The sequence below is a fragment of the Lampetra planeri genome, chromosome 77, assembly GCF_965212315.1.
Source record: "Lampetra planeri chromosome 77, kcLamPlan1.2.h2, whole genome shotgun sequence".
Classification (NCBI taxonomy): Eukaryota; Metazoa; Chordata; class Hyperoartia; order Petromyzontiformes; family Petromyzontidae; genus Lampetra; species Lampetra planeri.
The window spans coordinates 1679774-1751862 of NC_136182.1; the positions used below are offsets into that span (position 1 = coordinate 1679774).

The 72089-nt window shown below is 48.6% G+C and overlaps 3 protein-coding genes across 6 annotated transcripts; all 3 read right to left on the reverse strand.

Moving 5' to 3' along the window:
- Positions 1–1124: 1124 nt before the first annotated feature.
- LOC144738064 (uncharacterized) lies at positions 1125–40083 on the reverse strand. 4 transcript variants are annotated; one of them, XM_078620970.1, is made up of 8 exons: positions 38858–40083; positions 17753–18046; positions 17197–17298; positions 6713–6777; positions 5932–6062; positions 4752–4881; positions 3525–3574; positions 1125–1598 (listed from the first exon to the last, which is right to left on the reverse strand). In XM_078620970.1, the coding sequence occupies exons 1-8, from the start codon at positions 38943–38945 to the stop codon at positions 1406–1408; spliced, it is 1053 nt and encodes a 350-aa protein (XP_078477096.1). In that variant the 5' UTR covers positions 38946–40083; the 3' UTR covers positions 1125–1405. The 4 variants fall into 4 exon arrangements, with proteins under 4 accessions (XP_078477096.1, XP_078477097.1, XP_078477098.1 ...); XM_078620971.1 differs by lacking the exon at positions 17197–17298; XM_078620972.1 differs by lacking the exon at positions 5932–6062.
- A 9457-nt stretch (positions 40084–49540) lies between these two features.
- LOC144738092 (interferon-induced very large GTPase 1-like) lies at positions 49541–51399 on the reverse strand. The gene has a single exon (XM_078620999.1). It carries the CDS (start codon positions 51318–51320, stop codon positions 50187–50189), a length of 1134 nt encoding a protein of 377 aa, XP_078477125.1. The 5' UTR covers positions 51321–51399; the 3' UTR covers positions 49541–50186.
- Positions 51313–52842, reverse strand: LOC144738091 (interferon-induced very large GTPase 1-like). Its single transcript, XM_078620998.1, has one exon. It carries the CDS (start codon positions 52820–52822, stop codon positions 51404–51406), a length of 1419 nt encoding a protein of 472 aa, XP_078477124.1. The 5' UTR covers positions 52823–52842; the 3' UTR covers positions 51313–51403.
- Between the last annotated feature and the right edge of the window lie 19247 nt (positions 52843–72089).

Genomic DNA, 72089 nt, shown 5'->3' on the forward strand with positions numbered 1-72089 from the left:
ATATAACAGTCTTATCTATCCACGGTAGACATTCATAAACAATACGAAACAAAACAGCAAAGCACTCAAACGCTGTCCCAATGACACTCAAGGCCAACACTACACAACCACGTTGACACTGACAAAGGCCTCGGGCATGGAGGACGTGAGCTGTTATGTTTGCATAGTGCAACCTCGCGTTGTGACATCGTCACTACAGCCACGGGCGCCTTATCACCGCCCTGAATGGGTCTCAAACTGAGTGGCTACAATGCAGAAGCTGATCCCAATGAGTGCAGGGAAATCTCTCACTCGGACGCCTTCACAATCGCCCGGAGGCACAAAATAGACTGTGGTCTTGCAGCGGTTTAAATCTGAACAACTTAAAATGTTATCTTCGATAGGCAATTCACGTTGAAATAATCATTATATTTCATATTTTAATGTTTTTAAACACAACACAACAATTTATAGAAAAGCATTTTTACTTAAAAAAAGAATTCATCATCTCCAGCTGCTTGGTGGAGCGGAGCCCCAACGCCCCTAGTGGACGAACCGCGACTGACATGAGGTTCGATATTGAAACACCTAAATACTTTTGGTAAGAGAAGATCGATCACCTTGTTAAGCAACTGTGGATTTGGAAACGACTAACTCGGTTTTGTTAATTCTTAACACAAGCGGTGCCATTGTTGTAAATAGATTATGTTGCTCTCTATTTGTGCGTCAATCTGGCTTGTCACTACCCCCAAAATGAAAATGTGTATTTTGCTGTACATTTTAATTGAGTTCGTGTTTCGGGAAAAAAACCGAATAACCCACAATATGTCATAGTCCATAAATCAGGGTTCGAATTCGGATGAGGCCCATTAAGTGCATGAAACATTTCAATTCGGAATTAAATTTTCCTTATCGATATTTAAATTAGCTTGCTTACTCAGGAAAGCCTCGCTGAGCCTCCGCGCTGTTTTCCGCGAGAGTCCCATAAAATATTGGGATAAGAGGGCGATGTTGCTCCATGTGATCCCTAGTGAGCAGCATTTTTATTCTTTGCAGGCCAATTCCAGTCACGTGGCACGTTCCTCTGGCTGGAGAGATGCAAAACTTACCGAGAGGAAACCCGGGCAGAGCAGGGGGGGAGGCGTGTGAGGAGCATGCAGAGTCGACAGAGGAAATCACCCGAGTGGGGAATTAAACCGAGGCCCTTCCTGCACAAGGCACGCGAGTTACCACTGCCACCACTCCACCACCCAGTCTGACCGAATGCACGATTTCACTGGTTGCAGAGTACAATAATAACGTAAACTAGAAGTGTCACAAGTTGATTATAAAGCCATCCAATGACAGAGCAGATATATATGTTTGTATACAAAGCTGGGTTATGAGGTTTTTCAGAATGCCTTAGCAGCTATTTATATGGGCTGCTTCAGGGCTGCTGATCGAACTGCTTCTGGTGGTGGGGTCCAGGATCTTTGCTTCCATTCGTTTCACATCTTGGAGACGTCCGAAGTTCGTCTGGACGGGTGACCGGGTTCCTCTCGTCCCCGTTCACCCCGACCCTGGACTCGCGTCGGCTCCAGGCTGTCGTAGAGAACCTCCCGGTGGCCCAGCGCCTCGTACTGCACAGACACAAAACGCCGCACTCGCACGGTCAGTAGCGGCCGCCGTCAATGAGACTCGCGGAGAATTACAAGAAATCATTCAGGGTGCATGGCAGAGCACGCTGCTCTCGTATCAATACCTTCCACTCCAGCAAGCGAATTGTCCACTCTCAACACCACCACTCAACCTATTGTATCTTACTAACTACTATTTTAATATGAACAGGTAAGACCAAATGAGCTATGGAGCAGTTTTTTAAGAAGCGATCTATCACTAGCGATAGCTCAAGGAAGTGGCCGATATCATCATCACGTGGACATTTCTAGCAGAAGCCAAATACATAGAGATCCATAGAGACACACAGAGACTCAGAGAGATACATGGAGACTAATAGCGACACACAGACACTCATAGAGATACATACAGACCCGTAGAGACACACAGAGCCTCATAGAGACACATATAGACCAATATAGACAAACAGAGACTCATAGAAATACAAACACACCAATAGAGACACAAATAGACTCATATAGATACATGCAAACCAAGAGACACACATAGACTCATAGAGATACATACAGATCAATAGAGACTCATGGAGATACAGACTAATAGAGACACAGAGACTCATAGAGATACATACAGACCAATAGTCGCTATTTTTTAAATCGACCTGGCTACCACAAGTTCTTAGTTCACTCACCCACGCAGTCACCCACGCAGTCACTCACCCACCAACTAAATCACTCACCCACCCACTCAGCAACAGAGGGAGCCTCGCTTATTGAAGGTGGCAGCTCATTGCACAGCCTCTGTGAACCACGATACTGGCCCAGGTGTGGGATTGGCCAATTGCACATGTGTTGTCGCAGGCCACACTGTAATATTTTGAAGAAAAAAAAAGTTTTTCTTCTCGTTTAACAAAACTCGAGCCCGATACAAAGCAAGCCATCACAGAACAAGAAGGGGGGTGGACGTGGGGCTTGACGAGGAGAAAGGGGCGGATCGGGCTCACTGCCCTACCCATGTGGGTGTTGGGGGGGGATTCCTCTAAGCAGAGAAGTGAAAGTTTACATGGAGGGGGTGGGTGGGGGTGGGGGAAGGGGGGAGGGGAGGATAGCGGCAGGCAGTGCCGCATTAAGCGAGGTGCGGGACCTGTAGCATGTTATAAAGGGGCCCTAAATTAAAAAAAACACGTAAATATTAAAACACAATTTTGTTCACTTGCATAGTAAAGCAATTGTATTTTTTTTCATTTGTTATACAGCCAGATAATACGACAAATCGCATACCCAGTCGTTAGCGGTACAGTACTACAGTAATATAGGAAGTGCAGAATCACTGAACCAGAATTTGTAGCTTGAAAGCATTACACGCGGGGCCCTTGAAAGTGCGGGGCCCGTAGCTGCTACATTTGTAGCTACTTTTGCTACGAGGATAATTCGGCACTAGCGGCAGGGAAAGGAAAGGCATTGAACTAAACACCACAAATAAAATAAAATCTTTGTTATTGTCACCAATTAAGACCCCACTGAGCTGCTGTGTAGCTCTTATGACAGAAGCGAAGTGGCCATCACAACTTGATAGCAGCTCTAGCAAGTGGCTGATATCATCATCACCGCCACCGTGTGGGCATTCATAGCAGAAGCCAAATCATTGATTCTAAATGTGGAGGGAAAAAAACCGGAGGCCCCAGATAAAAATTCACACGACTACGGAGAGAGACAGACACGCGGACTCCAAATATACAGCAGGCGTTAGGATCATAGATCGAATCCACGACCTCCTGTACACCAGACGAGGCAGTTAACATCTTCTAGCCAATGTGGGCGTCAGGGTCCGGGATCCAATCGACGACCTCCTGTACACCAGGAGAGGTAGTTAACATCCCTTGGCGCACCGTAGCGCCCACACCTAGAGTCTAAGAGCCGAACTCTCACCTCGTGCTCAGGAGGAAGGTTTTCGTATTGATCAGAAGCCTGTCGACCACCTGTGTGACACAACAAAAACAGCAACAACAACAATGACACAATCACTCATCACCTACCATCTGTATCAGTGACAATACGAACTCGGCACCCTGAGGCCGCGTTCCCAAGTTCAGGGCCCCATCTGGGATGAGTCGGAATCTCTGTGGAGGAGGAATCCGATGAGCCGCGAAGCTCTTGGCGCGCTACCCTTGTCCAGCGTGGGGGGACGCAGCGAAGAGCGCGAGCGCAGCATGGAGGGCACGGGGCGGCGAGTCGCGGAATCGGTGAATAATGACCACGTGACTTCTCACGAGTCCCGTGGATCGCGCTTGGGCACGGCGACAATCGCAACGACAGAACGGACCCAGAGCGTGCACACACACACAAAGAAGCCTCGTATAGCCTTAACAGACTGTAGGGGCAAGTGCTGTTAGCCAGCAGCACCTATGAAGGCCGGCACGGCACACGACCGTCTTTGTCTCCCCAGTGACGATGTTTACTACACAACGCACCAGGTACTCAAGTGATGCTGAGTCGACCTAGGGGAGGCCCAGGACCAGTTAAGATAATCGTCACTGGTGTTGGCCTTGAGCAAGTATCGAACCCAGGGTCTCCGGCTTCGTAGCGCAGCGTAGCGCTACCACTGCACTACCGCTCTCCACACAGACACACACACAGACACACACACACAGACACACACACACACACAGAGACACACACAGACACACATACATACACACACATACACACACACAGACATACACACAGACAAACACACACAGAGACACACACAGACACACACACAGACACACACGCGCGCACACTAAACGATACCAATCCACACAGGAGTGGTGGCGCTTCAACATAATGGAACCTTGACATCGACGATTGGGCAACGTCGAATCGTTACGAATTTACCTGCAGTCTGCAGGCACCTTTAACGCACCCGGCTATCCGTGTCATTAGAGCAGCGCAAAAGTTGCGCGATCCAAATCATCATGTGGAGATCCATACCATCACATAGAGACCCCAAAGCATCACACAGAGACCGATAGCTTCACAAAGAGACCCATTGCTTTACATAAAGACCCATAGCATCATATAGAGACCCATAGATTTACATCGTTTTTCCATGTCTCAGATCCTGCAGAGCCCATCAGTATTTCTAGACGGGAGATGCCCTCAGTCTTGGCTCACCCCTTGGATGGTGGACTCGAGTCGCTCCCTGCCCACGTCCGGGTCGAGTCTTGGAGGAAAAGTTTGTTGTCTGAACCTGCGACGGATCCAGGCTGTCGTAGACGCCCTCCCTCTGCCCCAGCGCCTCGTACTGCGCCGCCCACGGACACCGCGCAGTCGGTCAGACCGGGGTGATTCGGGTGGGCAGTGGTGCAAGTGGCAACGCTCACGCCTAGTGTGCAGCAACAAGGGGCTGGGTACGTGAGTGAGTGCTTAAGTCTGTGTGTGTGTGGTGCGGGGTGAGCGAGCGAGGGAGTTTGTCAGTACGTGCGGTGTGAGCGAGCGGTATTGAGGAAGTGTGAAGGGCGTTCCAGAAGCTTGAACCCGTGTGAAGCGCTTGGGAGAGATGACCTCTCAAGAGATCTGCCGAGGGCGGGTGCCGTTCGTATGCAGACTGCCCTGCGTGACATCGTTACCACCATGTGGTTCAAAGGACGGGTTCCGCAAGATTGGAGGGAGGGACTGCACTGATATCAACAACTACCGTGGCATCTTCCTTCCTCAGTGTGAGCAGGGAATGTCCTCGCCTTGCCAGACATGCTGAGGAGAGGCTCGCAGAGCCTCAATGTGGTTTCAGACTGCGGCGGCCTGGCATGGACGCCATTTTCTCTGTCCGTCTGCTACAAGAGAGGTGTAAGGGATTTCCAACTGGACCTACATCTTTGCTTTATTTACCTTTTCAAGGCCTATGATACCATCAATAGGCCATGGCTTTGGGTTGATCTTTGTGCTTTTGGAGTCCCTGCCTTCTGCTCACAGTCATTAAGGACCTTCATGATGGTGGGCAGGTCCAGGTAAAGTTGGTTGTCCGGTTGTCAGAACTCTTTTATGTTCTCCTGTGAGTGCGACAGCCATGTCCTCTGGCCCCTACAATATTTAGCATCTTCTTTGACCACACTGTTCGAGAGTCATTCTATGGATGTACCGGTGGAATCTTGATTTGTTATAGATTACAATGGGCGGGTGAACGATGCCTGGGTGCTGTAAAGGGACGGCTCGCTATTGGCCAATACTATTATGTGGATGACCTGGTGATTTCTGCCGACCTTTGAAAGAAGTTGGAGAGGCTACTGCTGAAGCTGGATCCTGTTACTAAGAGATGGGTGACTTACAATCAGGCTGTATTGTGTTAGGAGCTCACAAATCCTTGAAAGATCCAGGCACAGTCCCATCAGTGAGGTCCTCTGTCAGGCAAGGCTGCGTTGTCTGGATCATGTGGCCCACATGCCCAGCTGCCACATTCCCAAGCAGCTTCTGTTTAGTCGGAGAGGTCTAAATGGGCGCGGCACGGGCGAGAGAAGAGATGGAGTGATGCGGTACAGGAGCATGTGGAGCTGAGTGCACTTGCCAATGACTGGTACCAGCGGTATCAAGATCGGCCTCTGTGGAAGATGCTCATGAAGGACGCTGCTACTGGGCAGTTGGAGGCAGTCGCCCTCCATCAACAACGGAGGGCAGAGGAGCAATGCTCACAACAATGAGCGGAGCGACGGGTGGCTAAACACAGCAAGTTGTCACAGTAGGGAGCACCGGTGGTGCATTGGCCAATCATGTCAGTCGCTCAACCCATGGCACCTGAGTCTGTCCCGTGACCTGCACGATGAAGGCCGGTTACTCGATACTTACATTCCTATATAAGGTGGCTAGGAGATGTGAATTCCCTCGCCTGACATGCAGGATGTCGTGCGTTCGATCCACGACCTGGCATTGATTTTTTTCCAGGTCCTCCTGTTTTCCCCTCCATATTTAGATTCACCATCATGCGTTTAGAGGATCTGGCTACTGCTCTAAATTTCCACCTGATGATGATATAAGCCACTTTGTTGAGGTGTCTTGTATGGCCAGGTGGCTTCATGAAAAAGAGTTACATAGCTCAGTGGAGCCTTACCTGATACAAAAAAATAGTTTAATAGGTGAATCACCTCATCCTCAGGAGGAGGTGGTGGTGATGGTGGTGAATCGTCTGGAGTAGCTTCCTGTCGCCTCCCTGTTTAACACAAAACACAATCACACATCGCTAACGGGTGATACAGTTAAATATCGATGTTCATCTCAAAAGCGTGCCACTGAATCTTCAAAACTCGTTATCATATCAGAGACCCGCTGCCTAAGATGAAGAGTGGATGTATTTTAATGCACCCATCAAGTGAACAGCGATGCATTGATTTATGCACTGTGCACTGAACCCAGCGACTCGTGTTTAGATCCTCATCACGTCTAACATCGGTGGCATTTAGAAACTAAATTTTTGGGATCGTTTGGCTGCTGCTCAAAAAACTCCACGTGAAAAGCCACTTCATAGAGCTGTCATTTGTGATATCCAGGAAGTCGCTTCTGAAAATCGAGCTAATAGCTCACTGGGCTCAACCTGGTAAAATAAAATAATTTAACTTTTAAGTGGTTACCCTATCAAAACACAGTCCTGGGGCTTTCTTTTCATCTTCACTGACACACACTGACGATCACGGAGAGGTATCGTCAAACAACTCCCACGACTGATAGCGTGGCAAGACCTTCATCCAGAAATGTATTGATATATCCTTTAGATTGTCACGATTATTGATTACACGGAGTCATCAAAGCACCACGCCGTGCGTAAACAAGTCTGTTGCCATCCCACCCACGTGGTTTCGACCGTAACTTCGCATCCCACTCAAGCTGCCTGCTTCTGCCCCACCCAATGAAGTTCCCGTCGTTGAGGCGTCGCCTGTCAAACATCAGCACAAATCTGGCGTCTATCGCCTCCACATCCCACAGGGGAAAAAAACGTCACCTCCCCACCTACAGCGGCCGAGTCTGACTCATTCCGTCTGTCTACCCGCCGTGGCCACACGTTCTTCCTTTGGTGATACGGGTTGACGTGGCAGTGGCACCTGGTGATAGATAGGGCCCAGTGGTAGTGCATTCGTCACCTGTTGCAGAGGTTTGCAGTTCGAGTCGGGCGGGCAGCCTTAGTCAGTACGAGGGCACGTCGGTGGTTAGGAGTTGTTAACCCCCTTCGCCTGGTGTAGATGTAGTGGTGGTGTTGACGTGCGCCGACTGTGACAGTGATGGATCACGGGGCGGCGCGGGGTGCGGGGTTGGGCACGCGTTGTGGGCGTGGTGTGGACGCGCGCGCCGGGAGTGACAGATGACGGGGCGGCGCGGCGTGGGTGGTGAGGCACGCTGAGATGTGGGAAAACAGGATCGTAGCCAGCGCCCAGTGATTGGTCGAATAGGATGGGTGCTCGCAGCGACGTCCGCAGGTGGGGTATAAAGGGGGACGCGCGAGAGCACTCGGGGAGAGTTATCCAGTTGAAGATCGAAGACGGAGTTGAAGACCTAGTGCCCGAGACCCCTAGTCCCGCCGTCCTTGTAGGGACCGGGGCCCTGTGTGGCTCGGAGGCGAGACTGTGGGACCCGGGGTCCGACGCCCACGTGGGTCGGGCTGGGGACCCACAGTCAAGACGGACACCCCGGGCAGGGAGTGTCCAGAGTAGCTCAGTGGGCGTTAGTCGCCGAGTAGCTAAGTGGGTGTTGGTCACCCGAGTAGCTCAGTGGGCGTTAGTCGCCAGGGTAGCTAAGTGGGTGTTGGTCACCCGAGTAGCTCAGTGGGCGTTAGTCGCCAGGGTAGCTAAGTGGGTGTTGGTCACCCGAGTAGCTCAGTGGGCGTTAGTCGCCGAGTAGCTAAGTGGGTGTTGGTCACCCGAGTAGCTCAGTGGGCGTTAGTCGCCAGGGTAGCTAAGTGGGTGTTGGTCACCCGAGTAGCTCAGTGGGCGTTAGTCGCCAGGGTAGCTAAGTGGGTGTTTGTCACCCGAGATACTAAGTGGGTGTTAGTCACCCGTGAACGAGTTTGGTGAAATAAAGAGTGTGCTACCCGTGAAGTCGTCTCCCGCCGAGTTACTACATTACAACTGGCGTCAGAAGTAAACCTGTCTTCAAGAAGAATGGACACGAGGAAGACTACCCGTACCCACGAGCGAGGTCGGGAAGACGACAGCGTACCGGGGACACCAACCTCGGGAGGAGAGGACGAGGAGTTGCCGCCGATGCAGCACTTCGCGGTGATGGCCGACGCTCCGCTCGCCTCCGACACCAGCCTCCAAGACGCACACTCCCGGTTGGCGGAGTTGCTACTCGCCGCCGCCGCTGTCTTGGCGGACATCTCCGTTCCGGCGAGCGAAAAAACGGCTGCGGGGTTGGTAGAGAAAGCGAGGTTGGAGGGATCCCGCCAAAAGGCGTTTCGCGCCAAAAGTCTTGAAGTTGCCGCCGTTTTTGAGGGGCCGCCATCGATTGGCGGGAAGCACGGACACCACGTGGCCGGAGACCTCCGCTCAGCGCAGCCCACGTCATCAGCGTGCGCCGGAGCTCTCCATTTTGCGCCTGACGACCGAGCCGACATTTTACACAACTACAGCGGAGCGCGGGAAAATCTCTCCGACGTCGACGACGATCGGGTCCTCCAGCAAAGATTGCCCGCGCTGTCGGCGTTCAAGGCGGATGGGGGCGACTGGGGAGCCTTCCAACGAAGGTTCCTCGCTCATCAGGAAATGTCGGGGTGGTCCGACACCACTGCCCTGCGTGCGTTGCCAGCGATGCTCGACGACGACGCGCTTGCAGCCTTCACATCTGCTGCAAGGTCGTCCCGCTCTACGCTCCAGGCCGCACTACACCTGATGGCGAAGGTGTTCGGGCCGCCCTCCACCTGTCGCCACCAGTTCTACGATCGGCGAAAGGTGGCTGGAGAAACGACGCTCGCCTATCGCACGGTGCTGCTCGCCTTGGCGGACGCAGCTTTTCCCCGCATGGACAAGGAGGGGAAGGACGCCATGGTGACGGAGCAGCTGCTGGCGTTGGCCCACGAGTTGGGGGTCCCCATCAATGTGGCGGACGAAATGGATATCTGCTCCCTGGCGATCGCCACGAGCATTCACGCGTACGAGGTCCTCAAGCGCAAGCCGGCGGTCGTCTGCAAATTGGCGGGGAACGCGGCACTGGCCGCCACGATCGCCGAACCTCAGCCAGCTGCGGATCAGGAGCAGGCCTTCGCTGCATCGCGTCCGGGGGAGTGGAGAACGGGAGGTCGTTCGCCCACACGTTCATCCCGCAAGCTGGAGCAACCGAAACCTACGACGTCCCTCGTCGTCTGCTACAACTGCGGCCTTCGGGGTCACGTCGCAGCCGGGTGCCGGGCCCCGCGTCAGCGCGCCACAGGACCACGTCGGGACGACGACCAGGCCCACAAGTCATCCCAACAAAACCCGGCAAGTCGCGGCACCTCACACGCTCGGTCCACATACACGGCACGTTCGGGTCGCCGCTTGGCGGTGGGGGATTCGCGGCTGGGTGCCAGGGGTTCACTTCGGCGAGGGGGGTCCGTACACGGCCCGCAAGCAGTCGAATGGTCCGAATTGGCCCACAGGATAGTGGCTGCGTCGGCCGGGTCGTCCGTGGTAACGGGGTTTATTGACGGGGTTGACGTCCGGGTGCTTGTGGACACGGGTGCGTCGGCCACTATCATTTCGGACCTTATTTATAACATTCTTCCCGTCCAAAGTAGACCCCTTCTGCCAGTGGACGTGCCATTTTATGCGGCGAATGGGGGATCCCTGGGGATCATCGGCCAGATTCGGGCGACTATTTGCATTGGTGACATCAAATTGGCGGGCCCTATTTTTGTATCATCATCGCTGGCCGTTCCCTGTTTGCTAGGTACGGACTTTTTGTCCAAAATGCCCATCAAAATTCTCATAGATCAGGCCTGCATTGAGCTTCCGTCGGGTCAGCGGGTTGCGTTCTTGACGAGCCCTACCAAAATACGCACGGTTTGTGCGACGGTGCAGGCGCTGGCAACTCAGACTGTACGGGTGCCCCCGGGATCGCAAATGTTGGTACCCCTTCGGTTGAGGAAACCACTCGGGGTGGGTGCGGAGGCACAGGGAGTGCTGTTGGGGCCGTCTAACAGGGCCAGAAGGGGCCTCGACTTAGCGGTTGCTCAAACCATGGTGAGAGGGGACAGTGAGCCGTTCGTAATGGTCCTGAATACGGGGTCACGGCCGGCCGTAATTGCGCAGGGAACGGTGCTGGCTCACGCCGCGCCGCTACCCGTTGAGGAACGGCTCGTGGCTCAAGCAGATTTCACTGTCGAGTCGCATCCTCCAAGTGATGAGGGGACAGAGTGGTTGGACTCGTTGTGTGCCGGTTCTGCTAACTTGTCCAAAGTGCAATTGGGAGCATTGAGGGGTTTGCTACTCGAGTTTGCTGACGTGTTCAGCAAACATAAGTACGATATCGGCTGCACGGACCTGTTGCGCCACCACATAGCTACAGGGGACGCGGCCCCTATTCGACAGAATCCCTTCTGGCTCAGCCCAGCCGAGAAGGAGCATGTGCAATCGGCGGTTAATGATATGTTGGCGGCCGATATCATTTCGCCCTCTTCTAGTCCGTGGGGTGCTCCTATTGTCCTAGTTAAAAAACAGGACGGGTCCTTGCGGTTTTGTGTCGATTTCCGCCGCTTAAACAAAATCTCGATGGCGGATGCGTATCCGCTCCCCAGGATGGATGAGTCGCTGGATGCCTTGGCGGGAGCACAGTTTTTTTCCACACTCGATCTGCTTTCCGGATTTTGGCAATTGCCACTCGATAACGAGTCTAAACCTAAAACCGCTTTCCGGACACCTGGTGGCCTATTTGAATTCAACCGTTTGCCCATGGGCTTACATTCCGCTCCCGCCACGTTCCAGAGACTCATGGAATTGGTTTTGTCGGGCCTCCAATGGGACACCTGTTTGATTTATCTCGACGATATCATCGTTTTCAGTCGAACTTTTGAGGAGCACCTCCAACGACTGAGAGCGGTGTTCCTCAGGATGCGTTCCGCTAAGCTTAAATTTAAACCGGCTAAATGTTTTCTGCTTCGGGAATCGGTCAGGTATTTGGGCCATATCGTGAGTCGTTCAGGGATCTCGACAGACCCTGCTAAGACGCACTGCGTCAGCTCATGGCCAACGCCAACCTCGGTCACGGAGGTTCGCAGTTTTATTGGTTTCGCCTCCTATTAACGTCGTTTTGTCAAGCAGTTTGCCACCATAGCCAGGCCCCTGCACGCTTTGACGGCTAAGGGTGTGCGGTTTCACTGGGGGGCGGAAGAGGAGGCTGCGTTCTGCTCCCTTCGTGACGCCTTGGTGCAGGCTCCCCCCTTGTGTTACCCCGATTTCACACAACCGTTTTTGCTTGACACAGATGCCAGCAACACGGGTATCGGGGGGGTGCTCTCACAGGTGGTCGGGGGGGTTGAACGGGTGGTCGCCTACGGTAGTAGAGTTCTTTCCCCCGCCGAACAACGCTATTGCGTGACTCGCCGTGAATTGTTAGCGATTGTGTTTTTTACACAGCAATTCAGGCCGTATCTTTACGGCCGTCATTTTACGGTCCGTACGGACCATGCGGCTCTACAATACGCTATGCGCGTGGCACAGCCATCGGGCCAATTGTCCCGATGGTTGGAGGTCCTTCAGGACTACCAATTCACGACGATTTACCGCAAGGGATTGCGACACTCAAATGCGGACGCCTTGTCGCGGTTGCCGCCATGCACGGACTGCACATGTTTGCTGGGATCGGCGCGGTGCAAACCCCCGGTCGCCGACACCCCGGGAGTTGCGCTCGCCGCCACTGACACCCCGGGAGGCGACGCTCCCACGGGGAGGGATTCGTTGTTGTCGTTGCCCCTCATTGAGTGGGGCCGTCTCCAAATGTCCGACAGCTCCCTACTTACGCTACGTCGAAAAGTTGGCGCTCCCGAGGTAGGGGATGCGCGGGTCGGTTCCTGGGTGTGCAGACAGGGCCTTTTGATGAAGTGGGACAACATGTCCCGGCGTCACGTGCTCGTTGTGCCTGTTGCTATGCGGGGTAGGGTCGTTCTGGCAGCTCATGCATCTGGGTTTTCACAAAACGCTCGCCCTAATCCAGCGAGACTATTATTGGCCGGGGATGGGTAACGACGTGGCGAACATTCTTAAGGGATGCGTAGGGTGTGCCAAAAGAAAACCGCCACCATTGGCAGCTAATCCACCGCTGCAATCCATTCAAGTTTCGCGCACAAACGAATTGGTTGCGTTGGACATCTTGGGGCCCTTTCCTGCTACACCGAGGGGAAATAGGTTCCTGCTGGTTGGCGTAGAATACTTCACCCGATGGCCCATGGCATGGCCACTCGCCAACCAGTCGGCTGCAGCGGTGGCGGACGCCTTCGTCCAGGGTTATGTTTTGGACAAGGGCGCCCCCGAACGCTTGCTGACGGATCAAGGAAAGAATTTTTCGAGCGTTTTGTTGCGCGAGGTGTGCGACCTGTTGGGTACAAAGAAAGTGCGTACTTCCCCCTACCACCCGCAGACTGACGGGATGGTTGAGCGTCTGAACAGGACGATTACGTCTATGCTGTGCCAACAGGTCTGCGACGATCAGGTTGATTGGGACTTACAGGTGCCGGGGGTACTCGCGGCCTATCGAATGGCCCCTCATGCGGCGACGGGGTTTTCTCCATTTTTTCTTATGTATGGGCGGGAGGCCGATCCGGCCATGGACGTCCAACTGGGGATTTCCCAGCCACGTGCAAAATCAAAATTGGCAGACCACATCAAATTTAATATCGCCAAATTGACTGAAGCGCGGGAGGCGGCGAGGTTGAATTCGCGGTCTCGGCAAGTCGCGAACGAGAGATTGCATGGGCGGAGGGTGCATACGCATGATTGGAAACCAGGCGATAAGGCCTGGCTGCATTGTCCACATGCACCGTTGGCTACGTCCCCCAAATTGTTGAGACCTTGGAGGGGACCGGTGGAAATTGTGCGGGTTGCACAACCCCAGAGTATACAGATTAAATGGGAAAAACGCCGTTGGTACGTGCACCCCTCCCGACTGAAGCCCTATGCGGCACCGTGTGACCCCGTTCTGTGCCGTAACGACCGGGCGTGTGATGTGACCGTCGACTTGGGGAGGGATGTGTCGCAGGCTGATCCTCACGTGTCTCCACCTGACCCACCCCCAGGTGCCTCGGGCTTGACGGCTGCTGACCGTCGGGAACCGGAACCCCGCGGCACGCACGGGTCCTCGATGCCTGGCCAATGTCTTCCTGAACTGCCGGCACCACCGGACGGTCAACCGCGTCTGGTGCCGTACGACGGACCGGCAAGGCGGACTCGGGCTAGGGCACAACAATTTTCATGAAGACATTTTTTTTTTTCGACACCGAGCTCGCCCGGTGTTCCCCTCTGCTGGGGTAATGTCCCATTCTAGGGACGCTCGGAAAGAATGGGACGCTGCACGAGTCGAGAAGAAAAAAAAAAAATATACATTTATTTTTCTTTCTGCATACACATTGGTATTGTCACTCGCCGGATTGTATATATTGTTCTGTTGTCGTGGTGGCATTGGTTGATGGTTGCAGATGGTAGTGTTCGCGTTGTGTTGTGTTGTTACGTTAGTTGTTGTTCTTGTTGTTGTTGTTGTGTTACGGGGCACACAGGGGGGTTTGTATATTTTTATAGCAGCCGGGTCGGCTGCGAGCTATGTGGTAGGGGGTGATGTAGTGGTGGTGTTGACGTGCGCCGACTGTGACAGTGATGGATCACGGGGCGGCGCGGGGTGCGGGGTTGGGCACGCGTTGTGGGCGTGGTGTGGACGCGCGCGCCGGGAGTGACAGATGACGGGGCGGCGCGGCGTGGGTGGTGAGGCACGCTGAGATGTGGGAAAACAGGATCGTAGCCAGCGCCCAGTGATTGGTCGAATAGGATGGGTGCTCGCAGCGACGTCCGCAGGTGGGGTATAAAGGGGGACGCGCGAGAGCACTCGGGGAGAGTTATCCAGTTGAAGATCGAAGACAGAGTTGAAGACCTAGTGCCCCGAGACCCCTAGTCCCGCTGTCCTTGTAGGGACCGGGGCCCTGTGTGGCTCGGAGGCGAGACTGTGGGACCCGGGGTCCGACGCCCACGTGGGTCGGGCTGGGGACCCACAGTCAAGACGGACACCCCGGGCAGGGAGTGTCCAGAGTAGCTCAGTGGGCGTTAGTCGCCGAGTAGCTAAGTGGGTGTTGGTCACCCGAGTAGCTCAGTGGGCGTTAGTCGCCAGGGTAGCTAAGTGGGTGTTGGTCACCCGAGTAGCTCAGTGGGCGTTAGTCGCCAGGGTAGCTAAGTGGGTGTTGGTCACCCGAGTAGCTCAGTGGGCGTTAGTCGCCGAGTAGCTAAGTGGGTGTTGGTCACCCGAGTAGCTCAGTGGGCGTTAGTCGCCAGGGTAGCTAAGTGGGTGTTGGTCACCCGAGTAGCTCAGTGGGCGTTAGTCGCCAGGGTAGCTAAGTGGGTGTTTGTCACCCGAGATACTAAGTGGGTGTTAGTCACCCGTGAACGAGTTTGGTGAAATAAAGAGTGTGCTACCCGTGAAGTCGTCTCCCGCCGAGTTACTACATTACATATAGGAGGTCGTGGGTTCGAACCCGATCCTGATGCCTGCTTTGTATTTTGAGCGTGCATCTTTTTTCCCCATGGTCACGTGGATTTCTCTCGGGGTCCTCCGTTGTTTCCCCTCTACATTTAGAATGAACGACACGCGTTGAGGGAGTCTTTTGGCTGCTGGTGGAGATTTCCACGTGTCGATGATATCAACCGCCCTCTACGTTGATATCAGAAGATCTGCAAAGAGGAGTGGGACAAAATCCTTCCTGAGATGTGTGCAAACCTGGTGGCCAACTACAAGAAACGTTTGACCTCTGTGATTGCCAACAAGGGTTTTGCCACCAAGTACTAAGTCATGTTTTGCAGAGGGGTCAAATACTTATTTCCCTCATTAAAATGCAAATCAATTTATAACATTTTGACATGCGTTTTTCTGGATTTTGTTGCTGTTATTCTGTCTCTCACTGTTCAAATAACCCTACCATTACAATTGTAGACTGATCATTTCTTTGTCAGTGGGCAACGTAGAAAATCAGCAGGGGATCAAATACTTTTTTCCCTCACTGTAGCTCAGCGGAGCCTTAACTGGTTAATAAAAAAAAAACTCCGGGTGTTTTCGCCGTGACGTACTACACGCCGTAAGCATCACAGCGGATGCGGAGTAACAGCGCAGGCTGCTGACGGAAAGCGGTGAATGCAGCGTACGGCAGTAGACACGTCAGCAGGCAACAGTCTTCACGGGGGGGGGACAACGAAGGGCAAAGTCCATGGAGGGGTCCAGCTGGAAGAACCGGGAACCCGCTGGTAGGTTCCAGAAGGGGGGTGTGGCCAGGGCGGAGCGAGCCCACGCCGGGAGCACGAGAGGGGGCCCTGAGCGAGAGCTCGGGTCTGTTGCTGGGAGTGGATCCCCTCGCCGTGGCGTCGCCTCGCCGCCGCCGTCTTCACCATCGCTGGGCGCCACTAGCGAAACAGCCTGTCCACTGTTCTAGCTGGATAGTGACGCTGACGACAGACGGTTTTGTGAGCACCCACGTAGGGTGCGTATAGTCGCCTTTATGTGTAAGAATAAAGGAAGGTGCCTCCAATTACTACTGTCTCTAAACTGTGTCACTGCATATGTGCTGTATAGTGTACATGTAGTGTTTTTGTGTCATGTGTGTAGTGTGTGGTGTGTATAGTGTGTGACTATAGTGTGTGTCGCGTGCGTGTAGTGTGTGTCGCGTGTGTGTAGTGTCTAAATAGGGGGTCTGGATGGGTGCGAGGGGCTGGTAACCCCTCCACCTTCAATTAATTACCACTAAACCACGACCACAACATTTAATAAATAAGCTTGTGCCGGAGGCCCCGGGGGGACAGGCGTCTATGACGTCTTCTGGCCAAACCCCATTTGGTGGAGCCAGCAGACTGAATCCTTACCCTCAGGGCTCCTCCAGAAACAACAAAAAAACACTTCGTGTGGCTACGTGGAATGTTCGAACGCTCACTCTGGCATCGATGCATCCAGACAACATCATGGATTCATGCCGGGTCCAAGCAAGAACATCTGCTGGACTACATAGTGATGGAACAGCGTATGCGGGCCCATGTCCTTGACACCAGGACCTACCGTGGAGCTGATCTGCCCACTGACCATCGATTTGTCATCTGTAAGATGCGCCTGCCATTCTTCCACTAAGGTGGTGAGTGTCCACCCAGGACCCCACTCCTCTAGATGTCGAGGGGAAATGGGCGAGGTTTAGGACTGTGGCTCATGCAGCTGCAATGGCTGCTTTGGGTACGCGGTCCAGACCTCCCCAGAGACCCTGGCTGACAGAGGTGGTGTTCAGGATAGTTGGTAAAAAGTGACAGGCCTACTCTCATCGGCTACAGCATCTCCCACGCGAACATCACTTGCCCCTACCGCCTGTTACAGGCGACAAGGGGGGGGGGGGGGGGGGTGGGAAATCTTTGTCTTTGAACGATAATAAACTGCTCACCTTTTTTGCAGTGGTAAATGATGAGGCTCGCAAACGGGATGAGCATCACGATGAGAATCACGATGATGAGAACAGGGTACAAGTTGATGTAGTTATAATATCCTGTGAAGACCAACAAAATAATAATAGTATAATAATTAGTTTTACCCTTTCTGGCAATAAAAGCAGAGTGGTGTTAAGATCCTTAAACGCCAAACAGAAACCTTTTGCAAGGAATCAAGTCACTACATGAATGACACGCGGTATGTGTGGTGAACATGCAAACGAAAAAACATACTCTGGTAATATTTGATGATGCATTGGCTTTGAAACTGATTGGTCTACGCTCGAGAGGTACTACTCGCAAACAGCACTTGCCTGTTCGAGGCGATACGGGGGATCTTTGTTTGGTTTGCGTGTGTGTGGCTGGGGTGTAGTGTAGTGGCGGTTAGCGCTGCCCTGTGCCGCGAACCCGGGAGAGACTCGAGTTCAACTCCCGCTCACGACAAATAACGGGGCCGAAAATGTCTCCTCCCCCCTAGGTTAACTCTGCCTCGAACGGTCACGGTCTCCGTACCGAGCTCCGCTGCCGTCACCGTCACGACGTCGCTCCTCTCCGTCGTCGTATTTGCCCCTCCCACGTTGTTGTTGACCTCACAGGCGACTGCGTCCCCGTGCCGCGCGTCGTGCAGGGTCCACGTCTCTGTGTGGACCCCGGTCGCTGTGAGGATCCCCCCCGAGCTCGCGTCCCGCCTGAGCCACGAGTAGGAGATGGGAGGGGAGCCTTGATGCACGACGCAGCGCAGAGACAGGGAACCTCCCACGTGCACCACGTGGTGACGGGGGGAGACCTCGGGCTTGGACACGGCAACTGAGACACACGGACACAGAGAGAGATGTGGAGATTTCTACAGTGAGGGAAAAAAGTATTTGATCCCCTGCTGATTTTGTACGTTTGCCCACTGACAAAGAAATTATCAGTCTATAATTTTAATGGTAGGTTTAGTTGAACAGTGAGAGACAGAATAACAACAAAAATCCAGAAAACGCATGTCAAAAATGTTATACATTGATTTGCATTTTAATGAGGGAAGTAAGTATTTGACCCCCTCTCAATCAGAAAGATTTCTGGCTCCCAGGTGTCTTTTAAACAGGTAATGAGCTGAGATTAGGAACACACTCTTAAAGGGAGTGCTCCTAATCTCAGCTTGTTACCTGTATAAAAGACACCTGTTCACAGAAGCAATCAATCAATCAGATTCCAAACTCTCCACCATGGCCAAGACCAAAGAGCTCTCCAAGGATGTCAGGGACAAGATTGTAGACCTACACAAGGCTGGAATGGGCTACAAGACCATCGCCAAGCAGCTTGGTGAGAAGGTGACAACAGTTGGTGCAATTATTCGCAAATGGAAGAAACACAAAAGAACTGTCAATCTCCCTCGGCCTGGGGCTCCATGCAATATCTCACCTCGTGGATTAGCAATGATCATGAGAACGGTGAGGAATCAGCCCAGAACTACACGGGAGGATCTTGTCAATGATCTCAAGGCAGCTGGGACCATAGTCACCAAGAAAACAGTTGGTAACACACTACGCCATGAAGGACTGAAATCCTGCAGCGCCCGCAAGGTCCCCCTGCTCAAGAAAGCACATATACATGCCCGTCTGAAGTTTTCCAATGGACATCTGAATGATTCAGAGGACAACTTGGTGAAAGTGTTGTGGTCAGATGAGACCAGAATGGAGCTCTTTGGCATCAACTCAACTCGCCGTGTTTGGAGGAGCAGGAATGCTGCCTATGACCCCAAGAACAACATCCCCACCGTCAAACATGCTAAGGGGACAGGACAACTTCACCGCATCAAAGGGACGATGGACGGGGCCATGTACCGTCAAATCTTGGGTGAGAACCTCCTTCCCTCAGCCAGGGCATTGAAAATGGGTCATGGATGGGTATTCCAGCATGACAATGACCCAAAACACACGGCCAAGGCAACAAAGGAGTGGCTCAAGAAGAAGCACATTAAGGTCCTGGGTGGCCTAGCCTGTTTCCAGACCTTAATCCCATAGAAAATCTGTGAAGGGAGCTGAAGGTTCGAGTTTCCAAACGTCAGCCTCGAAACCTTAATTACTTGGAGAAGATCTGCAAAGAGGAGTGGGACAAAATCCCTCCTGAGATGTGTGTAAACCTGGTGGCCAACTACAAGAAACGTCTGACCTCTGTGATTGCCAACAAGGGTTTTGCCACCAAGTACTAAGTCAAGTTTTGCAGAGGGGTCAAATACTTATTTCCCTCATTAAAATGCAATACAATTTATAACATTTTTGACATGTGTTTTTCTGGATTTTGTTGTTGTTATTCTGTCTCTCACTGTTCAAATAAACTTACCATTAAAATTATAGACTGATAATGTCTTTGTCAGTGGGCAAATGTACAAAATCAGCTGGGGATCAAATACTTATTTTCCTTCACTGTACGTGTTATAGTGTAGTGCATAGTGTAGTGTATAGTGTAGTGTATAGTAGTGTATAGTTTTTTGTATAGTGTAGTGTATAGTGTAGTGTATAGTGTAGTGTATAGTGTAGTGTATAGTACTGTAATGTATAGTAGTGTATAGTAGTGTGTAGTGTCGTGTATAGTAGCGTAGTGTATAGTGGTGTACATTTTAGTATACTGTATATAGTAGTGTAGTGTATATTGTTGCGTATAATACAGTGTATACTATTGTAGTGTATAGCGAAGTGTAAATAAGTGGATAGTGTAGTGTATAGCAATGCAGTGTTTAGTGTAGTCGTGTAATGTATAGTTTTATGCGTGGTGTCTTACATGGTGTAGTGTAGAGTGTAGTGTAGTGTATAGTATTATAGGCTGTTTAGTGTATAGTGTTGTAAAAATAAGTGTAGTTTATCGTCTAGTATATAGTGTGTATTGTAGCGTAGTGTGTAATGTAGTGAATAGTGTAGTGTATAACAGTGTAGTGTATAACAGTGTAGTGTATAGTAGTGTAGTGTATAGTCGTGTATATTGAAGTCTAAAGAAGTTTTTTTGTTGTTTGTAGTGTCGTGTGTAATGTTGAACCTCTCTCCCATCAAACGGAGCCAATCGAGCTCCTCTCTCACTCACTCACTCGCCCACTTACTCACTCGCTCACTCACTCGCTCGCTCACTCACCCACTCACTCACTCACTCGCTCACTCACCCACCCGCTCACCCACTCGCTCACCCACTCGCTCACTCACTCACACACTCGCTCACTCACTCGCTCACTCCCTCACTCACTCACTTGCTCACGCGCTCGCTCACTCACCCACTCACTCACCGACTCACTCACTCACTCGCTCACTCACTCGCTCACTTCCTCACTCACCCACTTGCTCACTCACGCGCTCACTCACCCACTCACTCGCTCACTCACTCACTCACTTGCTCACGCACTCGCTCACTCACCCACTCACTCACCGACTCACTCACTCGCTCACTCACTCGCTCACTTCCTCACTCACCCACTTGCTCACTCACTCGCTCACTCACCCACTCACTCGCTCACTCACCCACTCACACCCACCCACTCACTCACGCACCCACTCACCCACTTACTCACTCACTCACTCGCTCGCTCGCTCGCCGCTCACCCACTCACTCGCTCACTCACTCACTCACCCACTCACCCACTGACTCACACACTCACTCATACACCCACTCGCTCATTCAACCACTTACTCAATCACCCACTCACTCACAAACCCAATCACTCACGAACCCACACACTCATACACCCACTCACTCATACACCCACCCACTCACTATTACACCGACTCACTCACACACCCATTCACTCAGCCACTCACACACTCACTCTATCACCCACTCACTCATACACTCAACACACTAACCCACTCACACCCTCACTCACACAACAACAACTAAAATTCGCTACGAGTGACGGTGACCTACCCTTGGCGCCTGTGCTAGAGCAGGTGCACTTTGAGACCACGTGAAGTGTCGAAGGCTGGCTGACAGGAGGTCATAAGACAAACCCAGCCGGTGCCATGGATTGACTGACTGGCATATGAACCACTCGTACCCCCTTCTGAGCCAGCTTCCTGATTTTAGCTGCCTGGAACTCCGCTCATTGTTGTGAGTGTCGATCTTCTGCCCTACGTTGTTGCTGGAGGGCGACTGCCTCCAACTGCCCAGTAGCATCCTTCACGAGCCTCCTCCACAGAGGCAGATCTTGACACCGCTGGTACCAGTCACCGGCAAGTCCACTCAGCTCCACATCCTCCCATACCGCATCAGTCAATCTCTTCTATAGCTCGTGTCGTGCCCATTTAGCCCCCTTAATATGGCCGAACAAAAGATGCTTGCGTTTGCATTGGCTGGGCATGCGAGATACATGACCCAGGCACCACAGCCTTGCCTGCCAGTGGAACTCACTGACGGGAATGTGTCCAAATCGTTCATGGATATTCGAGCTCCTCACAAAATCGAGTCTAGTTAAACCCAGGATTAATCGTTTGCACGCCAGCCTGAAAGTTTCCCACTGGCACAGTATATCCAGTAGAGGGGTCCACTTTCACAAGCATGGAGCAGACCTGAAGTTTCGTGTGGAGCAACAGACCAGGTAGCTTCCACACAGCGTTACGCAACTGATGAAAATATAATGCCGCTCAACTGATTCGGAGTGAGCCTCATAAGCATCATCCCCACTATGCCTTATCATGTTTTACAGTCCGAGAAATTTCCCATCCTCCGAGACCTCAGCAATGATCAGTAAATATGCAAACCTCTTCCTGTCTGTTACATTTTAGCGAGTGCTTTAAGCTCTTCATTGTTGAAGAAAATGAAGTGGTATTTGTGATTTTACAGACATTTAAAAAGGTAAATTATCTGCTGCGTGTGGAAGAAGTGTCTGGGTTGCGTGTAAATCCACACTTAGAAATCATTAGCAACCAAACCAAAGCGATCTAGAAATGTTGATTAACCTTAAGTGTTGCCAATCAAAACGTTGACATTGGGCGGAATTTAAATAATTAACAACGACAAAATGAAGTAGTTGAACTGCTGATACAGAGTTCTGAATCTTAGAGATTTAACGAAATAAAGATAACATTTGGCAGTTAATGAACTGTGTGAATTTCATCATCACCACGTAATTATCATCATCACATCATTATCATCATCACATCATCATGATCTATGGGCAGATAGTCCGTTACTAGAGACGGATACACTCACAAATGAGACACATAGAGACCCCGCAGACTCACAAATGGGACCCATAGACTTAGATAGAGACCAATAGACTCACACAGAGACCCAAAGACACACGTAAAGACACATAGACTCACACAGAGACACATATTCAAAGAGATACCCAAAGGTTCAAACAAATACCCATTAATTCACACAGATACCTCTAGACTCAAACCGAGACCGATAGACTCACACATATACACATAAACGCACATAGAGACCCATATCCTCACACAGAGACTCGTAGACTCATAAAGAAACACATACACTCAAAGAGAGACCCATCGACTCACTAGACAGAGACCATTCGACTCATGGAGAGACTCATAGGCTAAAACAAAGAACCATAGACTTTCACGGAAACCCATAGACTCTCACAGAGACCCAATAATTTACACAAAGACCCGTATACTCATACAGAGACGTGTAGACTCAGGCAGAAACACATAGACTCACACATAGACCCATCGACGAACCACATAGAGAAAATAAGACTTACCCAGAGACCCACAGACTCACACATAGACCCATAGAATCACAAAAGACACATAGGCTCACACAGAGGCCGATAGGCTAACACAGAGATCCATAGACTAACACAGAGACCCTTAGACTCACACAGAGATCCATTAAGTCACAAAAGACGCATACCACTCAAACAGAGACCCTCAGATTCACGCAGAGACACATAGACCCACATAGAAAACCATATACTCACACAGAGACTTTTAATTGTAGTTTGTAATTTGATTCGAGTCCAGCGCTGGTAGATCCCCCTCCTCTTAACGACGGCGAATGGTTCCCACGAAACCGGCCGTTCAGTGGTTTGATCGTCAAGCGAGTGTCGGGAAATGAACGTCAGAGGCTTAATTCGTTCCAATGTCATCGAAAGTCACACCGCCCTTTCTCACCCAGGACAACGTCTTTTAAAATATCCACACAATGGATTTTTAAACGTGAAGATACTATCACCATATTAAACACATGACGTTAAAATCAACGTGGTGAATCGATGCATTAATTCATATTCCATGTACCTTCAACAATGGGAATGGTCGGCAAGCGAACAAAGTGGGCTCTATTAAGGCACTGTACCACACTATACACTACTATATAATACACTACACTATAAACTACAATATGCACTAATATATACAACACTACTATGCACTAAACTTTTATACATTATACAAATATACACTGCACGACTATGCACTACACTACCAAACACTATGCAACTATACACACCACTTCTAGAAACTACACTGCAATATACCTCACGACTATACCCTACACTACATTACTCTACACTAAACTATACACTGTACACTACACGATATGCTACACTATACACTACACAATACACTGCTCTACACTATGATACACTACACTATGGGACAGTACACTATACACTACACTGTATAATACGATATATTAATGCAACTACTCTACACTGCAATGATATACACTAATAAACACTACACTACTATACACTACACTACTATTTAATGCAGTGTATACTACAATATACACTACACTTTACATTACACTGTATAGTAGTCTATACACAACACCACTAAACACTATAGTATGCAATACACTATATACTAAACTATTATTCACGACACTATTTACTACACTACCATAAACTACACTATACACTACACTATTCACTACACTACTATACACGATACACTACACTATTCACTGCACTACTGTACACTACTCTATACACAACACTATAGACTACACTACTACATACTACACTATTAATTACATAGCAGCAGCCAGATACTCTACAGACTCATAGAAACCCACAGAGACCGACAGAGACCAGTAAAAACCCATACTCATAGAGACCTATAGAGACTAATAGAAACTCGTACTTTTATAGACCAATAGAGACCAATAAAAACCCTTACTCTGAGAGACCCATAGAGACCCACAGAGACTAATAGAGACCCATACTCAAAGAGACCCATACCAAACTAAGCTACGTTTATAAACGAATGGCGGCGTTGATTCTAAATGTGGAGTGGAAAAAGCTGCAGGAGGACCCAGAGACAAATCCACGCCGTGACCACCACGGGGAGAGAGACGCAGACTCCAACATAGACAACAGCAGCAGCAGGCATCGTCTGGGTCTGGGATCGACCCCACCACCTCCTGCGTACCAGGTGAAGTATTCAACATCAGGACCTCCTGCATACCAGGCGAGGTAGTCAACATCACGACCTCCTGCATACCAGGAGAGGTAGTCAACATCTCCTTGCGATAGTGGGCGTCAGGGTTCGATTCCTAACCCTAATGCCCAGGTGCATTAGGGAGATGTTAACTAACTTGCCTAGTGTGCAGGAAGTTGTGGGTTCGATCAGAACCCTAACGCCACTGTGGCTAGGAGATGTTAACAACCTCGTTCCTGGTACGCAGGAGGTCATGGGTTCAATCTCCGACCCTGGTGCCCACTCCATATTTGGAGTCTTGATGCCTCTTCCTCCTCTCCGTAGTTGCGTTTTTTTTTCCTTTTGGTTCCTGTTCTTTTTTCCCTTCCACATTAAGAATCAACATCACGCGTTTATAAACATAGCTTAGTTTTAGAGTGGGTCTCTATGAGTATGGGTCTCGGTGTGTCTGTATGAGTCTCTATTAATCTCTGTTGGTCTCAATGGGTCGCTATTTGTCTTTATGGGTCTCTGCGGGTCTATATGGGTCTCTATGGGGTCTCTATGTGTCTCTATGGGTCTCTATGGGTCTCTATGGGTCTCTATGGGACTCTATGGGTCTCTATGGGTCTATATGGGTCTCTATGGGACTCTATGGGTCTCTATGGGTCTCTATGGGTCTATATGGGTCTCTATGGGACTCTATGGGTCTCTATGGGTCTATATGAGTCGCTATGAGTCCGCAGAAACACGCGTTTAGAGTGTCTGGCTGCTGCTGCTCTGAGTGTCCACGTGATGATGACATCAGCCACGTGATGGAGCTGCTATCAAGTTGTGATTGGCCAGGTGGCTTTTGCAAAAAGAGCCACACAGAGTCTCAGTGGGGCCTTACAGCTGATAACATAAACACATCTTCTTGGTTCTTTCGGTAAAGTCACGTAGAAGGGAAGTAATAAAATAATAAAAATAAAACATAATAAAACAATTCTCACGACGTTTCGGCCACAACGCAAGCAGCCGTCCTCAGGTGAAAACCAGGTCTGTCGAGGCGACAGCGTCTGAATGAAACAGCACATGTGCTTGGAGCATATATATAAGCTGGGTTGGAAGGGGGGAAAAGGGACGCCTTGACAAAAGAATATGCATATCAAGAAGAATTTAGCATATTTATGGGAAATGCAGGTATGTGATTAGTACTACTTTTGACCGTGCATTATGCAGGATTAGCAGCATCAAAGGGAAGGGATATGGGAAATGCAGGTTTGTGATTAGTACTACTTATGCCCGTGCATTATGCAGGATTAGCAGCTTCAAAGGGAGGGGCGTCAGGGTTCGATTCCTAACCCTGCATAATGCACGGGCATAAGTAGTACTAATCACATACCTGCATTTCCCATATCCCTTCCCTTTGATGCTGCTAATCCTGCATAATACACGGTCATAAGTAGTATTAATCACATACCTGCATTTCCCATAAATATGCTAAATTCCTCTTGATATACATATTCTTTTGTCAAGGCGCCCTTTTCCCCCCTTCCAACCCAGCTTATATATATATGCTCCAAGCACGTGTGCTGTTTCATTCAGACGCTGTCGCCTCGACAGACCTGGTTTTCACCTGAGGACGGCTGCTTGCGTTGTGGCCGAAACGTCGTGAGAATTGTTTTATTATGTTTTATTTTTATTATTTTATTACTTCCCTTCTACGTGACTTTACCGAAAGAACCAAGAAGATGAATCCCTGCAGTCACGAAAGCTTTAAATCGAAACATAAACACAGCTTAGCTTTTGTATGGGTCTCTACGAGTATGGGTCTATGAGTATGGGTCTATGAGTATTGGTTACCGTGGGTCTGTATAAGTCTCTGTGAGTATGGGTGTCTGTGGGTTTCTGTGGGTGTCTGTGGGTCTATGTGGGTATCTGTGGGTCTATGTGGGTCTCCATGGGTCTTTGTGGTTTTCTATGGGTCTTTGTAGGTCTCTATGAGCCTATGTGTCTGTGGGTTTATATGGGTGTCAGTGGGTCTATGTGGGTGTCTGTGGGTCTATGTGGGTGTCTGTGGGTCTCTATGGTTCTTTGTGGGTCTATGTAGGTCTCTATGAGTTTGTGTCCTTGTAGGTTTATATGGGTGTCTGTCGGTCTATGTGGGTATCTTTGGGTCTATGTGGGTGTCTGTTGGTCTATATGGCTCTCAGTGGGCCTATGTAGGTCTCCATGGGTATGGGTCTCTGTGTGTCACTTTGGGTCTCTGTGGGTCACTATGGGTGTCTGTGGGTCTATGTGGGCTAATGTGGGTCTCTTTTGGTGTATCTGGATCTATTTGGGTCTCCGTTTCTCTGTGGGTCTCAGTGGGTCTATGTAGGTCTTTAGGAGCATGTGTGTCTGTGGATTTCTATGGGTGTCTGTGTGTCTATGTGGCTATCTGTGGGTCTATATGGGTATCTGTGGGTCTATGTGGGTCTCTATGGGTCTATTTGTATCTATGTGGGTGTCTGTGGGTCTACATGGTTCTCCATGGGTCTCCATGGGTCTCAATATTTTTTAGTCACTTTAGGGCACATGACGGCTGTTGTGTGTGAGTGTGTGTGGTGTGTGAGTGGGTGTGTGTGTATCTGTATGGTGTGTCAGTGGTGGTGCGTGGTGTGTGAGTGTGTGTGTGGTGGTGTGTGTGTGGTGTGTGTGTGTAGGCAGCTTCCCACACCTCACCACCACGCTCCACGCCCCCTTCATTCTTTTGTTCAGAAAAAGAGCCACTCCTTGTTGTTTGGCTGTCTCCTGCCCCAAGCGGAGAACTGTCCACCCCTCATGGTGGCAGGAGCCACAGTCGGTCCATCGGACCTCCCGAATACCACAACGATCCAGGTGGTACCGGTCCAGCTCCGGACAGAGGAGTGGGAGCCTCTCCTCCGCAGTGAGCGTTCGAACATTCCACGTGGCCACCCGCAGTGGCTTTTGGTGTTTCTGGAGGAACCCCGAGGTTTACTGATTCAGTCTCCTGGCTCCGGCCAAGGGGGTTTGGCCAGGAGACGTCACAGACGCCTGACACCCCCCCCCCCCCCCCACACACACAGGGCCTACTGCACAAGCTTAGTTAGATATTTGTCACGTGGTTCAGTGGTAGTTAATTGAAGGTGGATGGGTTACCAGCCCCTCGCACTCGTCCAGAGCCCCCATTTGGCCGCTGTGGTGGCTACAAGTTCCGTGAAGGGGTAGAGCCGATGTTGGAATTGGCCGATCTCTCCATGGAAATTGCTCACGTCCACCACAGCGTTACCGTCCGGCAGCAGCGAGGAGGCAGGGGTTGATTTTGGAGGAACACCCCAGACACACCACAGCACACAAACTACACTACACACACCACACTACACTACAAAACACACCACACACACTACGCGCCACACATCAATCTCCCCTTTCGAACTGAGGAGTGTACAACTTCAGAGGAATAACACAACCGATAAATTAATTAACTACGGAAGAGGGGGGAGGGGGGTCACTATATCAGCGGTTCCAGCCACGTATAAATGGAAAGATGTGGTGTGTGTGGCTCGAGATAAGAGTTGGGTGATTTCAGAGTTGGTTTAAGAATTTCAATAAGCATCAAACGATGTGAAGGCAATGGCCGTGACGCCACTGGCCACTCACTAAGGCACCCATTCATCCACCAGTAACCCACCCGCTCACTCACCCACTCACTCAGCCACCCACATAGTCACTGACTCAGTCACTCGCCCAGCCACCCACACGCTCACCAACTCAGTCACTCACTCACCCACTAACTCACTCACCCGCACACCCACCTACTCACTCACCAACTATATTACTCACTCAGCCATCAATTCACCCACTCACTCAATCACTCACCCATTCACTAACTCAGTCACTCAGTTACTCACCCGTACACCCACTTACTCACCCACTCACCAACTCTGTCAATAACTCAGCCACCCACTCACCAACTCACTCGCTCACCCACTCACCAACGCTGTCAGTCACTCAGCCACCCACCCACCCATTCAACCACCCACCCATTCACCCACCCACTTAGTCACTCACTCACTCATCCACTCACCCACTCGCCCATTCTGTCACTCAGTCACTCACTCACCCACTTACTCACCCATTATCCCAATCAGTCACTTCGTCACTTACTGACTCAGTCATTCACTCACCCACTCACTCACTTACTAACCCACCCAGTAAGTTACTCACCATCACACTCACACAATCACCCACTCACTCGCCCTAACTCACCCACCACCCATTCACACACTCACTCAACCACCCACCCACCGACTCACCCACCCACTCAGTCACTCACACACCCACTCAGTCACTCATTCAGCCACTAGTCACTCACTTAACCACTGACTCAACCACTCAGTCACTCACCCACTCACTTACCAACTCAATCACTTCGATACTCACCCACTCAGTCACTGAGTGAGTGAGTGGGTGAGTATTATGAGACAAAGGCGGCCGGGCAGGTGTGGTGCTGGCCACCCAGCCCCTTTGTCTTTGCTGCTACTCGCTATTATCAGCAGCCACTTGCCTCGAGATTCTGTTAGAGGCTTTGTCTGTGTGTGCATGTGTAGAGGTGTTACGGAGAGCTTAACAAACACACTGGGCATGGTTATGCCCGTACGCCGAGAGGCGCTTACATCGACGTCCGCACCGTTCAGCCTGGGGGGCTGACACGGAGCTGGGATCCCCCACGGCCCCACCCCTCAGTGGGGAGAGTTGCTATATAAGGCGGTGAGCCGGAGGGCTCGGGGGTTCAGTGTTCAGCCTTAACCAGTGAAGCAAGAAGACCTGCTAGATAGGCCCTGGGACTCCCCTGGCTCGCTGTCCTTCTCAGGACCGACCAGGGCAAGCCAGTGGCGTGGCCCCGAGAGCCCAGAACCGATGCTCTTGTAAGAACCGGTCTGGGGACTCAGGGTGCCGTAATCCCAGCTTAACCAGGGCTGGGTTAGCTAGCTTCCCCTAGCCCGGTAGTGGAGGACCTAGGAGTAGGCTAGCTGTGACATAGAGTGTTGATCTCCCAGTTAGACGGGTGAAGGGGCCGATACCCCTTCAAGTGTTGTACATCTCGGCCTGTTATGTACTTTGTGCTCAATAAATAAGTGTGCCTCCAACTACGTCGTCCAAGTCTCCTGGAACCTACTACAACTGGCGTCAGAAGTGGTCTTCTAAGGATGGATACAAGACGGACGGCTCGTACCAGGTAACTGGGGGAGGAGGAAACATCGGCCGACTCAGAGCCCGAGATTGCGGAGGGCGAATCCGAGCAACCGGGGCCGAGTCCACCCACACCGCAATGGCAGGACGGGTGGGAACCGTTGGCTGATGGACTACGGCTGGCTCACTCCCGCCCGGCGGAGCTACTCTACGCGGCAGCCGCCACGTTGGAGGAAATTACTCGCCTGGGGGCTGGAGGAGCGGCACAGGGCGACGACGGACGACACATGGCGCCGGTTCCCGCCATTTCTACGGGGATGGAAGTCGGATTTGCCGCCATCAGTACAGTGGGTGCTGAGGGCGGGGCTGGGCTACGTCAGGCAACTGACTCTCGCCAACCAGGAACCGCCACGTCATCAATGGCGGCCGGCGTGTCACCAGAAGAGCGACCGCCGATGGCACCCGCCCTTCCCGCCAAAACTGTACGGAGTGGCGGGAACGACGGGGCGCGATCTTCAACTATGGACGCCGCGTTACAGCAGCGATTACCACCTCTCAAGGAGTTCGTGGGGGAAGACGGTGACTGGGGAGGCTTCTGAAGACGCTTTCTCGCTCACCAATAAATGGTACAATGGACGGATGACGAGGCGCTACGCGCGCTACCGGCGATGCTCGACAGTGACGCCCTCGCTACCCTCACCTGGGCGCCAAGGGCAAAGCGTACCATGCTGTAAATGGCGCTTCAACTCCTGTCTGCAGTCTATGGACCACCTTCGGACTGCAGGCAGTTGTTCTACGATCGCCAGCGGGGCACCAAGGAATCGCCTCTGGCATACCGCACAGCTCTCCTGGCCCTAGCAAAGGCGGCTTTTCCTCGTATGGATGAGGAAGGGGTGGATACCATGTTGGCAGAGAAGATACTGCTGTTGGCGGATGATTTGGACATTGTCGTCTTGGCGCAAGACGACACGGAGATATGTTCCCTGCGGGCCACGCGGCACATCCACGCTAACTTGCTGTCCCAGCGTTGCAAGGCCAGCAAGGCGGCGGCCGGGCATACCGTGGCTGCAACCACCCTCCCATCAGAAGAGGTCTGCGCTGTGGATCGCCCGATGGAGTGGAGAGTCGGGGGACGACCGGCTCGAGACGGACCGAGCCGCCAGGATCAGCCCAAGCCGTCTGGGGCGCTCACGCGCTGCTACAACTGTGGCCTCCGGGGCCATGTGGCTTCGGGATGCCGGGCTCCTCGACAGCGCGGGGCGACGCCTCGGCCGGATGTCGCGCCTCTACCCAATCCTCACCAGCAAACTCCGGCGAGTCGTGGCACCCCACATGTTTGGCCTACGCACACACCTGTGACACACTCACGCACTGCAACGAACGGGGGTAAAAAATTGCCTGTCGTCACGCCGAAACGTGCCACAGTGGGGAGTGCGTTCCAACCGGGCCAGTGGTCCGAGTTGGCCCATCGCATTGTTGCCGCGTCGTCAGGGTCGTCGGTCGTCGTGGGGCATATTGATGGGGTTGAAGTGCGGGCCTTAGTTGATACGGGAGCATTGGCAACTATTGTGTCCGATTTGATTTATAACATTCTCCCCATTCAAAGCCGTCCTTTGCTCCCCGTTGATGTTCCATGCTATGCTGCTAACGGGGGCTCGCTGGGCATTATCGGACAGATCCGCGCGCAAATTTGTATTGGGGACATCACATTATCCGGCCCGATATTGGTCTCCTCCTCGCTGGCGGTTCCGTGCCTGTTGGGGACGGATTTCTTGGCCAAAATGCAGATTCGTATCTTGGTCGACCAGGGTTGCATCAAACTCCCATCGGGCCGACGTATGATGTTTTTGTCCTCCCCCGCTACTGTCCGTACGGCATTTGCGACGGTACAGGCGCTAGTTGCGAGGATGGTACGCGTACCGCCGGGAGCTCAGATGCTCGTGCCTCTTAGGCTGTGGCGACCATTTGCCCAGGGCGTTGGGGATCGGGGGGTTCTGTTGGGACCATCTAGGGCCGGGGTCAACGGACCCGATTTGATAGCGGCCCAAACCATTGTGAAAGGGGACGGGGACCCCTTCATCGCGGTCCTCAATGTGGGATCGCGAACGGCTGTGGTTCCTCAAGGGACCGTGCTTGCGCACGCGACGCTGGTACCCTGTGAGGAACCGGTCATTGGTCAGGTGAGCGCCGCTCCGCTGGCGCGACCGCATTCGGACTGTGATGAGGGGTGGCTGGATGCGCTTTGTGCGGGATCATCGGACCTATCCGACTCACAGCGTGAGAGGCTTCGAATCCTCCTGCGCGAGTTTTCTGACGTTTTTAGTCAAAACAAATACGATATTGGGTGTACTATACTGCTGCGACACCATATTGACACGGGTAACAGCGCGTCTATCCGCCAAAATCCTTTTCGGTTGAGTCCCGCCGAAAAGGATCATGTCAAATCGGCCGTAGACGACATGCTAGCTGCGGATATTATATCCCCTTCTACCAGCCCTTGGGGTGCGCCGATCGTCTTAGTTAAAAAAAACACGACAGCTCATTGCGGTTTTGTGTCGATTTTCGTCGGCTAAACAAGATTTCTGTAGCCGACGCATACCCGCTTCCTCGGATGAATGAATCGCTTGATGCCCTGGCGGGGCGCGGTTCTTCTCCACATTGGATTTATTGTCCGGGTTCTGGCAGCTCCCTCTGGATGATGAATCTAAACCGAAAACTGCTTTCCGTACGCCGCACGGCCTTTTCCAATTTAACCGCTTGCTGATGGGGCTACATTCAGCGCCGGCAACTTTTCAGCGATTAATGGAATTGGTCCTGGCTGGGTTGCAATGGGATTCATGTTTAATTTACTTAGACGATGTCATCGTCTTTAATAAAACATTCGATGAACACCTCCAGAGGTTGCGTGCCGTTTTTCTCAAAATGCGAGCTGCTAATTTGAAATTCAAGCCCCAGAAGTGTCATTTGCTCCGCGAATCGGTGCGGTATTTGGGTCACATTGTCGGACGTTCAGGTATTGCCACAGATCCCGCCAAAACGCAATGTGTCAGCTCCTGGCCGACTCCCACCTCGGTGGGGGAGGTCAGGAGTTTCATTGGATTCGCGTCATATTACCGACGGTTTGTCGCTGATTTAGTTACGATTGTGTCAAGTTTAATTGGGGTCAGGAGGAGGAGGCTGCTTTTCGCTCCCTCCGGGACGCCCTAGTGGGGGCTCCACCATTGAGTTACCCTGACTTTACAAAACCCTTCTTGCTCGATACAGACGCAAGCAACACGGGCATTGGGGGCGTGCTTTTGCAGGTTGTTGGGGGCGTAGAGCATGTGGTTGCGTACGGCAGTCGGGTGTTGTCTCCGGCGGAACAAAGGTCCTGTGTTACCCGTCGGGAACTATTGGCAATCGTTTACTTCATTCAGCAATATCGCCCATATCTGTACGGTCAACATTTCACCGTCCGCACAGATCATGCGGCGCTGCAGTACGCCTTGCAGGTTCAACAGCCATCGGGACAATTGTCTCGATGGTTGGAGATTCTCCAAGATTTCGATTTTGAAACTACTTATCATAAGGGCGTTCGCCACATGAACGCAGACGCTCTTTCGCGTTTGCCGCCCGCCTCCAAGTGCGCTTGCCTCCTGGGTTCGGGGCGTTGCAGACCTCCGAATATGATCTCTGATTCGGTCCCTGCAGCCGCCGGTGATGCGCCTTCGATTGCCGGTCCTATTGAGCAAGAAGTGAGGGATTCTTTGCTGGGGTTGTCTGTTGCGGAGTGGGGGCGCCTCCAAATGGAGGACACCTCCCTCCTCGCTTTGCGCCGTCGCATCGGGGGAGTTGGTCGGGGGGCGGACTGGTCGGGGGGCGGACAATGTCGACTCGTGGGGGTTATTTCAGGGTCTTTTGATGCATTGGGACAGGAGATCCCGCCGCCACCGGCTGGTGGTGCATTCCGCATTGAGGGGTAGAGAGGTGTGGGCTGCGCACGACCGACTCCTTCACCTGGGGACTCACAAAACCCTTGCCATGCTCCAGCTGGATTTTTCTTGGCCGGGCATGGCAAGGGACGTGGATGAGCTTTTAGGGTCGTGTACTCAGTGCGCGCAACGGAAGCCACCAGCGCGGGGGTCCAACCCACCATTGCAGTCTATCAAAGTTTCCCGGGTTAACGAGCTCGTTGCGCTTGATATTCTGGGCCCATTCCCCGCTACACCTAGGGGAAATAGATACCTATTGACCGGGGTAGAATATTTTACGCGATGGCCTATGGCCTGGCCCCTCGCCAACCAGTCAGCAGCAGCCATCGCGGAGGCCTTTGTCCAGGGCTACGTCCTCGACAAAGGTGCTCCGGAGCGGCTGCTGACCGACCAGGGTAAATATTTTTCGGGTAAACTTCTTCACGAAGTATGCGAGCTCCTGGGAACTAAAAAAATTCGTACCTCCCCATATCATCCGCAAACTGACGGGATGGTGGAGCGTCTGCATCGGACTATCACGTCCATGCTGTCCCAACAGGTCTCTGAATCCCAGACCGATTGGGACCTTCATATTCCGGGGGTTTTGGCGGCATACAGAATGGCTCCGCATGCGGCGACCGGATTTTCGCCCTTTTTCCTAATGTATAGCGGCGAGGCTAACCCACCTGTCGTGACTCAGCTGCAGATCTCCACGCCGCATGCTAAATCTAAATTGACCGACCATGTCAAATTCAACATCGCTAAATTGACAGAGGCGCGGGAGGCGGCCATCCAGAATTCAGAACTTCGCCAAAAGGCGAATGAGAGGCTCAGGCTGGGTCGGACACATGTGCTCCAGTGGAAACCGGGTGACAAGGCGTGGTTGCACTGTCCCCAAATACCACTGGCGACCTCGTCTAAGTTGGTGCGGCCGTGGCGGGGGCCCGTGGAAGTGGTGCAGGTCTTGCGGCCACAATGTGTGCGTATCCGTTGGGGGAATCGTAGGTAGTTCGTGCACCCCTCCAGGTTGAAACCATTCGTTGCGCCCCATGTTCCTACCACACACAAGCGTGGCCAAACATGTGAGGGGTCCACCGACTCCCGGAGTCCGACTCCGCTGCTTTCGCCTAACTTGCCACCAACTGTTTCACCTCCAGGTGCACCAGGATTGACGTGCTCACGACCGCCAACCCCTCCCGGGGGGGTCGGGGGTCACTCAGCAGCGAAGCCTGACTCTCTCGCACCCGGACTGTTGACACCCACCATTGGACCAACCGGGGTTGCCCCTTGTGATGGCCCCGCTGCGAGAACGCGCGCCAAAACGCGCAGACTTTTGTGAGGTCGGCCGCTTGTGCGGCCCTTGCGGGGGTCGCGGAGTGGGGGGGGGCGGGTCCTGGAAATTGTATATATGTTGGGTTTTTACGGGATGGGGTATTTATTCGGGGGGGGGGGTGCGTCTTGTTGTTCTTGTTCATTGTTGTTGTTGTTCTTGTTAAAATTACGCGAGGCACACACGGATTTGAGGGGATGCATCTTTATTGAGATTTTGTTGCAGCCGGGACGGCTGTGAGCTGTACAGGGGGGGTGATGTAGAGGCGTTACGGAGGGCTTAAGAAACACACTGGGCGTGGTTATGCCCGTACGCCGAGAGGCGCTTACATCGACGTCCGCACCGTTCAGCCTGGGGGGCTGACACGGAGCTGGGATCCCCCACGGCCCCACCCCTCAGTGGGGAGAGTTGCTATATAAGGCGGTGAGCCGGAGGGCTCGGGGGTTCAGTGTTCAGCCTTAACCAGTGAAGCAAGAAGACCTGCTAGATAGGCCCTGGGACTCCCCTGGCTCGCTGTCCTTCTCAAGACCGACCAGGGCAAGCCAGTGGCGTGGCCCCGAGAGCCCAGAGCCGATGCTCTTGTAAGAGCCGGTCTGGGGACTCAGGGTGCCGTAATCCCAGCTTAACCAGGGCTGGGTTAGCTAGCCTCCCCTAGCCCGGTAGTGGAGGACCTAGGAGTAGGCTAGCTGTGACATAGAGTGTTGATCTCCCAGTTAGACGGGTGAAGGGGCTGATACCTCTTCAAGTGTTGTACATCTCGGCCTGTTATGTACTTTGTGCTTTATAAATAAGTGTGCCTCCAACTACGTCGTCCAAGTCTCCTGGAAACTACTACACATGCTTAGGTATCCATTTATGTTCGTGTGTTTTTGTGTGTGTGTGTGAATGTTTGTGTTAGCGTAAGTATGCATATATGTATGTGTCTAGGTATATGTGCTAGTGCCTGAGTGTATGCATGTACATGTGTGTGTGTCTGTGTATATACGTGTGTCTGTGTATGTATGTATGTATCTGTATGTTTGTATGTGTGTCTGTGTGTATGTGTGTCTGTTTGTCTTTTTGTATATGTGTGTGTGTCTGTAGGTATCTGTGTCTGCATGTACTCATTTATGGTTGACTGAGTGGGTTAGTGGGTGACTGAGGGAGTAACTGAGTTGGTTATTCGGCTTGTGGTGGGTTAGTGAGTGAGTAGGTGACTGCGTGGGTGAGTGGGTGATTGGGTTAGTGGGTGAGTGAGAGAATAAGTGACCGAGTGGGTGAGAAAGTGACTGAGTGGGTGAGTTGACCAGTGAGTGGGTGACTGACTGGGTGACTAAGTGGGTGAGTGGGTTAGTGAGTCGGCGGGTGGGTTAGTTTGTTAGTCGGCGAGTGAGGGGGTGAGTGAGTTAGTGGATCGGCGGGTGACTGAGTGCGTGACTGACTGGGTTAGTGGGCTAGTGACGTGGTGTCTGAGTAGGTGAGTGGATGAGTGGTGAGTGGGTGAATGGATGGGTGGGTAAGTGACTGACTAAGGGGGTAAGTGGGTTAGTTTGTGGGTGAATGGGTTACTGGGTTAGTGGGCGAGTGAGTGAGTGATTGAGTTAGTGGGCGAGTGAGTGGGTGAGTCGGTGGGTGAATGAGTGAATGAGTGGGCGAGTGGGATGGTGAGTAAGTGAGTGGGTGGGTGAGTGATGATGATATCATCGACGCGCGCATGATAGCCAGGACGTTCTATCTGAATTCACAAAATAGCTTCAACATAGCAGCTCGCTTGTGTTGGGGGTCTTACCACCCTGGTTAAGATTAAAAGCAATAGTTAACAAAATAGAACCTGGGCCAAACAGCCAGCCTAGAAGGCATTAAAAGTGGCCAACAGCCCCACGTTAATATTTGTTTGTGTCTCTAATAAGGGTCGGACTCATACGGGGTTGACAGGTATACATAATTTCAGACGCTGTCTTTCCGACAGACCTGTTCTTCACCTGAGGACGGCTGCTTGCGTTGTGGCCGAAACGTCGTGAGAATTGTATGTTATATTTTATTTTTATCATTTTATTATTTCCCTTATACGTGACTTTACCGAAAGAACCAAGAAGATGAATCCCTGCAGTCACGAAAGCTTTAAATCGAAAAGGTATACATAAGTATACCTGTCAACCCCGTATGAGTACGACCCTACAGAATACACTACACTATATACTACATACTATACACTACACTTTATACTACACTATATATTACGCTATATACTACACTATACAATTCTATACACTACATTTTATGCTACACTACGAAACACTACAATACTATACACTGCACTATACACTACTATTTACTACACTACTAGACACTACACTACTATACACTATACTACTATACACTGCACTATAAACTACACTACTACATATTACAATATGTACTACACTGTACACTACACTATTATACACTACACTATACGCTGCACTACTACACTACACTATACACTACACTACTATACGCTGCACTACTATACACTACACTATACACTACAATACTATACACTACACTACTATACACTACACTATTCACTACACAACTATACACTACACAGTCACTCACTCACCATCTCACTCATCCACACAGTCACCCTCTCACTCGCACAAACTCACCCAGTCACCCACTCACTAAGTTACCCACTCACCAACCGATTCACCCACTCAATCACTTAATCACCATGCCACTCACCCACTCAGTCACTTACTCAACCACTCAGTCCCTCACTCACCCAATCACAAACTCACCCACCCACTCAGTCACTCACTCACCCACCCAGTCAACCAGTCTCTCGCCCTAACTCACCAACCCACCCATTCACCGACACATTCACCCACCCACCCACTAACCCACTTACTTACTCCCCCACCCACCCACTGACCCACTGACTTAGTCAGCCACCCATTAACCCACTCACTTACTCCAATGTATCGTATAGTAGTGTAGTGTATAGTAGTGTAGTGTATGGTAGTGTATAGTAGTGTAGTGTATAGTAGTGTAGTGTATAATGTAGTGTATAGTGTAGTGTGTTTCTCCCTTATGACAGGACTTTGTAGGGTGATCAATGGGCTCTGATTTGGTCTCTTAACAAGCGAGGCAGCATCTCTAAATGATCAACAGCCATAACGCAATCCCCATCAAGGCCTCTTAATACCTCCCAATATCTCCCAACCGCTCAGCACTCCCACGGGGTCCCAGCAGGCGGGGAGGAGATTCTGTGCCGCATCTGTTGGGTCGACAGCGGCCCCCCCACTCACCACCCCCTGCCGTGAGCAGTGGCAACGCACGGGACGAGCGGAACGCCTCTGCCACTTGCGACCAAGGGGCGATCGGCGTTTTTGTCAACTTCTCCTTTTGAGATTCTCGACTCGCTCTTTATTTATTTATTTCTATTTACTGAACCTCTCTCTCTCTAGTCGAATTTTGACTTAAAACTTTCATGACTGCAGGACACTCCTCAGTTCGTAAAGTCACGCAGAGAGGTTAAAAAAAATGTACGCAAAAACTACGACGTTTCGATCGCTCGTCATCAGGTGGAGAAAAAAAGAGATGACGACAACTTGCACTGTAATCGAAAAGTTGAAGTTTTTTGCGTAAAAGGTTTTGTTTTGAACCTCTATAAGTGACTTTACCGATAGACCCAAATACTTTTCTCTCTCTGTAGCCGCATGGACCCTGGAGCTCCGCGTTAGTGTCCTGCGCCATTCGTGGGCGTGGGGATCCTAGGATGGAGAATGCACGTAGTGGATTTGGAATTGTCATCGTCGTGGTTGTTGTTGTTTGTTGTTACCTTGTTCCGCCGGTGTGAGCGGTGGTAGAGCGACCAGCAGCAGCATCAGCCGGGCAGAAGCCATCGCGATCCGGGCTCGGTCCCCCATTGCCTCTCACTCTCCTCTCCCTCTACTCACTCACTGAGCACCCATCACCCCTACAGGGGACACACAGAGGGGGAGGTGGTGGAGGGCGGAGCTAGAGGGAAAGAGGGCGGGGCGAGTGATTGACAGGGCGGGGCTGGTGATGAAAGGGGGTGGAGCCAGCGGCTGAGAGGGGTGGGGCAAGGTGAGTGGTGATGCTTGTTGTTGTAATTACTGGCGAAACGTCACGGCTACTTCAATTGTAAATGTTGTGGGTTGACTCCCCAACACACAACCGTTGTGCTGAACTAGTAACGAACATGGCATGTTCGGTTTCCGTGACAAACCTCACTAATCGGCTGTGTCAGGTGGGGGCGGGTTGAATGGCACGTTTATATTTACGCAATATAACCCACAAAAACCTCTGTTATGGATTCTTGGAAATGTTGTATGTACAGATCACACACGGTGCTTAATAGGAACAAATATGCTGCTCTGTTAAACCCGAAACACACCCCTACAGTACAGTAGTTGCAATATCTGTACACACAGTGAGTGGTGCAGTTTGATTGATGTTGATTGGATGTGGCTCTGCTGTCCACTTGGTGGGTGGAGTCTTTCGCGCAGGAAAGTGTTATTCTCACTGAGCACCCACATTGATTGGATAATTGTGAGAATTCTTTCTCAATTTTCTTAACTTGAACATAATCTATACCTTTGTAGTGACGCTGACACACACATTGGTACGTTACTCAGAGCCATCACTGCGGACACAGCACTATCTTATCTTAATGAGATTTTAATAGCGCCTTTATCAAGGTGCTTTAGAGCGATTATGAAGATTGTACATAGCGTAACAATAATTTGAAATAAATAATGGGGTTATTGTCCATGGTGTAGTTTTGAGGCAGCAAAGCAAAATCGATTGCTAAAGAAGGGTTTGGGATAGGCCTGGTCGTAGTTGTGGGTGCAACAGAAATCTTGGAGGGGCTGAGAGGTGATCAGTTAAATTTGCATTGGGAAGACGAAGGGGGGGGGGCTGAGAGGGGCCTGTAGCCAGGAGGGAGAATGGCGTCCACGGCGATGGAGTCTCCAGCACCGCCCACAACGTCTGTAACGTCCATGCGGCGTCCTAGCCCGGGGCTTGGTTCTTGATGCTTCAACTTCGTCTTCTCTACAAACCGTCCCCCTCCCCCCCCCCCCCCTTGTGCTGTCCCCTTTCATATTTACCAAGCCGTCCTCCCCCCTCCTCTCCCTCTGGAAGCTTCGCTCGCACCGCTCTCTTCGACCAATCAACGTCCTCCTCCAACCAACAGTCGTCAATCGGCGCCCCCTACAGACGACCCTCGCTTCCCGCCTTCTACGTTTGAATCTCTCCTTCAATCACTTTGAATCTCCACTGATCCTGATCCATCGTCGTCCTCCTCCAACCGACAGTCGTCAAACGTCGACTCATCATGTCACTCATGATAGTAAGGTTTGTCATGTAAACAGAACATTGTGGATTTCAAAAATCACCAACAATGTGGGTTTTGTCTCCAACACACCAGTGTTCTGTACTAGTAATGAATTGGCACGTTCTGTTTCCATAACAAACCTTACTAATTGGCTGTGTCGGATGGTGGCGGGTTTTATGCTTTCTAATCCCAAAAAAACCCTGCATTATGGATGATATTGCTTCGCGAAAGCCTACTACCAGGTGTTAAACATTCATGTCACTGCTGGATGAGGGCCTCCCCATGCCGTGCGGGGGTTGTGGAGGTGTTTTGGCCATACTTCACCACTCTGGGGGGGAGCAGGGATGTGGCAGCATTAGCGCGGCGCAACAATACACGCACCTTCCTCGACTTGCGAACATGATTCGTCCCTGAGATGCTTTGGTACGTCGATTAGTTCGTAATCTTGTACGTGAGTGAGGGTGTTCGTAAGTCTGTGGATGATGCTGCGCTGCCCTCTGCTGCCGACAACGTGGCCCTGAATAGTTTTTTTTTATAATTCTCTGAATTGTAGAAATACCATAGAAGTTACGTTATCCGGCATCCATGGGGAATGGAGGGTGTCGGGTAATCAAATGTGCCAGTTATCTGAGAGTTATATTTACGGCTCACCACGGTAATTTTGAAGAAAGAACTAAGCCTACATTTTAACTATGATGCAGGAAATTACACACTATTTTAACACAGGTACGGGAGGCCTTCGACTTGCTAACAGGTTCCATTCATGAGACCCGTTCGTACGTCGAACTGCTAGTAAGTCGGAACACAACATGCAATATAAATACACGCACAGACAGGGGTATTAAATGTTTTGTAAGTTTAAAAAAAGGAACATTGTTTTCTAATAATTCAGAAGAAAAAATGTACATTTATTTGTGATGCTGTAATAAATACCGTATAGTAAATGCAACATAATATTAATTAACATGAATAAAATAAAATAAATGTTTAAAAAATTCTCGATTGTGAATCGAAATGGGGTCGCCAGGTTGGTAGTGCAGGGCGCTAACAGTTGCAATACCGCTCCCCACACATACACACACATATACACATACGTACACACATACACACATACACAGGTGTGCAACAACAACAACCGCCATTCGCCACTAAGTGGCGGTGACATCACCATGACGCTTGTGCCAGGCTATGTGCATCCTGAGGCCACGTGAAGTGTCGAACGCCCGCCAGCAGGAGGTCACGGGGCAGACCCAGGTGCCACGGGTCGACTGACTGAGATGACTGGCTGATGCACCACCTGTGCCCTCTACTGTGCCAACTTGCTGTGCTTTAGCCACCCGGTGCTCCGCTCGTTGTTGTGAGCATCGCTCCTCCGCCCTCCGTTGTTGTTGAAGGGCGACTGCCTCCAACTATCCAGTAGCGTCCCTCACGAGCCTCCTCCACAGAGGCCGATCTTGACACCGCTGGTACCAGTCATCGGCAAGTCCACTCAGCTCCACGTCCTCCTGTACCAGATCACTCCATCTCTTCTCTAGCCCGTGCCGCACCCGTTTAGCCCCCTCGATCCGGCCAAACAAAAGCTGTTTAGGCATGCGGTGGCTGGGCATGCGGGCTACATGACCCAGCCAAAGCAGCCTTGCCTGCTGGAGGAGCTCACCGATGAGACTTTGCCCACTTCTTTCAAAGATTTGTGAGCTCCTCACACAATCCGGCCTGGTTAAAGCCAGGGTGGATCGTATGAAGGCCAGCCTAAATGTTTCCAACCGGTGAAGATGTTCCTTTCGGGGGGTCCACGTTTCGCAAGCATAGAGAAGGGAGAGTATCCAGTACAGATGCAGTGAGGTGCCATCGCTTCTTTTTAAATCCTTTATATTTATTTCACTTGCTTGCGTGCTTGCGTGCTTGCTTGCTTGCTTACGACCGTGCAAATCTTTCGGTCGTTTTTTAACCCACTTCCCGTGATCCAATCGAGCTGACATTTTGCACACAGACTCGTTGTGCGTGACAATTAATTTTCGTGAAAAAATGTTTCCAAAATTTTACACTGTTTAGGGAAAATAAATTAAATATTTAATTACCAATTGCTTCATTCATAGTGGCAGATAATCATCTGACCCATAGGTGGCAGCCATCTCAAGCCAGAGGACGAGAGGACTCTAGCCGCCCCGATGCCACGCATATAAAGGATTTATAGTGAAAAACTTTGTTTTTACGGGTTAATTTTTTGCAGATGACGTTGTCCTCTATGATTATGCCTCCAATGAGTCGTTAATACTCGGTAAGGGATAAGTATCATCCTGAGTCACCTACTTTAAGTGGCTAAGAACTACGCAAAACCTCAGTGAACCATCGGGCTTCTTAACAACAACCGCCAGTGGGCCTTAGTGGCTGGTGGAGGGAGAGGTAAAATCTACTCTCTGCATCTATTTTGCTCCTTGAATAATTGTTCTAATAAATACACAATCATTGATTTAGACTTACAAGTAATGCGGATTCTTAAACCTGACCGTATGGATTATTTAAAAAGCAAGGCAATTGAACTCGAAGAACAATGCAAGGAGAATACAACTCTATTTGGGACCTTTTTTGCAAAACAGAACCCGACTTTCCTCACATTCATTGCCGTATGGTCACTATTTTGATCGTCTCATTTTTTTATTTTCCCTTGGTGTGTTTTGTATTTCGTGTTTGTCTTGTTCACCACTTTAAAATGCTGCTTTCATTAAAGCACAAAATAAGTGAATATTTTGATTCTTATACATTTATTGAATAAAACCGAGAGTTATGACCCCAATAAAACATGTAATTGTGACTTTGAAAACATTATCTTAAACTGATATGTTGTCTATCTAGTTACGCAGCCACTATATCATGCTCATGCTCCGGAACATACAAACAAGTATTAATTAATCAAAATAACTGTGACCCCTTAAGCATTATAAACATTACACAATCCAGATTAGCTTAGCAAAAAAAATGCGACTTCCAAACAATCCTTAGTTCATTGGTTGTTGGAATACCAACCATATTATTTAAATCAGATTCTTATTCCTCAAAAATATAAGATACACAGATAACAAATATCATATGGCAGATAGCAAAGCACTATGCCAACACTCCACTTCGCAAATATGACTTAAAGATGTGCAATATATTCCTGTATTGGATTCAGATAGTATAATTTTCATGTATATATGAAGTTGCATGCGATCGAAAATAACAACTCAAATTCCAGAACGACTCTCAATTGCTCACGCACCTTATTTACAATGACCAAATTGGCAATGGACGTAAGTAACTTAAAGTTTTTAATGTAAAATATGAAGCTTCGTGTAAAATAACTATGTGAAAAGTCAATCATTTGTGTTGTCTTTGGAAGCAGTTGGCAGTTGTAGAACTTGATCTTTCCTCTCGTCCACCCTTCTGAAGCATTCGTCAGCAATGATGCCACTTTAATTCGTTGCTTTTATGAATCCATCTATGTCGTTTTCTTCATCGCCTTCCATATACCTTCTAAGTGAGGTCGTCCTGTCGCCTGGATTCCAAACAATGCCCAGATGATGATGGGTTGTACTACTTATTGATCTCAGCCTATTCGTTGGTATTTATAGGAGCTCTGAATCTGTCGTTTTGTTGATCCGGCTTCCACTCAGCATTTACATTTTAAAGTTGTTTGCTTTTGTCCATTGATTTGTATGATATGTTCCACTTAATATGCAGTTTTTTTCATTGGTTAAACTATCTTCATGCTATGCGAATTGTGGTGTTAAAAATAATGTAGACTTTGCAATAACTGACAATGGATTTGAAAGAGAGGAAGATGAGTAGGCAGCGTGGACAATATTTGCTCATACGCTTATCTGGATATCACCTAAAAACATTCTAATGCGCAAGTCCTCCCCTCAAGTCATACAGCATATTCACTTCGATGCATCAAACGTAGAACTTTTATTTATTGTATGCAAAACTGTTATTATTTCTTCACATTTACCAACCGGTTAGAATAGGTTTTCCCCTTTTTTTCTGGCAACAAAACAGGTGTTAAGATGTTAAACACCAAACTGAAACCTTTTACAAGGAATCATGTCTGCATTAACCACAATACTTGTGGTCAGAATGCAAAAAAACGTACTCTGATAATATATGCATTGTATTTGAAGCTGATTGGTCCACGCCTGAGACAGCTTTCTTTTGAGCCTAATCTCAACACGGTGTTAGATCAGATGACGCCAAAAGGCGTACATCACAACCTGTGTGATTATATATTTACCAACCTGTGTGATTATATGTCCATGTATGAGTATTTTGTTATCCTAAAATCATTTGTTACTGGACGTTTGGCTTAAAAAAGCAATGGCACTTCCATAAATATACATTTGTATATATATATGAAAAACAAATTATTTGTTATAATGGCCCTTTTTAATAGCACATAAACAGAGGTCAGAGATATAGAGTGGATAAGGGTTGAAGACTACGAATGTGAGTTTTGTTTATTTAACTTGTAATGTTGTAGGTGTACAGGTGAAGTATCAACCGATTCCACCTTCATCAGTCTCTTGTGATCTACATGTATGCATTTGATATTTACGTCTTAGGCACGATGTTGATCATTGGCCAACCTCTCTTAACTTCGACTGTGCCCTAGAAAATGTGTTTAATAAGTTCCTCTGGTCTTAGACAGATATTTCTCAGCATGCTGCCAACCTTACTGTCAGTTGTCTACTTTGTATCATAACATAATTAATCGAATAAAAGTTCCAAAATGAATAGGGTAACAATACAAATCTCTCCAATATCTGTACCTCAATATGAACATTCAACGAATATTTTTTCACATCCCATCAGCATCACGACATTTTGGAAGCACATGATTTCAGCAACATTGATATTGTAGGGAGTCATATTGGCTGCCTGTTTGTGTTACTCAGTTTAACACGTAGGCCTTTGCGACCAATACATTCCATAATAGAGTTGTTTTGGGTTAGATCGCGTAGATTTGTGTTACTATTTGCAAAGAAGTTGCTAAATATTTATTATGTTGCTGATTTTCTTGACTGGTTCTATTTGATGAGTTTCCTAACAGTCTCAAGAGCGTTCTACTATTGCTGTCGAGAAAAAAAATGTCTTGGCACAGACTTTGACCTTATTTTGCATTAATTTACATTAGCAGTTCTGACAGGGCTGTTTAGTGTAGGATTTCGATTTCTCCATCAGGTCTCTTGGATTTCAAATGCCATCACTAATCACTTCGGTACATGCCCCCCTCAGTCACCCAGGCCTATTTTAACTCCCGAGCCTTGTTAATAACATATTTTGGCCCTTAATTGAAATATTACATGACATAATACGTAACTTAATGTAGCGCTAACATTAGTCATGGCGCAAACCTTATTCAAATCATTGGTTAATATTCTGCCTTTATCTGTCGGCTCTGTAGTTTGTCCAAGTCATATTTCGCATTCATGTTCTTTTCCCTGAAATTGTTTCTTAGTTTGATTGTAACCGTCATCATTATTAAGCCACCGTCACTTCCAATGTCTGCCCAGAGAAAATTCACTCTTCTTAGTTGACTGAAAATGGTTTGACATTCGTGTTTCGTCAGTCCAGTAGTGAAATGCACCACAACATGAGTGCTACGTTGATATTCTTGATGGTTTGTGGGGGTGAATGGTGTTGATCAGTACAATGTTGTTAAATTTTGTAAATTCTAAGAGCCTTGTAAACCCTGCTCATTTGTGTGTCCCATGTGGTGCCTTTCCAGTCATTGGAAGCATTTGTTCCCATTATGGATTTACAGTACCCTGAGGCTTGCTTATATTGTGTTGTATTTACTCACATGTGTTATTGGTGGGTCTGAACGTATATTTGGAGAGCAAACTAATGAATTGTGCGTTATGGTGCTATCATTATTTTAATGGAAAAATGGCATTCAGCAAGACAGAATTGCTGCTGCAAAGGGAAATAAGCAGCAAAGATGAAGTTACTGGTAAAGATGTTTCAACATTTACTTAAATGTTATATTTGGAAGATATCCATGCTGAGAACGGAATACTTGATAATATTGGAACCTTTTCAGCTTTGGAGTTGACTTCAAATGGCCATATGCTATCCCATGGAAATATATTATTATGCGCATGCTGAAGCAATTTTGGATGAACGTAAAAATCTGAAAGGAACGATCGTGAGAGGCAAAATACCAGTCTTGGGCATTGATTAGAGGGGATGGGCAGCTGATTAAAGCTCTAGAAGAGAGTACCCAGGGGAGCAGGCTCTGCCTCATGAAATAGGGGTCCGACACCAACATGAGGAGGAAAGCGCAAGGCTGGTGAGTATTTGTGGGAACTTGAAGCACACACTTACCATTAAAACATGCAATATTGATTTTAGATTTCAATTAGAAATGTTAAAGTAGAAACACAATTTAATATTAAGCACGTAGTTAGCTGATGTGTAATTTACCACTTTCATTAACATTTCTATTATTAATTTTGTATTTACATTTGAAGTGCATCACAAACAAAATGCACGTTTAAACAAAACAAGGGTATAGAGGAATAAACACATTGGAAATGATTGTAGATATTTCTTTATGGATTACTTAAAACGATGCATATATTTATTTTCCGCGAAAATATTCAAGTCTAAGGCAGATGGTCAGTTTACTATAACGTCCACAATGTCTCAAGTTAAATGTATGTACATATGCATGCATGTGTAATGTAGTAACTCGGCGGGAGACGACTTCACGGGTAGCACACTCTTTATTTCACCAACTTCGGTTCACAGGCGACTAACACCCACTGTAGTATCTCGAGTGACCAACACCCACTTGGTTACTCGGGTGACTAACACCCACTTGGTTACTCGGGTGACTAACACCCACTTAGCTACTCGGGTGATTAACACCCACTTGGTTACTCGGGTGACTAACACCCACTTAGCTACTCGGGTGACTAACACCCAGTTGGTTACTCGGGTGACTAACACCCACTTAGCTACTCTGGCGACTAACGCCCACTGAGCTACTCGGGTGACCAACACCCACTTAGCTACTCTGGCGACTAACGCCCACTGAGCTACTCGGGACACACCCTGCCGGGGTGTCCGTCTCGACTATGGGTCCCCCAGTCCCGACCCACATGGGCGTCGGACCCCGGGTCCCCCCAGTCTCGCCTCCGAGCCACACAGGGCCCCGGTCCCTACAAGGACGGCGGGACTAGGGGTCTCGGGGCACTACGTCTTCAACTCCGTCTTCGATCTTCAACTGGTTAACAACCCCGAGTGCTCTCGCGCGTCCCCCTTTATACCCCACCTGCGGACGTCGCTGAGAGCACCCATCCTATTAGACCAATCACTGGGCGCTGGCTACGATCCTGTTTTCCCACATCTCAGCGTGCCTCACCACCCACGCCGCGCCGCCCCGTCATCCGTCACTCCCGGCGCGCGCGTCCATACCACGCCCCCAACGCGTGCCCAACCCCGCACCCCGTGCCGCCCCGTGATCCATCACTGTCACAGTCGGCGCGCGTCAACACCACCACTACACATGTAACGATCGTTAAATGCCATGCCATTTGAGAGATTATACTGTTTGATGATGAATTATGTTCGTTGTTATTATTAATAACATACATTTTTAATCTGAATAATTTGAAACAGAGCCACGTATTCATAAGTTAATCTGTAACATAGTATGCTCATTTGCAGTTTCATTAATCAACCTACAGTTTATCTAAATCCTCAATAACATCATCTTCTTTAATACATTCCCAATGTGATGGGATTTTTCCCAGCGCCGCAAATTTTAGGTTATAGCGCTTTTCTAAGTCTGACTTGAACTTGCAGACAAACCATTTCCAATATGGCTGTGTGGTTAAGTCTGGTGTTATACTCCAACAAGCATATTCTGGCCCGGCTGTACGATAATCCTTCCATGGTATTTTTCTGTCTGGAGAAAATATGTTGCAGTTACTGGCAACTAAACTAGTGCAGATGTCAGTGTCAAAGTGATCAGTTTCATGCCAATGTCCTCCACTCACTGCCCTGGGGCGGTGAAGGGAAACACTGTGGTCTCCGTCATGATTGGACATCGTGTTTGTGCAGACGGCTTGAAAACATCGGGCACTTCACCCAGCACCCACATAGCTGCCGAAATAGTATTTCATAAGGTTTGTTCTGAACGTGTTTCAAATAATTTAAGCATGTTGAAGAAAAATTATATTTTAAGCCTTGAAGCACGGTTTTCAGTCCGTTTGTTAATTCTTCTTTAAGAAATTCAATATCCGTTATTTCGCTGTAGTCGCCTTTGTCCAAAGAATGTCTTGGGAGCTTGATCGCGTCATCAAGCTGTGTGCAAAAATTATCCAGCCATGAAGATGCACCATACTCGTTGTCTTGTACCATTTCAGTTGCTTTATTGATTGCACGAGTGATTGCAGCTGTGGAATCCCCAAGACTTGACTTTAACATCTCGTGAATTATTTCATTATCGTTTTGCTTGCAATACTCTTTTACACGTTCCGTAATGTATTTCTGAATGTGTTTTTTTGGATGGTGAATATATTCATCAAATGCTTTAAAATCTTTCTTTTTCGCTAAATCTATGAGAATGTAGTTTTCTAATTTTGATCGATTTCCGTTGAATGCCGGAAATGTGGAATTCATCCTGCGTGCAATGTCAATGCAAACTTTATCATAAACTGCCTGTTGAATGGATGTTTTCAGTTTGTTACACAAACAATCCACGAAAATAGTTGTGGACGTTGCGCCTTGGCAGCGGATTTTGAAGCTGTTGAAGTATTCTTCTTTCTTCCTGCTGAAGTATACTAATGGGTCGTTTTCCCTCTGGAAATTATCATGCATTTCCTGAAATCGCCCCGTAACCTCTGCCAATATGTGGACAGATAAATCGATTTTGAACTTATCTTTGAGCTTAAATCTTCGATTGGATTTTGAAAATCTCTCTACGTCCGAATTAATTCCCCTTAAAATTTCATATATGTAGGATGGTTTGAAATTCGTTTTATGTTTCTCCTGGGTGGTAATGCATCTATCCACATTTAATTGTACGTCAGTAATTAAATCTTTTATTGACTCAGTATCCTCATCTTTGAAATGGTGACTCCGAGTTCCAAGCCATTTCGCGTTCATCATAATGTGTTCGTTTTGATTAACGTAAAATGCTGTCCCTATGTGATAGTTCAATATCACTTTTTCTAGGTGTTGAATTTGATTCGCATGAACTTTGTAAAGAAGGTTTTCAATTTGTTTTTTTACATCAAGTGTTGCAGGGCTGGTCATATCGTCTTTTATCACTTTAATCCAATCCTTCCAGATTTCATCAAAAGCCCTGTTCCATTCTGCTTCATTTACATTTTTGTCTCTCAATTTTGAAGCAAAATGCTTGCTCTTTCTAATAAGTTGATCTTCGTAACTTGATTTCTGTAGATCGAGATTTCGTTTTTTGTCTTTTTGAGCCATCAGGGCAGAGTAGTTCTTGTAAGCATCAAATACTAGCTCTTCTTTCACTGTTTCAAATCCTTTTTCGAATTTAACTTTCCATTGAACCAACAATTCTGCATCATCTGCGCTATTGAAATGTTCTTCCATTTTCTTTTTAATATCCTGATAGTTTGACAAAATTCTTCGTTCAATCTGGAATCGTGTCATTGCATCTGCATTGTTATTAATGCTGTTATAGAGTTTGTTTTCCTGCTCAAGAACATGACTCCTGAGTTCCCAAGTCCATTTTCCATACATTTCTTCGAGTTTGGTATAAGCTGCGATCTCTAATGTGTTCTTAAAGCTAAAAACATAGTATGTTTTCTGCGAGCAAAGCCGTCCATAGATTCTTAATGCGTGATTTGAATTCTGATATCTTCAAGACGTTGATTGTTTTTTCTTTTGTCGCATTTCTAAGTAACATTTCTTTAAGGTCTTTAATATTTTGGCAGTAGCTTGGATTTGGCGGAGCCATCGGAGGGTCTCCCTCCCAAAGATGAGCAAAGTAAAGGATATGAGAGTTCACGTCAAACCTGATCACCGCGTCAAATGATGCAACAGCACATTGCTCCTGGTCTGCAGCCATGCGGGTCATCTCATCAAGTTTCTCCTTAAAGCGTCTCCTTCCCTCCATGTTCTTATGGTGAGCAGTCACATCTCCTACGTTTTGATGGACAAACACACAGCTCGGTGATAACTTCACCTGCCTCATTCTCAGAAACGCCTGCACAGCAATTTGTAGAATGTCTTGCATTTCAGAAGGGTTCTCTCCAAAAATGTTGATCACGGTCATGTTTCCCAGCCCAATCACAAACGTCGCCAGCTGATTGTCATGACTACGTGTTGCATTTGACAGCTCTACAGAACGCAGTCCTTCTGTGTCGACTATCAGCACAAAGTCATATCCCAGCAGTTTACTGAACTCTGCATCCACCTTCACTAACTGCATGTAGGCCCCTCGGGTGCATCTCCCACTGCCAACAGGAAACTGGAGACCAAACATGGCATTGAGTAGCGTGGACTTACCACTGCTCTGTATTCCCAGTATTGAGATAACAAACAGCTTCACGTCCCCAATTTCATCAATGATTCTGTCCAAGATTGAGCTAATCCAAATGAGAGGGACATGTACAGCATCACCATCCATGAGTTCGAGAGGAAATCCAGAGATCATCATTTCTGCTGCAATCTTGGGCAAAGTAGCTGGGAGTTTGTCAACTGATGGCGTTGTCTGTGCAGCTTCGTAGATCTGACCAACTTCCCGAAAAACGTGATCAATTCCAAAGGAAGAGGCTTCAAGTTCTTCTGATATTTTATCCAACTCTGATTGTTTTATAGCAATGGTACTCGTGTTAAAACCTTGTTTTTTCAACGCTACTATTGCCATCCAGGCCTGATGATAAATGAGATGAAGTTGTGATAAGCGATCTGCAGACATATTATCTAAGTATATGCGTAGCCAATGCAGAAAGTATGTTTTTACTGTGCATGACTTATGGTTCAGAATTTCAATCAATGATCTCATAAAATTGTTAAGAGGAAATGCTTTTTCAAGCTGTGCTTTCCTAATGCGTATCTTTTCTCCTGAAATATTTCTTCTGTATTCCTCAACACTTTGCCCCCCCGTACCGTCATGCGAGTCAATTCTTTGTCTTTCTTGCACCACGACTGCCACAATTTCCCTTGAAGAGGCAAAAATGTCTCCTTTATGGAACACAGCGGATTGTCACTTATAAAACTCAGCAAAACTTTCGCCGCTTCCTTTCCCTCTTCACATTGTTTATCATCTTCATCAACAATGAAGCCATACTGTCTTGCAATAGCTGAGCAAGCTTCGATGTTCATTTTTATTTTTGAATTGTCTAAAAACGATTTGATTATTGATGTCAATTCATCGATTAACTCAGCCTCATTTCGATTCTCGACAGCAATTTTCACCTTTGTTCCAGATATTCCACTTGAAACTCTCTTTTTGTCAACACAAAGGAAAATTAGCGGCTTTGGAGAACTCAAACATTCTTGTAAAATGCGTTTATCTTCTTCATTGTGATCACCATCTGACAGTAATATAACATTTATAGACGAAATCTCATGTAAAAATTTCACCTGTGTTTTGTGTTCTCTTGCATCTCCGTGGAGATTAGTGAATGCTATGCAGTCATTAAATATATCATTGTCCTTCCCACCTGGAAGATACCAGGCGATCTCTGCAACTCCTTTCATTAGTTGACCATTGCTGCTGCTGCCTCGGCAGTGCCTATTAAAAAAAACTCGATGCGTTTGATTGCCGAGCAGAGAGTTCATTATCTGAGATTTTGATGCAGGTGATTCACCAAATCTTACGAAGGACACGAGTGCAGTGTTGGCATCAATGATTGCACAGTTTTTAGATTGCCATGTTTTGGTAGATGCATCACGGTATTTCCAGCTCTTTTTAATCTGTCTGAATGACCATATAGGGAATTCTATTTCTGAACGACAAGGATTTGGAACTAAAAGCGGAAGTGCGAACTGGATGAATGAAAGTTTGGTGTAAATGTACTGCCTTACAAAATTGTCTCCACAATGGAATATTGCCATTTGTAAGTCCATAGGATGAATGTGGGTTTCAGTGTTTGTCCTAGGCCCATCGCTGTTATTTATTACGTCATCATCATTATCATCAGAAAAGAAGCTATCACTATTAGGGCTTTTATTTGTATCCGTGGACTGAGATAAGTTGTTTAATATGCCTTGGTTTTGATTTTCACACTGAAAACTAACACATCTTGCTCGATAGTCAATCATCATCAGTTTTTGCAGATAAGAAAGAGCAAGTTCTTGTTCTGTGCATCGATCAGGGTTAGTTTGAATTGGAGACCTGTTGATAACACATACATCACTTGTGTGTAAATCTTTGGGGTAGTATTTTATCAGCGAGAGTCTTTCAAGCAGATTCATGAACTTTTCATCATCATCATCATCATCATCATTTCTTCGTGGTTGAATAGATGGTTTATTTTGTAATTCTTCTTGCCTTGAATATGTGTCCTCTTTCCATCCCCCCTGGAAAATTATTCCTGCATTTTGTATCGTACATTCTTTCTTTGAACTACATGTTTGTTCTTTGAAAGTTCCAGCGATAATGGATTCCAGCATCATATCAAGTTTATTCCAGTCAGTTGGCCCTATTTCACTGCATTTAATCACATGGAAAACTTCAGCACACATTGTTTCTTCGACCTGGGATCTCATGAAATCGAACTGTTTTCGCTTTTCGGCAAGAGTCCGTGCATTAGACAAACCTGTCCGTAACACGTATGCCTGAGCTCTGGATTTGTCTTGTTGCATCAGTCTTGAGTACTCTCCGTAAGCTGACTCTAGTGCACGTTGAAGATGATCAATGTTGTCGTAATCCAGGGGATGCTGAAATCGTTTTTCTTTTACACAGTAGCCAACAGCAGAAGCGACTGAACTGACGAGTAGCTCTTGTTCGATGAGTTTTGTTGTTCTCAGTGATTGACAGATTGAATTAAATGCATGTGTGATTTCTTTGTTTCTTTTTTCATGTTTTTTTGAATAAGTTGGTGAAAAGTCAACTTTTAAATGTTCTTCTGCTTTTGTTAAGATGTTCACGAGATCTTTAAAGTCAGATAATTGAGTAGGGACTCCTTCAGACTCATTCAGCCACTGCATAAAGGAGGCGAATTGTGGAAAACTGTCAACGTCACAGCTGTTTGGCTCCATAATAGACCGCATAAGCATTGTGATTTTCACCGTTTTGGCAGGTGCTGTAACAAGATTTGACAAAAATGATTGGAGGGCTGGGTGAGATAAACAGGTGTTTATCCAAGTTAAATTGCTTTTCGTTTCATCATATAACGTTTGTTTCAAATCAAGTATCTTTTTTAAATTATTTTCCATGTCGGATTCTTGCCAATGTTTAATATCTTGCATCACTGACCTGGCTTTAGCATTAGCAGAGACCAATATATCTTTAAGACAAAAATCTGGATTTTGGTTCGTCAAAAGTGTGTATGCCTCCTTGAGCCTGCTAGCTATAAAGGTATTTTGAAAATCATCCTTGTGGTTAAACTTGACAATGTCCCACACTGGAACCAATGATGTGCCTAGATCAATGACAGACCATGTCTTGGTGTTGGATACAATGTCAGTTTTCCATTGTTGAAGAGAACAAATGCCAGGTGATCCACCTTTTGTACCTACGGAAAATGTCACCTTACTATAAAGTGGAGCATTGTATTTTTCAGAAAAATCCGTGGTAAATTCGGATGCTATCATGCTCACACCACCTGCACTACCACTGCTGTTGTCGGCTGAAGTGGAATACCTTTCCACTGCCTCCGATAGCATATTTCTTTCTTCTTTTTCCTCATCTGAGCTGATGCCCTCTGCTGATGCTTTCCACTTAAATATCCCACCAAAGTGGACAGGGCCTGTATGGGCATGAGAGCCAAAGTTCTCAAAAAAACTTCTTAACCTGCTCCTTAGCACATGCGTTTTAAAAGAATCCTTGGCGGTTTTTAAAGTGTTTTCAACGCTTTGTAATTCCTCCAACGCCTCATCAGAGAGCTTGAGTTGATTAAAGTCAAGACTTCCTGAGGCAAGTGGTAGGTACAGGTATTTGGCGCTATGAATGCAGGTATCCGTGGGATTTTCTTGTTGCTTTTTTTCATTGTGTAATGCCTTGCTATGCCGCGAGTTGATTTCTTCATTCAAGGCCAGTAGGAAACCTTCTTCTGTCGTTATGGTATTGAATCCCATCATTTCCACTGCTGTCTCAAATATGTTTTCCTCTTCAGATGATGAAAACTCTTGTTTCTTGATCATCGGCTGATGTACTGGCCCGGCAAGATCAAACGACATTGGGATGTTTAAGAGTTTGCCTCTTTTCTTTAACATATCCTTTATTTGACCAGTTCGATACACCCCCTCCAAAGCAAGTCCTTTAGATGCATTTTGTAAAAGACTTAGATGTGAAATAGTCCCACGTAAAGTTGAAATGTCTGCTAAATTTAACTGCTTTAGAGAAGTGTTTGCCATATCATTGGAATGGCTGCCATCCCACAATGGGGTTTCTTTTGCTCCTTTCAATTCCATTTGCTGCTCTGTCTCAGTCTCTACGTTGGCCTCACCACTGTGAATTAATCTTTTCTGATGGATTTGTTCCGGATGCTGCTTTGTTGGTGCATCTTGCTTCTGTTTATTTCCAATTGGCTCACATTGTTGTGATTGTTTTAAAACAACTTCATTGCCCGACATTTCCACTAACTTACACAATGCCTTTTTCTCCCATGAATGCCGGCAATGTGGTTCTATGATGTCAAATTCCTCAGGGCCAAAATATTGTAATGCTTGTACATTGGTGAAATCGAAAATATCTCGTAGTTTTGGAATCCAAAAAGTTGTATTAAGACCTAAGTCTCTAAGTACTTTGGCAAGCTCATCCTCAGCTTTTTTGTCGTGTTCCTCCTCTTCAGACATAGCCTTGAATACACACATAGACATCGTCCTTAATTAGTAATACAACATTTAACAATAATACAAATCAATGTATAATTCAGTTGAATATTGAATGTTGTTTTTAATCATAGCATAACAAATATTCAGACGAAAAACCAAAGTTCATCACCTATTTTAATGTCAAACATCTGTGAGAAATATTAAATGAAGAACATGAATATTAAATAAAGTATTTTCTTATACCTACCATGCTTATCTACGCTTTTAATAATACAAATTAAATATAAACAATTGATTAAGCCGTTGCATGTTAAATTTTTGAATATAACAGTACGAAATTAATTCATGCAACGGGTCCAATTTATTTAAGAGACTAATGGAAAGTGTTTTAACTTACCGTGCTATAACAAGCAGCACTTAAACCATGGCACCATAGCTAATGGATCAATCCTGCCCAGCTCCTGTGCTCAAGCTCCACACGTGGTTCTCATGCCACTTGGCCCGAAACTCTTTTCCTCAAAAAACTACTTTCCAATTGAGAACGTTTTGGCTGCATGTCATTTCCCAATGCAAATGTTGATATAAGTCGGTCTTTATCCAATGCTACACCGGCCCCTAGAGGTAGTAGTAAAGGGTGTACTTGGGTGGGGCCAACGTCATGTATAGAAAAAAGTGATGCGGCGCTTGGAGTTGACAGGTGGGGGAATACTATGAGGTCTGGTCTTAGAGATCGTGTGTCTACTGTGCATTTGCAGGATCTGGTAGAGGTTAAAAGTGGTGGTACTAAGGTGTGGTGGTATCAAGAGCTTTGACCGTGATGACATCTTGATCTGAAAGCCAACGCTCTTTGTGCTAGAGTGAGCTAAGGCCACACACGCACACACTGTGTGCCCCTGCGCGAGAGTAGGGTGGTCTTAGGCACTTCTCAAAGCTACAATCACACTGGGGTCAATCGATCGCATAGGGATAATGTGTTGGACATCACATTACATTATCCCAATGTGATATTGTACATTACATTATCCCTATGTGATAATGTAATGTACAGTACATTATCCATTGTAGTGGCTGCTGAAGTGGTGATGGACATTTCTTTTTCGGGGGCTTGTATACATTGATTATCATCACATGACCAACCATGACGGTTATTATGCATGTGCCGTCACTTGTGGTACTGGACTTGAGAGCACGGGCCTTTAGTCCTTGCCTCATGCAGGTGGTGAGCTGATGTTTAGGTTGGTTAATGGCAGCACCAAAAGTGTAACCAATTTTTCTGTAACTTGCTATCAGCGTGCTGGCACAGAATGGTATACTCTTCTTTGAATGAAAAAATGTGTACGTCTGCATTTAAGCTCATCAAAACTACAGTATCGTATGAACAGTTATATGTTTTGACTGCAATCTCCTTAATTCTGTATTAAGTGTTTTTTTTCGAATGCGTAATCCACTTTGAAGCTGTGAATAGCAATTATCATATGCATAAAATGCCTTACAACGAAAACAAATATCAATTCATGAATATAATGGTCAGCACCAATGATTGGTGGAAAACCCACCACCGCCACAGTCGCTGCCCACCACTTACATTAACATTGGCTGCTGACATTTTGGCTATGCCCATTTCAAACCTTTATAAACAATTGTCTTTAGAAGCTAACCCCCTTTTCCTGGTGACGACCGCTTGTGTTGCGATCAAAACGTCGTCGTTTTTTTATTCTTTGTAATTGTCTTTGGACCATTCTACATGACGTTACAGAAAGAACCGAAGAATATGATTTCAATTAATTGTTTACTACAATTGCATAATTAAACATGCCATTTACATGACAGAGACATTCCAGTCGTGATGCCAACAGCAACCTAAATCTTCACAATGCAAGTGCCAGAGTTGACCATCTCATGGACTCACCTCTCGCTTGTTCAGAGCACAAAGGAGGCTGGAACTCTCTTCCTGACCCTCTTTATAGACAGACAAGTGCGAGGGTGCGGTGGAGTTGCATTGTGTCCAGCTTGAAAATATCAACAATCAAACACGTGATTAATTATTTTCAAAGTACACTACAAAGCAACCACAGTTTCAGATAACTGTGAACTATGCATGAGTTTACTGACTCACATAGACTTTCATTTAAAGGTTATTGCAACAACATACACATTGATACAGCATCTAAATATAAGTTAATCTGAACAAAACCGGATGAATCCCAAAAGCATGGTTGGTCATTGCAATACTCAAACCCGACAAGCCAACTGATGACCAGGGAAGCTATGGGCTAATATTACTCATGTGAACGACCTACAAACTCCTGGAATGCATCATCCTCCAGAGAATCAGCCCCCTCGTCGAGTTAGTGATCCCCAAAGATCAAGCGGGATGTGTGGACTTCTCATCAGACTATAGCACAGCCTGGATTAAGGACTTGATGTGGAAGCTCACAAGGACCATTCCTTGCCTGAAAACAATCCTCGTGATATGGAAGATGCTGATCAATAGCTCACTGCGTGTCTATATGAGCAACAAACCCAGCTCACCCTGGCTCCTTATTGTATATACAGTCGACCCTTCTGCATCGCGACTTTCCCCATCACGGTTTCGATATATCGCGGAGTCGGCATAATAAATAAAATGGGAATTCTTTTGGGGAGTTTTTGGGAGTTTTGCGAAAACCGCAGACGACATGCGAAGGCCAGCAAGTGACACACAAAGAGTTTAGTAACGCACAAATGCATCAAATATATGCATAATATCAATGTATTTATTGTTTAATACCATAAATATACACAATTTTTGTTTAAGTAAAATTTCATGAAAAGTTAGTTTGCGCGTTGGTTTGGAGGATGCCAAGCTTGTTTACGGCAGCCTCTCGCGTGATATCTCACAGCCCCTCCCCCGAACCCCCCGGCTGGAGGTGCTCGCTTCGTTCGCCAAGGGGACCAAAACATTTAACGCGTTTTTTTTAAATCACGGGGGGGGGGGGGGGGGTCTGCGCCCCTAACCCCTGCGATGTGAAAGGGTCGACTTAGGGCTGAACGATAAATCGATTTCAAATCGCAAAGGCTGCGATTTTTGTCGATTTGAAAAGTCCTATTACTTTCTTATTGAAATTGTTTTATCATTTATTAATATAACTTTAGTTATTTAACTTTGCAATTGTTCTATGTTTGCTTGTTCTATTTGAATTAAAGCATTTAAATAAATACATGTTGGAAGCAATTCATATCTTTTAAGTTCTCATCCTTATGTAATAAAGTACTTTGCCACGCTTTACTTGGTCTCCGTCACTCTTTATTTAGGTCAACACCCGCACCCCGCTGGTCCCGACAACAGACCAGCTGTTCCTCGCGACGCGCCCCACACGCGCTCTTCCGTCAGTCTTTCCAGCTCCTCCCGCACCGCACACTGCTGGCCGACGGTGTGCTGAGCCCGTGCAGCCACGTGGGTGATGGCGCGGAATCCCTCCGACTACCCAACGTGGTCCTGCTTCTTTACTCCAACAACTGACCCGGAGCCCTTCCGGGCTCCCACCTATATCCCCTTCACCACGTGACCCTGTCTCCTCCCTCACACCACGTGCCTTCGAACCTTCCAGATCTCGCCTCCCCATCGCGCCCTGCTGGCTCCGCCCCTAGGTTCCGCCCCCACTCACCTCGCTTCCGATTGGACCCGAGGTGAGCGGGGACCTTCACATACGCCCCCATACTGGTTCTGCCCCCCAATACCCCCGCCCATGTAATTGGCCCAAAGTCCAGCAGCGAACCCCGCTTGTGCTCTTATTACATGACCCCCCCCCCCGCCCACTGATGTAAAGGACCAGCCGTCCCGGCTGAATCAGGATGGAATAATGCGAGCGCCAGGCCACAACAGACGCGACGGAACAACCCAACAACGAATAGAATCAACAAAAGGGAAGTGATCTGGAACGCGTGTGGGCCGCCGGACCGTCCTTCACATGAACCAGCGCCCTCGGAGACTGCAGGTCGGACGGGGTTTTAGGAGCGACGGAAACGGAATCATCCGCTGCTGGTGGAGGCCCATCATTTGCAGAATCCTGCACATCAGACCGGCCCAAAATCGGGGCGTCTTGCAGCCGCAGCCTCAGCAGGGTCGGAGGGGCAGCAGCAACAGGTGCTCCCATCGCCGTGGTAGGCCCACCCAGTGCACAAATCCCCGTGTCCGGCAGGATCATCGTCGGCCCGTCTACAGGAGGCACGACAGGCGCGCTTGCAGGTTGAACAGGCAAGGGCAGTGGCACGTCGGACGCCACAGACAATGGCAAGGCAACGTTAGGAGATGACGCATCGACACGAGGGGCAACGTAAGGATTCAACCGGGACGTGTGGACGTACCAACGGCGCGACCCGACACGAACGCGTGCAGACTGGGGACTAGGAACCTCAATGAGCACCACTGGGCCATGCCAGGGTTTGTGCAATTTAGGGGAGGTCCCCACTGGCACCTGTTGGCAGTGGAGCCAGGCCATGTCCCCCACTCGCCAAGGGGACACACGATGAGAGCGCCGAGCGCACCGTTCGTTCCAGGCCTGGGTCTTGGCCGTAGCCAATCGGGCCGCCTCCCGCGCCTCCGCCACGCGCCGAACCGACTCGCGAATATATTCAGGGAGGGTTCTAACAGGACCCTTCGCCCGCGTGTCGAGGTGTACTTCCACAGGCGGCACATTCTCGTGACCGTACATTAAAAAGAAAGGTGAATACCCCGTCAACGCATGCGGTGCCATCCTGTAAGCGGAGAGCACTCCCGGGATATGCAAATCCCAATCGGCTTGCTTCTCGCTTACCGTATGGCAGAGCATGGCCGACAGGGTCCGGTTCAAGCGTTCAACCATCTCGTCAGTTTGTGGATGGTATGGTGAGGTCCGAACCTTCTTAGTTTCCAACGCGTCGCACACATCCCGCAGCAGGTTCGAAGAAAAATTTCGCCCCTGGTCCGTGAGCAGTCGTTCCGGCGCCCCCTTGTCCATCACGTACCTGAACAGAAATGCTTCCATGATAGACGATGCCGACTGGTCAGGCCATTGGCCATTGCGAAAAATATTCGACTCCAACCAACAAAAATTTGTTTCCCCGAACGGACGAAGGAAACGACCCCAGAATGTCCAACGCCACCAATTCGTTAACTTGCGTCACTTTAATCGATTGCACTGGGGGAACATACGGTTGTTTGGGCGGCTTCCGCCGGGCACAGTCGGGGCACGACCAAATGTGCCCAACAACGTCAGTCGTCATGCCGTGCCAAAAATAATCACGTTGCAACGTCAACATAGTTTTCTGCACCCCAAGATGTAACAACTTCTCAGCGTGCAGAGTCCGAATCAAGTCGTATCGCAGCGACAACGGAACGACCAGGCGCCAGCAACCCCGCAAGTCCTCTCTCCACATCAACAACCCGTCCCGGAGAGCTGCTCCCGGCATCCCATCAGACGACGGACACCCTTTCGACTTTGCAGCCTGACCCCGCAAGGCCACAAGCTAGTCATCGAGCAATTGTTCCCGAACCCACATGGAACGCGGCAAATTCTAAACCCCATCAGCCGGCTCCGGACACGTGGAGTCCGCGGGCTTCTCCACAGCGGATATGACCGGCCCTGGCAGCCGTGGAACTTGCGTGCACCTATTCGTGCCCGAGGCACACGCGCAGGCGGACCCATGCGGCAGTCGGGAGAGTGCGTCCGCATTAGCGTGACGCGAACCCCTACGGTAATGAATGTCAAACGAGAACTCCTGCAAAGTTTCCAGCCATCGTGCCAGCTGGCCAGATGGCTGGTCAACTTTCAGGGAGTATTGCAAAGTCGCATGGTCCGTGCGTACAATGAATTTGCGGCCATACAGATACGGACGGTATTGGCGGACAAAATGCACGATAGCCAACAATTCCCGCCAGGTGACGCAATAGCGTGTCTCCGCCGGAGAGAGAACATGACTCCCATAAGCCACAACGCGTTCGACGCCCCCCTTACACTGTGATAGGATGGCACCAATACCCGTTTACTAGCGTTGGTATCCAAAATGAAGGGCAAAGCGAAATCGGGATAATCCAGCGTCGGCGCCGAAGCCAATCGATCGTGCAGGCCGTGAAACGCCTTCTCCTCCTCCGGCCCCCATTTTAACTACTGATTCTTCGCCGTACGGAGGTGCAGCGGCCTAGCAATCATAGCGAAATTTGGTACAAATCTGCGGTAATAGGAAGCGAACCCGACAAACTGACGTACGTCCCCCACCGTGGCCGGAGTCGGACAGTCCCGAACGCAGGCCGTCTTGTCCGGGTCCGTGGCCACACCATCAGGGCTGACAATGTGACCCAATAGTGCACAGAATGTTGCAAAAGGTGACACTTCTTAGGCTTAAATTTCAAATTAGCGGAACGCACCCTAGCGAAAACAGCATCCAATCTCTGCAGATGCTCCTCAAACGTGCGACTGAAAACAATGACGTCGTCCAAATATATCAAACACGTGTCCCACTGCAGACCGGTCAACACGAGTTCCATTAACCTCTGGAACGTAGCAGGGGTGGCGTTCAATCCCATCGGAAGACAATTAAACTGAAACAGGCCCTGTGGCATACGGAAAGCCGTATTTTCCCACGTGGACTCGTCCAGGAGAAGCTGCCAGAACCCCGAGGTAGAGGTCGAGGGTCAAAAAAATTTCGCCCCAGACAAGGCATCGAGGGAATCATCCATACCCAGCAAGGGGTACGCGTCTGCAACCGACACTTTATTCAGCTTCCGAAAATCTACACAAAATCGCAGGTTACTATCCTTCTTCTTCACCAGAACCGGAGCACCCCACGGGCTATTGGATGGAGAGATAATATCAGCGGTCAGCATATCATCCACTGTGTTGAGGACGTGATCCCTCTCCGAGGGGCTCAACCGATGTGGATACATACGTATGGGACTAGTATCCCCCGTTATCAATGTGATGGGAAAGCAGTGAGGTGCGTCCCAGATCAAAATCATCCTTGCTAAAGACGTCGGAATATTTGGACAGCAGCGCGCGTAGCGCGGACCGCTGGTGTGTAGTCAAGGACGCGTTTTCCTGACACAACCCGACGATCCATCGATCGTCCAGCGAAGTAGAAGCCGAAACCCCCGACACGAGACCCCGGCAATTACCTTCAGCGTGGGCTGTAAAAGCGGTAGTGGCATGGGCCAAGACTGTACTGGCTGGCACCACAACATTGTCCGCACCTCCGTTAAAAACTTGCAAAAACAGAGGCTGACCCGGCCGAACAATCGTCCGGGCCGTGACTAGCGCCAAGCCACCCGTAACGGCGTTGGACGGAGACAGCAACACACCCGCCACCCCCTGAACCCCAGGCACGGGTTTCCGATAGCACAGCAAAATGAGCATCTGCGAGCCCGGAGGAATGTCGACCGAGACGTCGGCCAGCACCTGCACTGGGAGGTCCGGGGCGGACCGGCCCCACGGCGACGGCAGAAAGAAAATCTTACGGCCCGTCGGTAACTCAATGCAACCCTGATTGACCCTTATCTTAATCGGCATCTTTGCCAGGAAATAGGTCCCCAATAAGCAAGGTACCGCGAGGGACCTGGAGATCAACACCGTCCCCGAAGCCGACACATCCCCAACGGAAATGCGTTCTTCCACTTGACCCACGATGCCCATACTCCCCCTGTTAGCAGCAACACATGCATCGAAAACCAGACGTACCCGCGACGGCGGAATAGATAGGAGATGGAAAATGACGTCCGAGACGATCGTGGCGGACGCGCCAGAATCGACTAAAATCCGCACGTCGACCCCTTGTATAGAGCCCGGCACGGTCGACGACCCTGTGGCTGCCGCAACGACCCTGCGAGCCAGTTTCCACCACTGCATCAACGTCCGATGCGGATCAATTAGAGACTCCTCGTTAAGACAGGCACCCGGAACGCACACAGATAACGATGAATGAGGTGACAGGCCTTGCCGGGTGTTTGATGCGTACCGACTTGCCTGACACGGGTCACCATCCGACGTCGATGGAGCGTCCTTGGTCGGGGACTCCGGGCGAAGAGGTGGATGAGGTCGACCCCGGCAGTCGCGCACGAAGTGGCCGAGATGGCCGCAGTGGTAACATGCCAAGTCGGTCCACCGCCCGGCCCCCACAGCGTCCCGGCGATCTGCCGACGAGGGCCTCTCGTGTGGCACTGTCCCCCTCCGTGGAACCCACTGGCCCGCCGCCGCAGTAAGATCTCCAGGCCCCGCATCGTCCGGGACGAAGACGACCTTCGATGGTGTCCAACCCACGGGTTTCCCATCAACGGCCGGATTGCCCGTCCAGGCGGCCATCTGCGCCCAACGGCGCAAGTTAAACTGCGCGTCGAGGCACTTAGCCACCAACCGGGAGGTTAGCTGCTCGTGGCCGCACACAGGCAGTGGAATGCACAGATCCTTGGACAACTCCAACATCTTCCCCAGTATCAAGGGCTCCAACAAGTCAGGCTCGGTCTCGGGATACGCGGCCATGGCCAGCGCAAAAACAGCGCCACGGAAGGCCACGGGTGATTCCTCCGGTGCCCGTTGCCTTTGGACAAATCTGCGATGAGTGTCGTCCGGTGGCTCGTATGCTTCCGCCATTTCGTCGAAAGCCCCCTTTAGCATCGCCTTCCTAGCAGCCGGGATGGAGCGGAAAAACTTCAAGGATGCATCATCGAGGAGCGTCGGCAGAACCTCCAAGGCCTCCTCATCCGTCCACTTGGCGGAGCGGACAGCTGATTCGAAACGCCAAGCGAATGCGCTCCAATCCCCACCAACGGCGAATTCCTTTATAGTCGTCAGATGGTGGCAGCGGGTCCCGCCGCTGTTGTCACCCGAAGCGGCCGTCCCACGTGACAAAATGGCGGCGTCCCGCCAGTCTGTCGTGACCGTGCCCAGGATGGCGGCGTCTTGCCGTGTATCAGTAAAAATGGGAAGCCTCGCAGAGGCCGCAATGGCGGACGGCCCGGGCCCACCCGAAGCTTCCCCCCTCAGAGGCCCGCCGCGTGGTTGTCCCGGCGCCATCATAGACGCGACCAGGGTGACCAAGTCCAGCAAAACGGCCCGCAGCGAATCAATCTGCTCCGCCACGAGCCGCCAGCCGTCCTCGGCGCCCGGAGACGTAGACGGGCCGGCTCCTGCGACGACATCTTGTACTCCCGCTGTGTCGCCTGCCGCCGACCCTTCCGCGCCCTCCGTGTCCGGGACCGCCACCACTGGAGGAAGGTCCCCGTCGTCATCGGAAGAAGGCGTTTGAGATGCTTTGACATCTCGAACCACTTCTTGCACCAGTGTAATAAAGGACTTCGCCACGCTTTACTTGGTCTCCGTCACTCTTTATTTAGGTCAACACCCGCACCCCGCTGGTCCCGACACCAGACCAGCTGTTCCTCGCGACGCGCCCCACACGTGCTTTTCCGTCAGTCTTTCCAGCTCCTCCCGCTCCGCACACCGCTGGCCGAGAGGTGTGCTGAGCCCGTGCAGCCACGTGGCTGATGGCACGGAATCCCTCCGACTGCCCAACGTGGTCCCGCTTCTTTATTCCAACAACTGATCCGGAGCCCTTCCGGGCTCCCACCTATATCCCCTTCACCACGTGACCCTGTCTCCTCCCTCACACCACGTGCCTTCGAACCTTCCAGATCTCGCCCCTCCATCGCGCCCTGCTGGCTCCGCCCCTAGGTTCCACCCCCACTCACCTCGCTTCCGATTGGACCCGAGGTGAGCGGGGACCTTCACATATGCCCCCATACTGGCTCCGTCCCCCAATACCCCGGCCAATGTGATTGGCCCAAAGGCCAGCAGCGAACCCCGCTTGCGCTCGCATTACACTTACATTAGAACATATAAAGCAGTTCAAAGTTAATGGTATCATGTGGTAATGCTCCATCACATGTTTTAAATGTATTAACACAGTGAACATTGAACTGAAGCTTGACTTAAACAATTTAATCGCAAATCAAATCGCAATCACATCATATCAGAAAAAAATCGCAATTAGATATTTTCCCCAAAACATTCAGCCCTAGATGGACTGTATAACTGTTATAAAATGTTTTAATGTCTTGTCTATTTTTAATGTCGCAGTTCCTGACAGACACATATGCATTCACTGCATGCCAGAAGTCGGGAAAACCAAATGGCGAAGCCACAACAGCATTAGAATGAGAAGTGGGTAATCAGAATAAATGAGACATCGATCAAATGGTTATGATGAGAATAACCAGAGCTGAGGAGGGCCTGGTAGCCGTAGTACCATTTGTTTGCCTGGAATTAACCTAACTCGTGTAGCGAAGGAGGAAGTAGTTCATGACAGGCCATAGAGGAATAACTCTTGCAAGGGTAAGAAGTGACCCAGGGACATTTCTGAGAGAGAATTTACGCAAGGGTGGACCCATGCAAAACACCATAAACTCGCTGCTCACCCAAGGGCAAATCCAGGGCAGAGAGACAAGTATGCCCCTTGCCGTTTCACTCTCTGAATTAAATAACCCTGGTGCCTGGAAAGTTGACACGTTCAAATGCCAACCATGCAAATGAGCATTCTTAAACATCATGGTATTAAAAAGTTACCTTTGTTGATACTAGATATGTTTAAGTGACAATACAGCATATAGTCAGGGGGTTGTGAATACAACTAGTTACATGTTCTATTAACATCCACTTATCAATACATAAGTGCCATGAGATCTGGGTTAAGCATATAAACTTGATAATAACGTATGGAAGTTTTGTATTGAAGTCTTGAACCAAAAGATCGTTCAGAAATATATACGTAATACGAATAACGTATATTTTACACGACAAAAATTGCATTTATTCCAGGGGTATAACCAGAGCCTGCCAACCGCCTTTGTCTTCCCAGTGACTGTCATTAAATGCTGCAGCAGGAATACATTTTAAGGATGAGTCGACCTAACGAGGGAGAAAAACCGTTTCACAATAAACATGGCTACAGACACACACAACAGCTAGGGGCAATTAAGTGTGTCTATGCTCACACATATAGTGGGATGACCTCCAAAAGGAGGAGTTTGATAGGGGTTATGACATCAAGTGCCAGGATGTCTGCGGAGCCAGAACCAGGGATGATCTCAGGCTGACCCGATGGATGCACCACGTGTGCAAAGGTGGGAGGAGAATGTCGGGCCGTAATGTATACTAGGTAATTAATCACATGAGCTAGAAATTACATACAAACAGCACACAAAAATATGTGTTAGTTCTGCACGGGCAGACTCCGGGACTTGCCCTCGTGACTGGCAACAGAGTTCAGTTCCTGCTGAGGCACACGACGTGTCACGAGAAGGATTCTATTACGTTTTTTCGTTTATTTCTGGGCCGCTTGCAGAGCCAATGACTGCGCCTGTAGTGTTGAAATAAGTTATGTGGTAGAAGAAAATTGTTAATGAGAGCACCCTAGTGGCGAGGTCGTCTTATACACCTCTTTAATGTCACTGTCGTGCGATGGAATGTTCTGTTAAATACTGCACATTCATTGGAAAGGGCGCAGTCTGAAGTGCAACACATACAGGTTTCCCTCGCTTTGTGGTTGTAGATGTGTTCCAAGAAAAAGGGCACACAAACCGAAACCACACAGGGCAGCTTACCTGCCAAACAGTTCATAGAGTACACACACACACACAATGGTGTCCCACGTCCGATCACGAAGCCGTATATGAGTGAATTTAAATTGCATATAGCGAATTTTGGGTAGAAATGCATTCGTCCAATATACATGATATTACACAAACCGAACCTGTATAAAGTGAGAGAAACCTGTACTGATTAGCGGCACCCTTAGTCTACACCACGTCACTTGCATGTGCAATTCTTTACGTACACATACACACCTCTCCATGCTCCCTTGCATAGGCAAGATTAATGTTTGACATATTTTTAAAACGTATTTTTTGTTGTTGCCTAGACTGTAATAACTTATAATATTTCACTATTTTGGTGTGTTTGCATACAGTCCGATATTACATTGCCGTTTGTTCAACCTATTTAACATCGCTAACACATTAGACATTAACATGCAGTTTAATATGGTATTATTTTTTAAACGTATCCTGTTAACATATCTGATTTAAAATAGCCAGCCTATATTGACCACACATAGTCTATACAATGTACGTTCTAACATATATACCATACATAATTTACCTGTAATTGATTTCAATAGTTTTAGCCTATTACTGGCCAATGTGCAGCCGACTTGCATCTCTGATAATACTCACGATGTTCAGGTGATGAAGAGGCGTAGGGCGCATGTCATTCGCTCTGTCTCTTCTGCTCTCTGGATTCACCCAGGCTTTATATTCAGATTCACAAAAAGGTGGAGCTTCCCAGACTTCACCCAGTGCTCGATAATAACGAATGCGTGTGTGCCTGTGTGCGAGAGACACAACGGGTGTGTAGACGTGAAATAAAGATCGTGAGCGTATGCTCTTCGAGTTGTTAAATATTGCATATTACCGCGGCAGTGAGGATAGCGTATGAAGAAGTCTCTCGAGCAGTTGGACAATGAGATATAATTTCCAAATTATGCTAAGGCTCTTAATGCACTAAAACTTAAATCACACGCGAACTTGTTATGCATTCATGTGCAGCATCATGGGCGAAAGGACAAATAATCAGAACTCCATTCTATATCCACATATACATAGAAAAATAGTTTAGTCCATCGACCGTTGATTTTTCCAGGCGAACATCAATCACCAAGCGGCATTTGTAAGCAGTCAAACTGCAGACTGGTCTCGATGTGCTAATCAAATCCAGCATTTCAGATTTTTTTTTGTCTCACATATATATTTTTGTGAGCTTTTTTTGCTTGGAAAGCATCCCACTGTTTCAGAAAAAAGCAAGACAGACAACCCCACATTTAGAGCATCAAAGTGCAACGAGCCTGGCACAGGCGCCGTGGTGACGTCGCTGTCACTTTGTGGCGAATGGCGGATATTGGTATTGGTGTGTGGGGAGCGGTAGTGTAGTGGTGAGCGCACTGTGCTACAAAAGTGGCGACCAGAGTTCGATTCTTGCTCACGGCTAACATCAGTGCCGGGGTGTGGTGTGTAAACATCGCCACTGGGGATACAAAGGCAGCCGGGCGTGGCGCTGGCCAATCACCCCTACGTATGCCGTGCCGGCCTTCATAGGCGCTGCTCACTAACAGCACTTGCCCCTATAGCCTATTAAGGCTACACGGGGGATCATTGTAGTCGTGGTGTGTGTGTCTCTGTCTGTGTCTCTCTGTGGTGACGTCACCGCCACTTAGTGGCGAATGGCGGTTGTTGTTGTTGTCTCTCTGTCTGTCTGTTTGGGTGTCTGCAATTGTGGTAACTCGTTGCCCCCCTTCTGACTAGTATGACCCAAGGTTCATGAAAAAAAAGTGTTTTTTTCTATTAATGTTACTTTATTTTATATTTTATTTTATTTATTATACAGTATTTTATATTGTTACATGGAAAAGTACAATACTCCTAATTGTGAGTTTGACTGCTTCATTTTCTGTTGAACCTTAGCACATTTCTTAACACTCACCATATGGGCATTTAAAAACAGTGGATTTCGTGGGACCTCTTTTGCCAGTACCAAAATAGGAGAATACGTTTTCCCCTTTTTTCTGGCAACAAAACAGGTGTTAAGATGTTAAAACACCAAACTGAAACCTTTTACAAAGAATCAAGTGTTCATTAATCACAATACTTGTGGTCAGAAAGCGAACAAAAAAAATACTCTGATAGCATATGTATTATCTAACACCGTTTAGAGACTTGACTCGAAAGAAAGCTGTCTCTGTGTGGACCAATCAGTTTCAAAGACAATGCACATATATTATCAGAGTAGGTTTTTTGTTTGCATTCTGACCACAAGTGTAATGCGAGCGTAAATGGGGTTGTTGCTGGGCTCTGGCCCAATCATACGGCCCGGGGTATTGGGGGGCGGAGCCTGGTCTGCGGGGCGTGTGGGAGGGGCCACCGTTCACCTCGGCTCCAATGGGAGGCGAGGTGAATGGGGCGGAGCCAGCAGGGCAGTATGGGAAGGCCGGATCTGACGATCCGGAAGGGGGGGAGTCAGGGTCACGTGGGGGGAGAGGATATAAGTGGGAGCCCAGAAGAGATCGGGGTCAAATTTCGATTTAAAGCTTTCGTGACTGCAGGGATTCATCTTAGTGTGAATTATTTTATTATGTTTTATTTTTATTATTTTATTATTTCCATTCTACGTGACTTTACTGAAAGAACCAAGAAGATCGGGGTCAGTTGGGGAAGTTAAGAGGCTGAGCCACGTTGGGTGTCGAGAGGAGATCCGCGCCATCGGCCACGTGGCCGAAGGACCTCAGCACGCCGTCGGCCAGCGGTGTGCTGAGTGCAGGAGTGGAGGAGCTAACGGAGGAGCGTGCACGGCACGCGAGAGGAGACGCTGGTCCCTTATCAGGACCAGCGGGGTGTGAGGAAGAGTGGAGGAGCTGACGAGGGAGCGCGAGCGGGGCACGCGCGAGACGACGCTGGTCTGCGGAGGAGGCCAGCGGGGCGTGGAGAGAGAACCTAAATAAAAGACCAAAGGAGACCAGCAGTGCCTGACGGAGTCTTTTATTACACAAGTATTGTGGTTAATGCAGACATGATTCCTTGTAAAAGGTTTCAGTTTGGAGTTTTAACATCTTAACACCCTTCTTGGTTCTTTCGGTAAAGTCACGTAGAAGGAAAATAATAAAATAATAAAAATAAAACATCATAAAATAATTCTCACGACGTTTTGGCCACAACGCAAGCAGCCGTCTTCAGGTGGAGAACAGGTCTGTCAAGTAGACAGAGTCTGAATGGCACGCCCCAGGCTTGGAGCGACTATTTATGCTGGGATGGAGGGGCGAAGAGCGCTTTGACAAAATAATTTGCACATCAAGAAGCATTTAGCATATTTATGGGAAATGCAGATATGCGATCAGTACTACTTGTGAAATGCGTAGGAGGTTTGGCGAGGGGTTTAAAGTCATTATGCCCATGCATTATGCAGGATTAGCAGTATCAAAGGGAGGGAGTAAGGTTAGAATTAATAAAAGGAAGGAATGTTAATAATATGGCGCCGAAGCAACTAATATGCTTATTGACTATACATTGTCATATTACACTATGTTTTATTCTACCCACTCAACTGTATACCACACTGCTATATATTCACTATAAAATTACGATACTATATATTACCTTATACATTGTATTAAACATTACACTTTAATACTATTTATTATTATATAATATGCTATACACTATACCATTGACCATCGCGTGAAAGGTACTAAGAGGAAGCAACGAAATATGTCAATGGGAGAGTGGTGATATGAAGCTTGCAGCAGAGCAAAGAATCCATTCCCTGCGGAGAATACAAGATATATAGTCAATGTCAGTGAGTGGACTGCGGTCTGAAAGTCACCGTAAACGTGAACACAATCAGTTAAGATCCGAAATGGTTTATTACATCACTTCCAATGATTGCTGAGCCAGAATCCATCTTCTCGGTTGAAATTGTCTCTGTGTTTGTATATGTGGATCGCCTCATGGACGAATCTCTCATGGTAGCCGGATGACTTGCAGAGAACCTCTGTCTTGGAGAAGTCAATATCATGTGAGCCCACTGAATTGTAACAGTGATCTGCCACGGCTGAGGTGTTTGTCCTACCGTGTTTCAAGTCTGCTTTATGTTCACGGATGCGGTCTGAGACATGTCGTTTGGTTTCTCCAATGTAACTGCTACCACAGAGGCAACTTAGTTTGTAAACGCCAGGGTACTGTATGTCTGGAACCATGTCTTTTACAGACGGGACCAGATCACGGATTTTATGTACTGTGTTGAATCAGACCTGGATCTTGTGTTTTACCAGGATTTTGGAGATCTTTTTTGCGACCCCAGCAATGTAGGGTAAGGTGATGGTTTTGAAAGGCTCCTCAACAGGATCCTTCTTGGTGGTTGGAGTGATGGCTTTACGGATTGTGTAGTCGGAGTAACCATTAGCCTTAAGAGCTTGGCGTACGTGTTTGAGTTCACTGGCAATGTGTTCCTGGTCAGAGATGCATTGGGCTCTATGGTATAGAGCAGGGGTCGGCAACCTACGGCTCCGGAGCCGCATGCGGCTCTTTACGGGCCGCTTCTTGACAATATGTACGTATGTACAGTATGTACTCAGATGCATTGCGGCTCTTGAAATACTGAATTTTGTACCGAATTGGAAAGAAATGGCTCTTCTTGTTATTTTGGTTGCCGACCCCTGGTATAGAGTCTTGATGAGGGAGCAAAGAATCCATTCCCTGCGGAGAGCATATCAAGAGGAATTTAGCATATTTATGGGAAATGCAGATATGCGATTAGTACTACTTGTGAAATGCGTAGGAGGATTGGCGAGGGGTTTAAAGTCATTATGCCCATGCTAATCCTGCATAATGCATGGACATAATGACTTTAAACCCCGCGCCAATCCTCCTACGCATTTCACAAGTAGTACTAATCGCATACCTGCATTTCCCATAAATATGCTAAATTCCTCTTGATATATCTGCATATGTAGGCAATTGAGGGTATTTATGTTCATATATACCTGAACACCTGATAAAGTACTAACGAATGGATGGATGTGCGTGTGCTGTCTCAGAACTCGTAGTTTGTCCCGCATCACGTTCAAATGTTCATGACATTTGCCATGCTTATAATCTACAATACCATTGTATTGAAAGCTGTATTGTTAAGAT

Coding starts and splice junctions, on each gene's coding strand:
- LOC144738064 (XM_078620970.1), bottom strand. CDS start 38,945: ATGGGGGACCGAGCCCGGATCGCGATGGCTTCTGCCCGGCTGATGCTG. Junction 17,299..17,752: donor GGTGACGGCAGCGGAGCTCG/GTACGGAGACCG, acceptor TGGTCTTCACAG/GATATTATAACTACATCAAC. Junction 6,778..17,196: donor CATTTACCACTGCAAAAAAG/GTGAGCAGTTTA, acceptor TGTGTTAAACAG/GGAGGCGACAGGAAGCTACT.
- LOC144738091 (XM_078620998.1), bottom strand. CDS start 52,822: ATGAATCTGCTTGAAAGACTCTCGCTGATAAAATACTACCCCAAAGAT.
- LOC144738092 (XM_078620999.1), bottom strand. CDS start 51,320: ATGTCTGCAGATCGCTTATCACAACTTCATCTCATTTATCATCAGGCC.